The 72,089-nt window shown below is 33.8% G+C and overlaps 3 protein-coding genes across 7 annotated transcripts; 2 read left to right on the forward strand and 1 right to left on the reverse strand.

Moving 5' to 3' along the window:
• Positions 1 to 7,789: 7,789 nt before the first annotated feature.
• On the forward strand, positions 7,790 to 14,922 carry LOC120067200 (vacuole membrane protein KMS1). The gene is made up of 8 exons (XM_039018687.2): positions 7,790 to 8,170; positions 8,682 to 8,893; positions 9,992 to 10,070; positions 10,229 to 10,516; positions 12,938 to 13,095; positions 13,882 to 13,998; positions 14,152 to 14,334; positions 14,407 to 14,922. The coding sequence occupies exons 1-8, from the start codon at positions 8,110 to 8,112 to the stop codon at positions 14,581 to 14,583; spliced, it is 1,275 nt and encodes a 424-aa protein (XP_038874615.1). The 5' UTR covers positions 7,790 to 8,109; the 3' UTR covers positions 14,584 to 14,922.
• Positions 14,923 to 36,169: 21,247 nt separating this feature from the next.
• LOC150032115 (uncharacterized) lies at positions 36,170 to 37,123 on the forward strand. The gene has a single exon (XM_090308399.1). It carries the CDS (start codon positions 36,170 to 36,172, stop codon positions 37,121 to 37,123), a length of 954 nt encoding a protein of 317 aa, XP_090164525.1.
• A 15,826-nt stretch (positions 37,124 to 52,949) lies between these two features.
• On the reverse strand, positions 52,950 to 60,076 carry TIC (time for coffee). Of its 5 annotated transcripts, none has more exons than XM_090307994.1 (13): positions 59,574 to 60,076; positions 59,044 to 59,460; positions 58,779 to 58,939; positions 58,371 to 58,665; positions 57,808 to 58,213; positions 57,646 to 57,706; positions 57,439 to 57,531; positions 57,067 to 57,337; positions 56,891 to 56,957; positions 56,703 to 56,769; positions 56,226 to 56,594; positions 53,845 to 56,116; positions 52,950 to 53,754 (listed from the first exon to the last, which is right to left on the reverse strand). In XM_090307994.1, the coding sequence occupies exons 1-13, from the start codon at positions 59,674 to 59,676 to the stop codon at positions 53,684 to 53,686; spliced, it is 4,653 nt and encodes a 1,550-aa protein (XP_090164120.1). In that variant the 5' UTR covers positions 59,677 to 60,076; the 3' UTR covers positions 52,950 to 53,683. The 5 variants fall into 5 exon arrangements, with proteins under 5 accessions (XP_090164120.1, XP_038874320.1, XP_038874319.1 ...); XM_039018392.2 differs by having other exon boundaries at positions 58,764 to 58,939; XM_039018391.2 differs by having other exon boundaries at positions 52,950 to 56,116.
• Positions 60,077 to 72,089: the final 12,013 nt, after the last annotated feature.

A 72,089-nucleotide genomic window follows, 5' to 3' on the forward strand; every position in this document is an offset into this window, starting at 1 on the left:
TTACGATTATATTAATTATTGTAAATTTATTAACATGCATTAGCACTCTAGATGAAAATGAGTATTTAGTGAAAATCAAGGTTAAAAGTATAAATTTTGAAATCTAGGGACTAAATTGAACAAAACTCAAATGCCAAAAGTAAAATTGTAACAATTTAAAACCTAGAGACTAAATTAAAATCAAACTCAAAACTTAAAAACTAAATGTACAACATTTAGGAACATAGGGATCAAATAGAAACTAAACCCAAAAACTAGAGACTGCAAATGTTTTTTTTTCCTTAATTAAATTACATTATTTAAAAATATATATTTTTTAACAGCTCTATTTCAATTCTTAATCCAAGATTATCATCATTTAGTTTGAGATTGTTGTAGCTTTTACAATCATTGATGACAGGTGTACTCTTAGAAAAATCAGTTGAGAGAAGAAGTAAAAAATTAATGTTTGATACATTTTTAATTTTAAATTGTAAAGAATAATAATTGTGTATGATAAATTAATATTAAATTCGTATAATTTAGTTGTATGAATCAAAGCCGTTGATCATTTTAATTATTTTTTTTACATTCATATTTAATTTATAATTTATCTAATATAATTATTTGAAAATATATATGCTTTTGATTTGCAACTAATTTTGTTTAATCTAAGACTATTTGATAATTTTTTTTAATTATTATAAGAAATTGAACCAATTAAAATCTAGAATATATGTAAAAAAAATAAATTAATATAGAACGATAAACATTTGAGATTGATAAGAAAATATCCATGATTTTTAGAACTGCTAAAATCTCAACAAATTTAAAGCGATTATAAATTTCCTTGCTAATTAATTTTTTTTTTTATTGGCAATTCCATTAGGAATATCGTGGTTTGGTTTTTTCTAACATATTATAAATAAGAAAAAAATTTGGGTGTTCTCTTGGATGCACCTATCTTGGTGCATTCAAGTATAATCCAATAAAATAGTGGCATTTTTCTGTCCTTTTTTTTAAAAAAAATATGTTTTTATTAATTTTTTTTTTTTTTTTGGTAAAAAAGTGGGGAACATGTAAATATCTACATTGTTCTATAAATAATTGTTGGAGGAAAAGGTCACGAACCACATGACATTATTGTCCCTATGTATCTATTAAAAATGAATACATCCGAGAGGATTGGATGGTCACCTATGTCCATGACCCTTCAATGTTTGGTTTAGAAAGATGAAAACCATAGTAAAAAAGTGATAAGAAAAATAAATAGGATTTATTTCTTGTTTCTTTTTTTGTTTTGTTTTATTTTTTTTCTTTTTCTTTTTTTTTTTTTTTTGAAAAATTGAACTTGTAGAAACTACTTTCACAAATTGATTTTTATGTTTTGTTTTTATGTTTTTTTTTGGAGGGAGTGTTTTCATAATTGTGTTATATATCTGGGAAAAGGGATATGGAATTGAGTAATTCAATTAACATATAAGTGTGTTAGTGACTACAAAGTCTATTGTTCAATTTCCCCTACCTCTATGGTATAAAAAAAATCTTGAATGGCACAATGCTTATCTTCTATGATTATTATAGTGCAATTTTTTATATTACCATTCTATTGAGTGTCATATCTTGAGTTATATTGGGAAATTATCATAAAAAACATCTTTAATTTTTCATCTTACAAAACTAGTACTATTTTTGAAAATTCATTCAAATAGTTATAGTAATTTTTCCAAAATATTATGTATATTCCTAAATCTTATACCAAATCTTATATATTTTCAAATTTTCTCTAAATTCGATTATATTTACCAAATATTGTATCAAAATCTTACGTAATTTTTTGAAAATCTTTAGCCAAATTTCTAATTTTCAAATCAATTTATCGATTATCAAAATGAATTTTTAGATGAATCTCAAGTGATTGATTTTGATTGTTTAAATTTTTGGAAAGAATACATTTTTCAAAAAAATGTAAAATATCGGTATGAATCTTGGGCAGATCAATACCGGGATTTTATATATTTTTCATATATTACCTTTTTCTTTCTTTTTGTAAAATTTAATCTTTTCCAAAATTTAAAAATCAAAATACAATCATCTATCTGAAAAGGTCCAAAATGGCCAAAACAATCCATAAGTTATAGAAAGTAAATTTCTAAGTTAGAAAAAAGTAAAATTTTCAACTAAATCTCGGTGTGAATCTTGTCCAAGATCCACCGAAAAAACTAGTTTAACGACTTTTCAAAAAACGTGCTAGTTTTGAAAGATGAAAAGTTAAGGATGTCATTTCTGACAATTTCCCAATTATATTACATTACATCTAGTTACCATGCTCTCTATTAATACTTGTCGTTTAACTAATATAGTGACTATAAACCTCGAAATCAGAGATTTAATCTTCCACCCTACAATATTGTAAAAAAACAAAAATACTTACTAAAAATATCCAAATTTTAACATTGAAATCAAATCAAATATGCTTTCATTGTCTTAATGCAAAAGAACTCAATGCTAACCTAAAACAAAATTCAAGGTCCATAATATTGCCTTTTCCCCCAATATTTGTAGTGATGATTCATTCATATAATAATGTTCGCGTGTGTGTGGGGCACAAAAAATAGGGCCAGTGTACAGAGTAATGGCTCTATTCATCAATTCAGAGCAATAATCGTTCTTTACTGACAAATGATAAACCAATGGACAAGGGACGTCCAAGTCTTTGTTCTTTCAAAAAAAATGTCAGTACAATCCTTTTCTTTCCATTTTACGAAAACAACCCCTAGAATTCATATTATTCCCAAAAAAAACCAAACAACTACTTTTTTTTTTTTTTAAGTGAACCTGAAGCTCGAGTATTGAGTAGGTCATTATAATAATTTGTATTTAAGATGTAGACTATTTTAATCTAGTCATTTGTAAAAAAAAAAATATATTTTAGTCTATATTATAATAATTTATATTTCAAATGCAGACTATTTAGTATGAGTAGAAAAAGTAAACACTATCAAAAAGAAAGATTTCAAAGAGTATTATTGTAGATAGTTCAGTTATAAATAGTCACAAACACCGCCATCATATTTCGAACCTCAATTATAGAGTGGACTATAACTTCGAAGTTAGAGAGGAAATAGCTCTTTATGTGTACCTGGATTACCTTCTTGAATAAATTTACAGGAAAAAGGATGAATTTTCTTTTAAAATTATAGTCTTTGATAACGAATAAAAACCACATTTGAAATAATCAAATTGGATTAAAAGAATTTTTTGAAAAATCATTTCAAAGTTGATTATCTCCTTAAAGCGAAGTCATTGCAACTAAGTGTTCTCGCGGTTAAAACAGTTTTTAAGAAAATTTAATAAACCCATTTTTTATTTTATAAAAAGGTGTTTTTAACAATAAATAAATTCTCTTCTACAAGTTGTGTAAGTTAGAACGGAGATTCACCAAACATTAGTTTTACTTTAAAAAATTAATAACAACAAAAAAAGAAGAGTAAATCTATTCTTTTGAAAAATGTAAAATTGAAAATATTTGTTTCTTAATCTGAATGGGCCTAGGCCCAATTGGCAATCCAGTATGGGGCATATGCATCCATTTGGGCTTGGTTTTGGTCGGCCCAAAAGTTCGATATTGGGCCCTTTCTTTTCCCCTTTCTTTATTTCGCTCCTATGATCAGGTACTAACCCTAAATAATAATAGTCACTTATAATGAAATATTTTGTTATTAAGTTTATTAGAGAGTAATTCTTTATACGAACTGATTGGTATAATCGCGATGGAGATGAAAATCTTTCTATGAAGAGCTCAAGGTTGGTTATAACCTGGAATTTATGGAAGAATATTTATTGAGGTTTTTGGTCTAAGCTAGGTTGACTTAAACATATTCAACATAATTTACTACAATAATGTTGGTCTTTGTTGATGGTCAAAAAACATCTATAAAGATCTTTTTCGACAACAAAAAAATGTCAATAAAGCCTCTGTCAATAAAACCTAAACGTCCACAAAAAAGACTTTGTTGATAGCCAAAAAAGGTCAAAGAACACTCTTAATTGACATTTTTGGTCGTAAACAAAGGGTTTATTTGCATTTTTGGCCATCAATGATATGAAAAAAACCGTCAATGAAAACCACTTTGTTAACACTTTTCAAATGTTAATATAAGGTAATGTTGGTATTTTTTTCAAATCACGCATAACTAAGTTAAAAACATCAAACCATCTCATTGAAACAAGTATATAAATTTATGATCAAATAAGAATCGTATAACAACAATTTATCCATAAATATAACAACATAAACAAATAAAACCTAGTAATTTCCATTAATCAACCAATAATAGGACTTTCTACAAACAGTTAGTATCTTGAAAAGCGTATAGTGTACGTTTTAACCCTACTAAACTTGACATCATATTACATATCCCTAAATCTAACAAAATTGACAATTTATGCATTGTTATAACAAACATACATCATATATAGCATCCAACAAAGTCACAATACTCAATTCCGATCTCGTCTAATTCCAATTGATTGTATTACGTTTGTCTCATCTACTACAAATGACTGAATAAACGTGTTTGAACTAAAAAAATTATACTAATGTAAAAAGTAAAGTTAAAGAAGATGGTGATCACTTTATTTCTACGAATTATTATGTAGTGTATAAACTTTATTGTATATAAATTTCAATCTCACTCTTGATTATACTCAAAATATAAATTTTCAGTACATATGAATCATTTATATTGAGAAGAGGTGGATGTCAAATATTATCATTCTAAAATAATTTGTCAAGCATATGATTGTGTGTCCAAAATCCTTTAAAAAGATCTTAATAAATGTGCTCCAGCCTTTTGTTCTGAACCCTCACAAGGCTGAAGGTTTCTAATCTCTTAAATTTAGCAGCCTTTTCTGCCCATTATTGCTAACTGCCCTACCACGCATTGTGATCAATGTTGGCTTTCAATCTTATTTTTTAAGGAAAAAAAAGTCGAATTACTTTAATGGAAAAAAAATTGGATCACTTAGTCTCTTTTAATTCCTTTTTGATTCATGAAATGCAATATAACCTATAGTATCTTACGAATGAGAGAAATGAGTTATAAAATAGTTCAAGATTTATAGAGAATTTTGAAAATTTTGTTATTCATTCATTTGGTTTACTGTAATTTTGGGTTATGATTTATTTATGATTTAGTGATATTTTTCAAATGATTTATAATTGCTGAAAAAAAAATTCTAAAGGTTTTAAAATATTTGAAAACTGTATTATAACCCTTCAAATATAATGAAAGCATTTGAAAATTACTATTTGACAATAATTAATAATTATCGATAAATAATTTAACAAATATTAAAAATATGTTATCTTTAATAAATAAAAATTTTCGAAGGTTAGTAAACCTTTGAAAAAGTCTTTTTTCCTTTTTTTCGAGACTTTTTTATACCATTTATCTTGATACTTTCCAAAAGTTTAGTTAACCTTTAAAAAAAAAAAGATGAACAAATGTTTATAACTTACGAAAATGGTCAACCTTCTTATACTGTAAATTTGAAAAGAACAATTTAATAATAATACATAGATGACCTAGTGACTAAAATATTTAGCATCAACATACCACATTCATAATTGAATCCAACACATATCACCTTGCCATTTTTCTCAACAATAAAGAGATCTCAAATTTGATACGATTCAAATTAAGCCATGTGATTTTTAAAAAACAATTCAATGCCAATAGGATAATTATTGAGTCAATTTATGATAGAGTAGAGTGTTGTTATATATAAAAATACAAATAATGTCACTCTCATGTGTGAACAAAAGCATGGTGTTTAAAAATTCCACAACTTATCTAGCTTTGACATTTTTTTTTTTTTTTTTTTTTTAAATGATAATCTATACTTTTTTAAGTACAATAATCATAAAAATGGTGGATCGAACATCTCATCTCTACGATGAAAAATCATATTAATTATCATTAAATTAAACTTATTTTGGTAATGTTAATTTATGTCTAAAAGTTTTAATGAGGATTTATTTATTTAGTATCTTACAAAATCATTAGGATTCGTTTTTAGAATAAAATTTTGATTTTGATTTTTAATACTTTGGGTCTCGTTTTGAAATTGGGTATTGCAATCGCAAACTACAATACTCACATTGTATAATAGGGACCCTTCCCTTCTCTTACATTCTAACATTTTTCTCCTAAAATTAGTCGAATATTTTTAAAAATTTACAAATCTACTATATACATAATTTATTATTTAAATTTTAATGTTGTATTAAATATAATGTGATTGATATTATATCTATAAAACATAAAACTAGTTGTAGGTACCAACTAAATATTAGTTGACCATAGACGATTGTTAATTTATTTATGGACATGTTTTATGTTAATTTTTTTTTATAATTATTATCTTATAATATTATATAATTTATAATACATATTTGAATTAAAAAAGGAACAAAGTTTATTGCCATATTATATTTCTAATTTTTTTAATCTTTATTTAATATAATTATGTGTTTTAAAATTTAAGATTAAAAATTTGGAGACGATGAAAAATAAAAATGTTGTTTTGAGAATTTACTTGATTTAGATTACATAATTTGAAAACGGTTTGTAGAAACAAAATAGGGAAATTCTTATAAATAGAAAAGTCCCAAAAATATTTAAACTTTATACTAAAAAGTTTCAAAAGTACTTATATTTTAGAACTTTTTGCTATAATGTGTAAATATTTTAAAATATTTTTATATTTAAAAAGCCCCCAACAAAATATGAGTTATTACATATTTTTTTACCTAACGGATCTAAAAACATAAAATAGAATCTAGATTGTCAACCAAACGACTGATGGTATAATATTTGGTAAATATGCTAAATCATTGTGATCAACAAACTTGCTATTGAAATTTGCATACTTTTTTTTATTGACAATTTATAATTTTAAAAAGTTATTTAAAATACTATATTAATGTGCTTTCAATTTAAATTTGTATTTAGTATGCCAAATTATTTGTTAAATATAGGAGCAATAGGTGCAATCTTTACCTTAAAAAAATGATATCATTGAAAGAAAAAAATCGTGATATTCAACCATAATCAATTTGAAAATTTAGGATATAGGAAATCAGTAGTGTGAATAATATGCCAAACTTACGAAATATATTTTTATTTATAAAGAATAAAATTGAAAATTAGCTTCTTTTCATATATATATATATATATATATTGAAAATCAGCTAGAATGTAATTTTTTTAACTAGTAGTGAACATATTTTAAAAATTGACAAACTCATTCACAATGTATCAAAAACCATTCTCCCACAAAAAAAAAAAAAACTTATCAACCACTCAAAATTAGATTTGTAATTCCTTTTAGATGTAAAAAGCAATCTCTAATACAACATTAGATACTAGTTTAAGAGAGAATTTCTTAAAAGTTTAGGTTTCTAACATTTTGTATTTATATATATTATAATGGATAGATAAATAGTAAAATGTCACCGTTTATCAATATACACTCCCATAGAATTTTTATCATTAAATGATAATTTAATCTACATTTTTTTTAATTTAAAAACGGTCTCTTGTTAATAAGTTGTTAGATATTTAATTAAAGTTAAAAAATTGTATCAGACACTTAAAAATTTACATACTAAAAAATTTAGGGATTAAACGTATATGTCCTGCCAACAATTTATTTATATTTATAAATTAATAAATTAGAATTACAAGAAACAAATGTGAATGAAATATATATATATACATATATATTTTTTTTAAAAAAATTAAATATTTGAGTTAGGCAAAACCAAGGGTTGGGATCTTGAAATGGGGAAAGAAAAAAGAGGAGAGCGATAATCTCTGCAGAGCCAGAGCCGATCTTCGTTCCAAAAACGCCTTCAAAGAGCAGATCTTTGTTTCTCGATCTCAATAACAGATGCTAACTTTCGATTTTTCTCTATCCCTTTTCCCCTTTTCATTCTCCTCATGATTCTCGTCGATCTCTGATCTGGGTGTTACCAATCTGTTCTTATACAAGAGAATAATAAGATTTGAAATAGTAGAACGATTTTTTTGTTGCTCTCCGATTTGTAGTTGCAGTTTTGGAATGGGGACTGTTGAAGAAGCAGCTTCCATTGCTTCTCATGATTCTGAAGTTTCAATTTCAGGCAAGTCTTCCTCTTTCTCGTAATTTCTCGTTTGTTCGGTCCCGAACATTGATATATAAGGAAAGTTGAAGGAAATTAGGGCCTTCTAATTTGGAAGCTTGTTTTAATAATTTACTATTTACTATTTCATTGATGAATTTTGATGGTAACCCTCGTATTCGCAAGAGGGAAACTTTTATGAGAGACTCGAGGCTGGTGATTGGCTGAAGTGTGTTGATGAATTGATTCATCATGGGAAATAAGGGGCTTTGAGTGATTGGCTGTATTGATTAATTGCAAACGAACGTGGAAACATGAATATTAGTTCTGGATCTATTAGAGTTCCAAAAGTGAATTGAATTTCGGTCTTGCTTATTCAGTTTGATTTATGTCTGAGGATTTATTGTTTTAGTTGTTGCTTTCACTTGACTTTTTATGGAATAATGAGAACACGTTTTTCTTGGATTCAACCTAACTTGGGGTTGTTCACATTTTATTTTATATTACCTGATGAAGTTGCTATAATTTGCAGAATTACGTAGAAAGCAGAAAGAAGAACTTGAAAATTTGACGTTAGTGAATCAACCATTCAAAACATTGAAGTTCTTCATTTTGGGTGTTCTTCAATATAGTAAACGCTCGATAGCATACATTTTAGCAAAAGGTGGTTGGCTTTTGCTTTTAAACTTGATTATTGGGGCAGCTGGAATTCTGATTTTGACTATTGAAGGGCCACATGAGAAGGTATTTCTGCCTTCCGAATTCATGTTAGCTTCACATATTCACCCATTTGAACAAACTGTGTGTATATGTATGAATCTTATATTCACTCATTTCAACAATGCATGTATATTTTATGCATCTGCAAGTACTATTTCATTTAGGATAAACCATTATAGTCTTTTCTTGATGACATTTTGAAGCGTCATTGTTATTTTCTATTTGTATATTTGGTGATTTGATATGCTCTATTGGTATGGTAGCCTTCTGGATGTATATTCTGTATTTTATCAACATTTATCTAGGTATGTTATTCTCAAGCCAATGCATTTTACATGGGCACTATCTGTAATTTGTAGCTGTACCATGCCGTCCCAAATCTGTTAAGTTCTAAGCAAATTATTGCCCTCCTTATGACATTTTTTTTTATTGTGGGTTTCCATGATTGATGATCTGTGAAAAAAAAAAGGTTGTGTATTTGAATTCCTGCCTATTTGTGTAGGCTCTTGAGAGTTGCTATATTTATACCCTTGAAAATTCTGCAAGTGAAGATTATACAGCATATATATAATGAATCAATCCATTGTGATGAGACGGGGGTGTGTGCTATTTTGTGGGATTTTGGAGAGAGAGAAACAACATAATATTTAGAAGGGGCGAGATTTATTACGACAATGTTTGGTTTCTTGTTAGATTCTCTATTTCACTTTGGGCCTCTGTTTCTAGGCTCTTTTGTAACTATTCGTATCGGCTTATTTTTCTTGACCAGTGCCCCTTCTTGTAGTCTAGCTTCTTTTTGTGGTCTTTTTCCTTTTTGTATGTCTGTGTATTCTTTTATTCTTTTTCTTAATGAAAGTTAAGTTTCTTCATTAGAAAAGAAAGGTCAATCCAGTAGAAATGCCAAATTACAGAAGAGGTTGGAGAAGAGATGTAGCTATCCTAATAAAACTGTTTGATTGAAGTGTGGATATGTCTCCTCATCAATTACCTTGTTACGCTTTTAAATTCAGGAAGTGAATTTATTTCTGTTCTTGAAATTACTGGCCTTTTCTTATTAATTTGTCCACTGCCTTCCAGTTTTCAGGCAATCATTTTATCTAATAAATCCTGTGTGTTTTGCAGCATGTTGAGGAGATTGTGAAATACTTTGACTACGGCTTGTGGTGGGTGATCCTTGGAGTTGCATCATCAATTGGCCTTGGTAATTAATGACGTTTGATTTAACTGATGGTTGGCAGTGCTAATTATTGTCACTTGTTTGGAAGAGGCAATGTTCTTCTGTGATATTTAGACTGCAATTTTCTGTTATTATCAAGATTGTATTAAAGTGTTAGTTCACTCCCTATCATTTACTTTCAGGGTCTGGTCTGCATACTTTTGTCCTTTATCTGGGGCCTCATATTGGGTTTTTCACAATAAAGGCAGTGCAATGTGGTCGGGTGGACTTGAAGAGTGCCACGTATGACACAATACAATTGAAAAGAGGCCCATCGTGGCTTGAGAAGAGTTGTTCAGAATTTGGACCTCCAGTTTTCACATCACGAGTACCACTCAGCAGCATATTGCCAATGGTTCAGGTGGAGGCAATTCTGTGGGGTATTGGGACTGCCCTAGGAGAGCTTCCTCCTTATTTTATCTCAAGGGCAGGTATGAGAAAATGAGCACTTAATAGTATTCGTTAAAAGTTATAATGTCGATACTTTTGGTGAGATGACTACCAATGGAGCATTTTGATATTTCATCTTCTCTTATCCAATTTTTAGGTGGGTGGAACTTATCTATGTAAAAACTGTTTGTAATACTGAAAGAGAGAACATTGTTTGGTGACCCTAAATAGTTAACTCTTTTGTTTTATAGTTATTATTTGTCGAGTGATGTTTACATAATTCTTGATAATGGGGGTGATATGATTGATTCCTCTTGAATAATATTAGATGGTATAGAAGCACGATTATGAGTAAATGCATTCATAATTTATGAACATATTGATTGCTTATGATCATGTCAATTGAGACTTTTTGGATAAAGTGTTGGAGAAGAAAGGTTTTGGGTTTAAATGGAGAATGTGGATGTGGGGGTGTGTTAGGAATGTGCACTATTCTATCCTTGTGGATGAAGATAAAAGGATCTCATCTGGTTAGTTAGGAGGTTGTGGGGTGCCCTGTGCACCAAGGTGGGTTGGAGATTGAGAATATAAGACTTCAGAACAAAGCTCTGTTTGCTAAATGGCTTTAGCATTTCGCCTTTGAGTTCGAATCTTTGTGGCATAGAGTCATTCGTAGTAAATACAGTACTCATCCCTTGGATGGCGAAGGGGGGTTAAAGGCACACAACGGAACCTTGGAAAGATATCGTGTTAGAGCTCCCCTCATTCTTCATTTTGGTTTGATGCATTTTGGGGGATGGTCAGGATAGTTGTGGGAAGATCAGTGGATTGGGGATAGTCCTCTTTGTTTCGCGTTCCCTCATCTTTATCACTTGTCTTCCTTAAAAAATCGCCTAGTCTCTGGCTTTTTAGTGTGGTCGGGGAGCTATGTGTCTTTTTCTTTCAGTTTCCATCATCACCTATCCAATACGGAAATAACGGAGGTTGTCTCTCTTCTTTCGTTGTTAGGTGAGTGAAACTTCAGGGAGGGCAAAAAGGATATTCGAGTTTGGAAGCCTAATCCTCTTGAGGGCTTTTCCTACAAATCTTTCTTTAGGTCAATGTTGGATCCCTCTCCTACTCGAGAGTCGGTCTTTGATGTTGTATGGTAGGATACCAAAGAAAATTAAGTTTTTTACCTGGCAGGTTTTGCTTGGGCGTATGAACACCTTGGATAGGCTTGCTAAGAAGGGGTCCTTGTTAATAGGTCTTTTCTATTGTATTCTTCGTCGGAAGGTGGAGGAAAACTTGGATCACATTCTCTAGGGCTATCAATTCACAAGGTCTGTGTAGATTTGCTTTCTGCTGGAGTTTAATGTTCAGATTGCCAGCCAGAGTGATATTTGTGCGAAGATTGAGGAGTTCCTTCTCCATCCACCTTTCAGAGAGATGGGCTTTGTTGTGGTTTGTGGAGGTGTGCGTTGTGTTGTGGGATGTTTGAGGGAAGAGGAACAATAGGGTGTATGGAGGTCTAGAAAAGGACCCTAATAAGATTTGGTCCTTAGTGAGGTTTCATGTGTCGCTTTGGGCTTTGGTTTCGAAGTCTTTTTTTTTTTTTTTTTTTTTGTAATTATTCTATAGGCAACATTATGTTTAGTTGGAAACCCTTTCTTTAGGAGTTTCTTTTGGGGGCTTGTTTTTTGTATGCCCTTGTGTTCTTTCATTTTTTTTTTCAATGAAAGTTGATTTTCCTATTAAAAAAAATGAACATATTGATTGCTTTAGTTGAATGTCTATCGTGGTCTTAAATGATTAAAACCTTTTGTGGTTTTTTTCCCCAATGGGAGAGAAAAATCTTAATATATCATCTAACATACAATGCATTCAAATTTTATAAACATATTGCTTACTTTAGTTGAATGTTTAGTGTGATCTTAAATGGTTAAAACCATTTTGTGATCTTTTCCCAAGGGAGGTATAGAACTTTTTCTCACCACAGCCTTTTCATGATATTAACAATTGGAAAGCTCTCCCCTAGTTTACATTGAGTGGGTGGTCCCTCTTCTCCTAGCCCCTAGGATGTGTTCTGTTCCTTTTTATGGCAGTAAAACAATATTGTTGCTTATAGAAAAACAATCTTGATAATTAGTGATATGCTATAATAGATAGAAACTATTGGGCAAGAAATTTGTCTATGGATAATGTTGCACTTCTTTCTGATACCTTTTGTCAAGTTGATGATACAGAATTTTGAAAGAGCAGTATTGGCAAACAGGAGCTTGCTCTAGTTTTTACTTTTGAACTTGCCGAATAGTGTATTTTTTAGGCCAACAGCAATACAAGTCTGAAATTGTCCAACTGCAAAATAACATGTTCCAGTACGTTTATTGCTTTTCTGCTGTACATTTCTCAGAATTGCTGCTATGCTTTTCATATCCAAGTTTTCACCTTTCGTGTTCAAATATATTTCTTCCTTTATGCAGCACGCCTCTCTGGTGGCAGATCAGAAGCAATGGAAGAACTAGATGCCTCTTCAAGGGAAAGTAATGGGTTCATTCCAACATATTTAAATAAAGTGAAGCGATGGTTCCTTTCACATGCTCAGCATTTGAATTTCTTTACAATTCTACTGCTTGCTTCGGTTAGTTATGACTTTATTCTCTTCTATTTCTGATTTGATTTTTCTTTGCCAGTCTTTCAATTAGGAGATGAGAGTATAACATTATTGCCTTGCTAGGTTCATGTAATTTTCCCCCCTTCATCTTAAGTTATATTTATTACGGACCTAGTGGTTAAAAGAACACATTGAAAAGCAAATACATTTTGTTGGCAACCCCCTCCCTAGGGCATTAAATATCTTATTTGCATTTTGAGAGTTGTCTCGTGGGATAAAATTTCATGTAAGTTAGTCTTAATGCCCGGAGTTATGGGGAAAAAACCTAATTTGATTAGGTAATTTTCCGATTGAATTTGTATCTTTTGGTTTTGGCTTTGTCGCAGTATACACTGCTATTCAGAGGCAGAAGGAAAATGAAACTATGTAAAATGAATCAAACAGATAACATTATATGGATCTTGAGACAAAATAAGTTCAGGTTTTACGTGTGCATTTTTATATAAATGTTTTTAGAGCCCAACTACTCCAATGATTTTCTTGAAGATACCTGTCGGCAAGTTTAGTAAAAATAATGAGTACTTTTTATAAATATGTTATGTTCACTTCTTTTACATTTATTGTGATTTTGCTGCTTTTATTTAAATGTTATTGACTTTAGCTTCTCAAATTTAGGAGAGAAGAAATTATGCTAATTTCTGATTTTATATTTGTTACTTCCATAATGCGTTTTTTTTTTACGTATTTGATATGTAGCAGCATGATTAATGTCATCATTTCAATAGCTTCTGACATTCACTGATTATCTTCCAGATTCCAAATCCACTGTTTGACTTAGCTGGCATTATGTGTGGACAATTTGGAATTCCTTTCTGGGAATTCTTCTTCGCTACGCTGGTTGGAAAAGCGATCATCAAAACTCACATTCAGGTTTGTGAAAGTTCTATATTTTGTTGTTAAAAATTGGTTGATTTGGTTTGCAAGGAGCTAATTATCAGACTATGTGAAAGTGAAACAGACACCAACACTTGATTCTGTGCATCTTTTGATATAACTTGGTGTTTATTATGTCCTTCTCTGCAGACCGTTTTCATCATTGCCGTTTGTAACAATCAACTTCTTGATTGGATAGAAAACGAATTAATATGGATACTTAGCTTTGTTCCCGGATTTTCATCTATCTTGCCCGGGCTGATCGCCAAGCTTAATGCAGTCAAAGCTAAGTATCTGAAAGCACCGTCTCATGTGACAATTGCCAATCCCAAGGTAACTCTCGGAAAAATCTATAAATTTGTTTGCCTGAGCTTGTCTGCTTAAATGAGCCCTTGTCACATTCAGGCCAAGAAGTGGGATTTCTCAGTTTCTTCCATCTGGAACACTATAGTATGGCTCATGATCATGAACTTCTCAATCAAGATTATGACATCAACTGCCCAAAGGTACTTGAAGAAACAACAAGACAAGGAGCTGGCTGCATTGACGGACAAAGTTCCTGCATCGGCATTCTCAAATTAACCCGATCCTAATGTCATCTATTTCGTCACTCATAATTTACTAAGATTTAGCATCAGTCCTATCAATTTGAGTAATCGAGATATATGTCTGGAGAGACATTGGTTTAGAAAGCTGTATAGAATAGAAAAGGCACTTTGGAGAAACAGCAAAGGTACAAGCTTATGATGATAATGTAGGCTATCATAAACCCAGTTCTGATTGAGGGGAGGGAACCATTATTTTGGGTAATTATATTGATCTTACCCACTGTTAGTTAACCATTGGAAAGATACATCATTATTCTTTCTTTATCCCAGACATTTTGACTCATTACTTGAATTACGATAGTTAATCACTCAATCTAATCTCTCTCATCCTCTGTGCGCGAGCGCGCAAATTATTTGGTTGCTGTTGTGTTCTCATACAGTAAAAAATTCTCCAATCATGAAATTTAGTAGTGGCTATGAAGTGGGCACATAATATTGATGTTTGATAGACAAACCACTAGGCTGACATCTTCTCTAATTTAATAATGTTTTGATGAATCATCATTATCTGTGAAAATCCATAAACATAAAATTATTTGTATTCTTTTAATAATTGCATTATTATTCCCTTATTTATAACATATCAGAACTATTTCTGGAGTACATTGAAAATTGAAATGGAATGGTGACGTAAATCCAAATAAGTGTTTCAGTTACTGTCATGTTTCAAGTCAATGATTGAGTAGATTTTTCATCCAACATAATAAATTTTTATTTTGATATTGGTATCATTGTATGAGATTACAAGAATTATCCCTTACGACATTGGTCTTGCTCTGCTACAATGAATCTCGCTCTCACTATCTCTTGTCTAAAGCCTCAAATCTTTAACACGCCAAACATGTAATGGTGAATTCTTTAAAATCTAAACTTCATTTAGACTGTGATTTTGTTGAACGTAGATTTATTGAACGAGGTTTTCCAGAACGGAGTTTTTAGAATGGGTTTTTCAAAACGGAACAAACTTTTCTAGAACATAGTTTCATTAGTGTTTGTTGGAATGTGGTTTCAAAAAAGTATATAAATAGTATAACGAAAGGGGTGTGAATGAGAGTGATCATTACCAAGGGTTTAGGGTTTTGAGAGAAAGAGCGAGAGAGTGGGAGGGTGAGAGAGCAAGAGAACGAGAGGGAGCGATAGCGAGAGTCACGAGAGCGACAACGAGAGAGATCCATGTGTATTAGACGATATTCATCTGCTTGTACAACTTGATGAAAAATGTTCTCTTGCTTTGTAAGATGATAGAAAAGTGATTGGGATGAGAACAAAAATTTGTATATTGGAAGCGAGCTAACAGAAATTTTGTGCCTATTACATTGAAGTATGAAGAACTTAAAGCTCACATTTATAGGGTTACAAATGTAAGTTCTTTAAAATTTGATATTATCATGAGAGTTAAATATAAGTTTGACTATGAAGTCCCTCCACAGTACATACAGAACGACGATGATGTTCGCTTCCTTCTTTTCTGGGAAGATCTTTGTAGAGTTCAACTATTTGTAATGCTAAAATCGAAGCATGACGGAAATGTGAATATGAGTTATGATGATACGGGGGTAAACAGACAATACGAGGAATCATATGAGTTTAATTGAGAAGAGGGTGATATTCCTTTGTCTATGAACACTCAGCCATCAATATTATCAATAGACAATGACGACACTAATCCATGGGACTTAGAAAGATATACTCAATGTAACAAACCTATGCTTGGTAACGAGAGATCAGCAGGATTTACTTTAATGGATTGTGGCTCTTCAAAAGAGCGTGATCCTTTTGTGGCTGGTAATAAGAGATCAACATGATTGAATTCTATGAATTGTGGTCCTTCAGAAGATGTGATCCTTTCGTGGCTGATAATGAGAGATCAGCAGGATTGAATTCTATCGATTGTAGTTCTATAGAGGTGCATGGACCTGCAGTGGCTGTTAATGAGAGATCAACATGATTGAATTCCATGTCTTCATGTCGTAAAGAAGAATTGGTTATGCCTGGTACCTCTTCATCTGACACGGATGTTGAAGTTGGTCAACTTTTTTTGAGTAAGAGTGACATGAAAATGAGATGGTCTATTTTGTCCATAAACAATAATTTTGAATATAAGGTAAGGAAGTCAAGTCTTTGTTCATTGTCAAATATATTTGGGAGAGTTGTAAGTGGAGCCATCGTGCAGTGAAAATCTCAGAGTGTGATATATTTAAGATCACAAAGTATATGCGATCGCACATATGTTCTATTGGAATTTTGAATCATGACCAAACACAAACAACAACTGTGGTAGTTGGCTAGCTAATCAAAGACAAGTTTACAGGCATATAACGTCTTTCTAAAGCTCGTTACATCGTTGAGGATATGAAGAAAGCATACGATGTAAACATAAGTTACGATAAGACGTGACGTGCAAGTAAAACCGCTTATGCTCTCGCTAGGGTTGCTCCAGAAGAGTTGTACACTATTTTACATGCTTACAGTGAAGCATTAAAAATGGAGAATCCAGGTACAATGTTTTAAATCGAACTTGAAAATGATGTACATTTTAAGTAAATGTTTATGGCATTAGGGCCTTGTATTAGAGGTTTTGCAAGTTGTCGGCCTGTGATAATTATTGATGGATCATATTTGAAAGGAAAATACAAAGGGACCATGTTGGTCGGCGTTTCCATGGACGGTAACAATAAAGTATACCCATTAGCATATGCCATAGTGGACAATGAAACTGATCGAACATGGAAATAGTTTATGTCGAATTTGAAGTGTGACATTGGAGAACCCTCTAACTCGGTGTTCGTGTACGATCAGGCGGTATCTATGGGCAATACCATTCATGCAGTTTTTTCGGCATTTCATGGATTGTGCATGTACTACATAGAAAATAATATTGTTTCGAACTTTAAGGACAGTATGGTTGTTAGGATGTTCGAGGATGCATCCAGGGCATACCATATGTCAGAGTTCCAAGCATGCTGGGACCAACTTCGTAATGTTTGAGATGGGGCTGTAGCAAGATATTTGGAGGATATCGGTCTTAAAAGGTGGGCGCGTGTTTAGCAAACAGAACGAAGATATGACAACATGACGTCCAACAGTGCAGAGTGTTTCAATTCTTTGATAAAAGAATATCGACAGCTGCCCATAATGTGCTTATTGGAACATGTTCAAGGCCTCATCCAGTCAGGGTTTTATAAACAGAGAAATTATTTGGCATCTCGAATGATGTTAAACTCAGACTACTATGAAAACCGATTAGCAAATGAGTGTGATAAGGGCAGATGATATCAAGTTGAGTCAACTGATTGTTAAGGTGAAGAAACTCTTATCAAAGAGTACCTATGAGCGAAAGCAAGATCGTTCCAAATTCATGGTGACAGAAATACCGTATTCACAAACAAATAACAAGTTATGCATCTACTAACAAATTACGACATACTTTTAATAATAAATAACAAAGGAACAAGTGACTCACCTTTGAAGAACTTTTCTTCTCTGTATCTCTCGCTCTCATCAAAACCAGCAACTCTTGTTGTCACATTGATTGCGAGGCCAACCGTCCACCAAATCTCGTTGTCGCTCACCACCGAACAGTCTTCTACACGAACACATAGCAACCAGGACACCACTACTCAGTAACCTCGCTATTCTCGGAGTGAAAATCCAGGAGGTGTGAGCTCTATTGGATTTGGTAGAGGAGAGGAGAAAACTACGATTGTATTCAACAACCAAGCAAGTGAGAGAGATTTTATGTCTATCGTATAGACGAATGCTTGATCGTTTAGAAAAGGTGCACAATCGTTCAGGTAATGGGGCTGATTATTTAGGTAAAATCACTCATACGCCTGATCGCTTAGTAAAAGCTACACGATCGTTTAGGTCGACTGCACGTGTACACGATCGTTTAGGAAAACTTGAGCTATCATCTATGCTCTCGTTAGCTAAACGATGGACAGTGTACAAACCACAAGCGATTATCTGATCTCTTAGAAAAATGAAAACTATTTTCATTTTATCCTTTAGTTATAAAAACTGAATGCAATCTCCCACTTTCACGTACGGTTATGGAGAAAAATCACCAACAATTATCTCATAATTGTTTCATTATAAATAAATATAATTATATTATATTTATAATCTATAGCTTTAATATCACATCATATGCAATATATAAACCATAGTCCTTTTCTCCTCCACTAGATATAAATCATATTTATATCCTTTTTCCTCCAATTAATGTATCTCATATATCATGTCAATTATATCATATATAATTGACCACTTTAATCATATCATATATAATCAAACTCCCTTTTGTCAATTTGAACCCTTCAAACTGACCCAAAAAATGATTTTCAACTTGAATCCATTGAGCTACCAAGGAGTCCTTATGAACCTGTGGTTTAAAGCTCTAGCGGTACGTGAATAGCTAACTAAACTCTTTAGCCATGAGATCCACCATCCGTTAATTGCTAGGCACTCTATTAAAGACAAACAGCTGCACTCTTCTCACCGTAGATATATTTTTGTGTCCATCGGATATAACCAATCAACAGTACGATAGTCCTTCACAGATGCCCGTAAGTACACCTAGGCCAATTTACCGTTTTGCCCTTATAGTTACATCTAACTCTTTAAGTACCACTGATCCCTCTAATGAACAATACAACAAAGTCCTACTATGTGTGGACACCTCTCGGGTCATGGGAAGGTGTATGGCGCCACATCATTTAAGCCACGGAATCAACCTTTAAGGAAGCAATCTATCTACTTACCCCTGCTTTGGGGAATGAGTAAATTCCATCTTGTGTAGCTGAGTTCCTAGCTCCCAAATCAGACGAATCCCCAAGTCGGCAATCTGGCCACTTGCACTCATGCAAATCAAAGGACTGCCCTCAAAGGCAGGAGTTCGCAACTTACTCAGGATTGAGGTCATGTTACCTATGGTCATCCTAGTGAAGTTAATCTTTGTCATGAACAGTGTTATATAACGATATTATAACACCTTCGTTGTCCGGTCTTATACAAACTCCTTTGTATAGGACGTCCCCGTTCGCATGTCTCGATATGAATGATCAGGATCAGACCATCTGTAGTAAGTCACAACACTTGTAACTCTTCTACAAAGCAGACCACAATCGTAGTGTCACCAGAATAAGGTTTCCCTCCTAATCTATATACTACAGACCATTTTGATTATCACTTAAGGTATAATCCACCTGTATGTCTCCACATACATGCTTAAGTTACAACGACAACCAGGGGTCTTAATTTATTAGTTTGTGGTAAAGCAATTAAAACATCTCATGTTTCATAAACAACAGTGAAGAAAATATCTCATATTATTACATCACAAGCGTTTGTTCATACATGTATTTACAAACTACAGAACCCAACGAGAGTTTAGGGCATCATCCTAAACAAATAGGATCCATGTGTAGGACAATCGATTGGACGGTATTGTGAACCTCCATACAAAGGAATGTACATGTAAGGAATTTGACCCACTCGATATCCCATGATCGCATGCAATTATGGCTGCCCGGGAACAAAACACCCCATCCGAAGTCTTTGCAGTCGATTTTACAGTATTGACTCCCTCATGACTACTTATGCAAAGCCTGTAAATCCACTCGGTCACATATTTGAATGGAAGAGACCTCTAAGATATGTGGAAAGGAATATTACACCTCCTAGAAGAGTGGTATGGGTCGGGCGATGAAGAGTATGAAGAATACCATTGAGAAGAGAACATCGGAAACAAATAAAATATGGTAGGTGTGGAAATTATGGGTATAATCGGACGACCTACTGAAAATATAGAAATGATTCAAATGTCGGTCGAGTATGATTTTTTGTGTACCACTTTTAATCCTCATTGTATGCTCTATGTGTTGAACATAGTCAAAATGACTCAAATGTTTATAACTCTTTATGACTTTTACTGTAAATGTCTCGCTCTCTCTTAGTATCGCTCTCGCTAATCTCGCTCTCTCTAGTAATGTTACTCAACATTTTTATAACTCTTTATGACTTTTACTGTAGATGTCTTGCTATATCCTAGTATCGCTCTCGCTAATCTCGCTCCCTCTAGTAACGTTACTTAACATGTTTATATCATTTTATGACTCTTTCCTAAATGTCTCGCTCTCTCTTAGTATCGCTCTCGCTAATCTCGCTCCCTCTAGCAATGTTAAATAACATGTTTGTAACTCTTTATGACTCGTTCTGTAAAAGTCTCGCTCTCTCTTACTGTTGTTTTCGCTAATCTCGCTCTCTCTAGTAACGTTACTTAACATGTTCATAGTTTATGATTTGTTCTATAAATGTCTCTCTCTCTCTCGTAGTGTCACTTTCGCTAATCTCGCTCTATCTAGTAACATTACTTTACGTCCCCTTATCATCATTTCTGTAAATATCTCGCTCTCTCTTAGTGTCGCTCTTACTGATCTCACTTTCTCTTACTTAACATCTTAGTGAAACTATATATCACATGTAAAATTACTTTGATTTATATAAATCACATGTAAAATTACATCAATAATATGAAGTGTTCGCCTACAGTTGACATGGCAACTGCATCCTAGTCATCTTCTCCCGAGTGATTATAGAAGGATCACTACCGATCACCAAATGCTCTAAGAATTTGATTGCAAATATTCCACAATTTAGCAACTCGTGGTGTGTGTTTGTAATAGTAGGTCATGATATTTTCCAATGGAATGTTTCTATGTCTGGCTTCCAACGTTCAAAGTTACAATAGTGAAGGAGCGATGGTAGGGTGTAAGTCAATGGTTCAAGAGAAGACTCCAACTTCTTCTTTGATGTCATGATCAGTATTGAATCAAATACAAACAACTGACCTCTATTTAGGTCGAGTGCAGCCAACATCCAATGTTCACCGATATTTGTTGTCGTATACACAAAATCCACATCTAATTACTTGACGTCGAATTTACCCATGGCATAATCCTTATACGTTTCTTCTTCCCCCATACTACCGCAATATGCAATGTTGACTTGTTCTTAATCTATTTGTAGACCTCATCTCGAGCATTAAGGTGACTCTACATAGCAAATTGAACATTAAAAACAAATAATAATCAACCAACGTAGTCCTATTCACAAGTGCAGTAAATGGTTACCGTTATTCCAATTGAGAGGATGGTGAACTTGTTCATGCACATGTTTGGTCGCTTGTAAAATTTATCTTTTACAAACCGAAATAGGATATTTAAGGCCTGCATCCAGAATAAGGTATATGTTAGGAGAGAGGAGTTCACTATATCTAATTGTAAAAAAGGACAAGGATCGTAAACTTACGTCACATTCGACCCTAAACTTGTCAATTTTTGAAAAATTGACTTGGATAATGACCGAAATGCATTTTCTCAAACCTCGTGATCCGTATTCTTATCGACAATCCAATTCATCATTTCTGTAAATACAACATATGGAACCTCATGCATCAAGGAGTATTGAACCGTCACTTTAAACAGTGTCATAGGTATTCCAGGGAGAGGGTACTTAATTGATGGACATTCCAAAAGAAGTTGCACCTTCTGTTTTGTTATTTTCTTCTTTGGTTCGGCCGAAGGTGTGCACTTGTCAATAGTCTTACGAGTGGTTTTTCAACTCTCGATCATAACCTAAAAAAATATAACAAAATGGTGAACATGTCAAATCACAAATATGAAGAAAGAGATTTTATAATCACATAAGGATCATATTAGTGAATCGAAATGTATGGTGTTAGACTATGTGATAGGCAGTGGCTCTAGCAACCATTGTTTCTCAGAAGGTAGAGGTTCAATGTCCTCTCTACTCGTATCTGGAGGTGGAAGGATAGTGGAAAAGGCAGCGGTTGAGGTATCAGGATGAGAAATAGACAAGGATATGATGATAGGCTCTATGGGTGGAAAAGTGATAGGTGAGGCTGTGATATCAGGCTCTTTGGGTGGAAGAGGAATGGATAAGGTGGATGTATCAGGTTGAACAGGTGAGGTAAGTGACCAAGGTAGAGGTTGGGTGGGTGACCTAGGTAGGGGCTGGATAGGTGACCGAGGTAGGGGTGAGACAGGTGATCTGGGTCGAGGCTGGGTGGATGACCTGTGTAGAGGCTAGATGGGTGACTGAGATGGAGGAGGGTGGTTGACATGGTGGCGTCGTGGTCTGTCTGTGGAGTGGGTGATCTCGTTACCTCAAACATCGTGGAACCCTTCATAGATTATAACAGAGATTTAATGGCTGACAATTGTGCTTTCATGTCTCTTGTGTCTCCCTCGAGGTTCGATACACGACTATCTAAACTTGATATTGAGATGTCAATACTTCGCAAGTACGAATATGCAAAAGGATCAACATTGACTCCCTCCCTGCAGCCTGAAATCTCAGGCCCAGGATGCTTCTCCTCGGGCTTAGAACACTCTAACTCGGGCTCATGACATACGTGGCCCACTAGCACATCATGAAACATATCCTCGTTGAGAGTGTAAATGGACTGGTAGATGTTTATGTCATCATTAGATTCATCGTCCCTCACTCCACCTTTTGCATTATCCTACTCATCACCTTCCCCACCTTCTGAACTATCCTCCCCATTCGAACTACCGCCGTTTTCTGAACTACTAGAGCTTCCCGAATTCTCGACATTAGAATGTACTTGTCTTATGGCTCGTCTATCAACTGAGGTGTCCTGAAAATCCTTCTCAAAATTGAACATGACAAGACCCTCTTTGACTTTTGTCTGCATTAAAAGTCCAACCCTTAAAGATAGTTAGCACCTATTTAACAACCAAATCAACATATTGCAGTTAAATTACGCTTACATATTGAGACTAAAAAATGTCTCTCTCGAGTACATCGAGTGGAAGCATAACCACCATAATATACGAGGCACAACTATCTTGCTCTTTCGAGTGGCAACATTCCCCCTACCAATGATAGGATCTCGTACGTCCAAACCTAAATATGAAACAACACATATTTATAGCTTTGTTATTGTTAAACCAAAGATAAACTTATGTTAAGGAACGCCTACTTAGAATGCTTGGGGAAATCCACACAGCTAGTACTTCACAACATAATTTTTATTTCCTCTCACCTTCTCCTTCTATAAACCAACCTTATCATTCAATGCAGTCTTGAGGGTGTCGAGTGTCCTCTCCAAAATAGTTGTACCCTAATCTAGACTGTTGTAATGATCTATGTCCTCAACATCTTCAAATAGAGTACGATCGACTACACTCTTTTGCTTGTTCTTTCCCATCATTGTAACCTCTATTTAATAAACTAAGGTGATTTTAACAGCATCATCATCGTTTTCAAACCCCAAATTCTTGTATTCTTCTTCTAGTAAATTCAGGTGGAATGTGTTCAAAGTCGACTGATTACTAATATCTTCTTCGTCCTCAATCCACGCAGAACACATCGAAACCCAAAATAAAAATAGATGCGACCGATTACGAAACGTCGAAACCCACAGAATGTGTTGGTCGATTCCAATCCAACGACACCTAAATAGACACAATAGAACATGCACGACAAAGTTTAAATTCACTTACCTAAGAACTTTGATTGCGGCAGTAGATAGACAATGATTTTGCAAAGCGAGATTGAGCGATCCTTCCACACAATAATTTCGAGCGACACCTTCTGGGACGACTGTTACGTTTGAAGAGAGGGAAGGATATTGTATAGGAGACAAAAGGAGGGGCAATTTTGTAACCTCATATCGTGATGATGTCAGCATAGGATCAGTTGACATTTAAAAAAAAATAGGTTCACAAGTACTAAGTAAGCAAACTACCTTTCTTTTCTACATGGGTCCAAATTTTAGGTCTATCGGCCCAAATTTTCCAAAAAATAGATACTTATTTAAGTTGTATGGAGAAAATTTTATTTTGACCATAAACTTATTAATTATCCATTAGTAGTATTAAAAACAGGAACAATAATGAGATGCAGCCACAACTACAGAAAATTTTTAATTGGTGGATCGACAGGCTACACAAAAATAAAAGCAAGCAGCAATCACATATAATATATATATATATATATAAAAGAAAAATAGTTTATGAAGATTTGCATTTGGTTGGGAACTGTGGAGTTGCAAGAGGAGCGTGATTACAGGTTATTTCACGTGGGAAAGATTAAGAGGCGGTTTTGATTTTTGTCTTATTGTGAAATTCCATTTTACTTTTTTAACATTTAATTATTAATCAACTTCCTGACATAAGATTTTGTTTGATTTGATTATTTGGGTTACGTGACACTAACATTATTGTTTTTTTATTATTTTAAAACAAAACAAAGTTTAAATATTGAATTATTGGAGCCATAGAAGCAAGATGTAGCATTTGGATTTTTAATTTCAGTTGAACCCACCAATGATGGCCCTCTGAGATTACCTAAAGATGCTATTACTGCACGTCAAACAATATTATTTATTATTTTAAAAATGTCCTTAAGGAAGGCTATCACTTGCACACCTAATCTTTAAATATCATACTTTATAAAACAATTTGGTGACAAACAAAGCTTTTTGTTGCTGAACTTAGTTTTGATTTATTACGTTGTTGTTTGGGAATAATTTTGTTTTTAAATTAAAATCACGTTCGATGATTTTGGAATTGCTTCTAAAAATTACTTTTTTAAACTATGTCCTTTCAGAAAAATTATTCCATCCATCTTTTATATATGTTTCAAAAATATTTTGAAGGTAATTTTTTTTTTTTTAGAATTTCGTATGATTGAAAAAAATTATTTTGTTTATAGAATTTGACTAAAGATTCAAATATCTATTTAAGAAAGATGAGAAAAAATCAACATTAAGAAACTAGGGGAAAAAAAATATAATTTTCAAAAATTAAGTAGTATCAAATGGGTCTTAACCTTTTTTTTTTTTTTTTGTGCTTTTAAAAAATTTTTGAGGCAAAAATGAAAAGAAAAATTATTTGTCACCAAATTCAAGTCTTTGGTCTTTGATTATTTATTTTTGACTTTTAATAATTAAGCTTATAAATACTATTTTGGTCCATAGATTTTTTTTATTTTGTTTTCTACGCTTTTACAGATGTTTTCAAAATCTAAACTCAATTTTGAAAACCAAAAAGAGCTGCTTTTTTCATCTAAAGTTGTTTATTTTCAAATTTTGAATAGGAATTAAAAATTTTCCTTAAGAAAATGAAAATCAATGTAGAAGTTTTCTAGAAAATAATCAATTTTAAAAAGGTAAATACATACCTAGTGCCCCTAAACAAATAAAAATTTTAAAAATAAAATTGGTAAATTATGTGGTCTTTTTTTATTTTTTATTTTTTATATAATGACATATATTAACCGAGACCAAACTAGATACAGAGAAGGTCTTCTAAGAGAAAATTCAATCGGAGAACCAATTATCCAAAAAAAGAAAAAAAAAAATCTTAAGATCCCTCACTTGGGGAAGAGGAGTTACAAAATAAATCTGGGAACTTTGATTTAAGGGGTGAGAAAAAGATTATACTCAATAATCTTGAGTCCAAACAATTCTTATTAAGGATTTTGATGATCTCTACAGAATCTGACTCAACCTCGAATGGGGATAAAGAATATGCAAATGTATCTCTTATGCATCTCATGCCTTGGAGAGCTTTGATTAGTCATTTCCTATAAATAAGCTTAAAACCTAGCGAAACAAAAGATCTCTAAGAGTCTTAAATGATTCAGCCAACAACTAGGAGTTTTCCAAACACTTGCAAGTCTCATGCCTCATTAATGACCTCACCTAACACTTTTTGTTGTCCCAGATGACTATGATCTTCACGTTCACAATCAAAAATCACTTAGATATAATAGTCAATAACAATTCAAGAGTTAGGGAAGGAAGTATGCTGAGGCTTGGAATTCATCAATCGTTTACCAAATGGCAGCTCAATTGTATAGACGAAGCACCAAGAACTAAATGATAGTTCAATTATATAAACGATTGGATAAAGCACTAGATGATCGTATAGACAACAGTTGACTAAAGCTAGACGATCGAGTAGACAACAGCTGAAGAGCTAAATGATCGTATAGACGATTAGACGCAGAGCTAAACGATGCGATAGGAATTACACGGTCGTGTAAACGATACTCTAGTAAATGTTAAACGATCGTAGAGTTAGAAAGAAAAGACACAAAAGTTTAAATGGTTCGGCCAAAGGCCTACGTCCACTGTGCAAATCGGGAGGTTCTCTTTGATTACTTCTTCAAAGTATTATCGAATGAATGTCTTGCTCTCTTGTTTTCTTATTCTTTCTTACATTCATCTCACGTTTGTTTTCCTTTATATATGCAGGCACTATAGTCAATGATAAAGCTCTAGTGGTTACAACATATAACATAAAGATGTCGACAATGGTTCAACTTCCTGCTACGATGTTCTTCTTGATTTCGAGTCTTTCTATAACAATCTCTACCTTTGTAAGCATCCAAAGTACCTTTCTCTCATTGCTATACTGAGCTGACTTGAGCTAATCTTTTTCAGGTAACTCAAACTCAAGAAGGTCCAAGCATCTGCCAAGCTTGTTTATGAAGGAAATCAAACTCGAGATTTCCATGAACAGCAGAAATAAGATCATTCCAAATTATAATCATGAATGAACATTACAAATTACAATCGTACAGAAACATGTGGTTATACAATTAATACATAAATTAAAACATGAACAACTACAAATGAACAAGGAGAAAACTCTACGAACATTTGTAGACTCGTCTCCACGCTCCTAGCTCACGAACGGTCGAACACAGCAACCTCGAATGCTTGAACAACACGACCGCAACTCTGATCGAACACTTCGCACTTGTCCTCAGCAACCGCCTCGGTCACGAACTCGTCAGCAACACAAACGGCCTCCACAGAACTTCGACGATATCGAGTTGAGTAAGACACCACCAAGAAGGTTACCTTGGTATTCTCGTTGTGAGAATCCAAAGGGTGGGCTCTGGTCGGACTTAGAATGAGGCAGACAAAGAAAGAAACACCGATCGTGTACACGATTGGGCAAGTGGGAGATGGTAGAGACCTATCGTATCGGTTGATGCCCAATCGTTTAGCTAAAGCTAAGCGATCGTCTAGCAAAAGCTAAGCGATCATTTAGCTCATCGTTTAGCTCAGTGTCTGTTGCCTACAAAACATTACACGATATTTTACTAAAACATGTTGTCGCTTAGTAAATCCGTATTTACTTAACAAGCGCCGTGAGTTTCTTATTGCCGAGAGAAAAAACTCAAAATCAATTTTTCCTTTTAGAAAAACCTTACTAAAATTAGGAAAAAAATTTTCCTTTTAACTCATAGCTACCGAGAAAATCCAATAACCACCCACTCCATTAGTTATTAAAGAAAAAGAATTAATTATTCAATAATTAATATTATTATAAATATAAATGATAACCAACTTATCATACTATATTTATAACCTATAGTTGTAATATTTCATTTTATCAAACATATAAACCTTAGTTCTTTTTCTATTCCATGGTACTTAATAGATGTATCTCATAAATCAAACCGATTATATCATATATAATCAAAATACCTCTTGTCAATTTGAACATTTCAAATCAACACCAAGAGCTGATCTCAATTGAATCCATTGAGCTACCAATGGAACCTCATGAGCCTGTAGCTTGAAGCTCATGGCACTTCATTAAAGACCGACAACTGAACCCTCCTTACCACAGATATATTATGTGTCCATCTTAACCAATCAGAAGTGCGACAACCCTTCACAGATCTCTCGTAAGTACAGCTTGGTCAAAAACCGTTATGCCTCTGTAGTTACATCTGTCTTTTTAAGTACCACTGATCCCTCTAATGAACATAAATCATAGTTATACTATGACTGAGTGGAAGAGAAGTTGTGGCCACTATGTTCAAGCCCCGGAATCAGCCCTTAAGGGAGCAATCTCTCTACTTATCACTGCTTCAGGAAAGAAGTGAATTCCATCTTGTGGATTGAGTTCCCAGCTCCCAGATCAGACAAGTCCCCAAAAAGATAGGCATGTTGAGATGGAAATCTAGTCACTCTCACCCATACTAATCAAAGGACCGCCCTCAAAGGTAGAAGTTCCCAAAACACTCAGGATTGAGGTCGTGTCACCTATGATTGTTTAGGTGAGATGCAAGTCTCTAGTATCAATTACGTTATATACAGAGTCTAGTCATCTCGTGATTCAGGTCTTATACAAATTCTTTGTATAGGACACCCTCGCTCGCACATCTCCAAATGAATGGTTAGTATCTACCATCTGTAGTAGTTTACAACACTTGCAAACATCTACAAAGCGGGTTGTATCCGTAGTGTCACCAAGATCAGGTATCCCACCTTAATCCTTATACTACATACCTGTTTAAGTTATCACTTAAGGCATGATCCACTTGTATATTACATATACATGCTTAAGTTCACATAAAACAATCAAGGAGCTTTGTTTATTGGATGTGAGTAAATGGCAGAATATAATAACACTTATTTTATTCATTAAACAATGTGTATCTTTACAAAACAACGAGACTCTGGGAGAATTAGGACACCAATCTCAATCAGTTTTGGTTAGCATATCAGCTGCATTGTCTGAGGTATGAAACTTTACTACCTCGACTTCCCCTTTCTCAATCTCTTGTGTGATGAAATGATATTTAATATCAATGTGCTTTGTTCTGTTGTGAAACTGTTGGTTTTTAGATAGGTAGATTTTTCTCTGGTTATCACAATAAATTCTGACCTTTGTTTGTGTTATGCCGAAATCGTTTAGTAAACCTTTCAACCACAAACCTTCCTTCCCAGTCTCAGACAATGCAATAAACTCGGTCTCTGTTGTGGAAAGGGCCACAACAGGCTGCAAACTTGCTTTCCAGCTTATCAAATTGTTCCCCCATAGGAAAACATAGCCTGATAGAGAACGTCTTCTGTCCAAATCCCCTGCATAATCTGCATCTAATAACCATATACTTCATCATTGGATGGCTCATTATGTCTATATAAGACTCTTGCATCCTTAGATGAACATAGATACCTCAATATCCACTTAACTACCTCTCAATGTCTTTTACCAGGGTTTGCCATATACCTACTGACCATACTTGTTGCATAGAACAGGTCTAGTCTTATAGAAGTCATAAGGTACATCAGTGATCCCACTACTTGGGAATAGGGAACAATCTTCATATGGTTTAAATGCTCTTTATCTGTGCTTTTTGGACTATTTGCTGTTGAAAGCTTGAAATGAGGTGCAAGAGGACTGCTAACTGCTTTTGCACTCTCCATTGTGAACCTTTGTAGTATCTTGGAAAAATATTCAGACTGACTAACTAGCAATCTGCCTTGTTTTCTGTCCCTTTCAATCTTAATGCCTAGGATCCTCCTTGACTTCCCTAAGTCTTTCATATCAAACTCTCTCTTAAGAAGCATTTTAACTTGTTCAATTCTTCTTTGGAACTCTTGGCCAGCAGCATGTCATCTACATAAAGAAGTAGATAGATCGATTCCTTGAAGCTACTAGACTTTGTGTAAACATACCAATCATATGAGCTTCTCTTGTACCCCATCTTGGAGATCACTTCATCAAACCTCTCATACCAATATCTTGGTGACTGTTTGAGGCCATATATAGACTTATTCAACAAACACAGTAGGTCTTCTTTTCTACTTTTCACATAACCTTGAGGTTACCTCATATAAATTGTCTCACTCAACAACTCATGTAGAAAGGTTGCCTTTACATCTAATTGATCTAGCTCCAACTCCTTTTGCACAACTAAGGAAAGGAGCAGCCTAATGGAAGTATGCTTCACTATTGGAGAAAATACGTCAGTGTAGTCAATACCTTCCTTTTGAGTAACGCTTAGCAACCAACGTAGCCTTGAACCTAGACTTTTGCACACCTGGAATCTCTTCTTTAAATTTATAAATCCATTTGCATGAGATAGGTTTGTACCCTTTTGGCAAAGGTACTAGTCTCCACGTGTCATTTTGGTAGAGCGAGTTCATTTCATCATTCATTGCCTCAATCCACTGTCTAGTATTCGGGCTGTTTGTTGCTTTTTCAAAGTTGGTAGGTTCATTATTACTCAAAGAAATGGCAGCACCTAATGCTACATTAGCAAAGTCAGACTCTTGGTACCTAGTCGGTGGCACAATAGTTCTTCTCGGTCTATCCCTTGCTAATGAGTAATTATGTAAGTCTCCATGTGTCTCAACTTGTTCACTTGACACATGCTCACTGGTTTCAATAGCCTCATCACCTTCTAACTATAGATTTTGAGAGGAAGTAGAAGCTCCATGATCATTTTAAGGCTCCACCTCAAACCTTGTGCTACTAATCTTTGTCACTGTAGAATATGGTTATTCTGACATCATGAACATCTCATTTTCTTTAAAAAACCATATCTCTACTATTCACACATCTCTTTTCAACTGGATGCCACAACCTATAACCCTTTACTCCCTGTGTAAAGCCTAAGAACATACACTTTACAGCTCTTGGTTTCAACTTCCCTTGGCTTTGATGCACATAGCCTACACATCTAAACACTTTCAAGTGTTCCAACTTAGGTGGCTACCCTGTCCACCTCTCTTCAGAAGTCTTCAGCTCTATGGATTGATGTGGGCATCTATTAAGAGTGTATATTGTGTAGGAGACAGCTTTTGCCCAATATTTTTCAAGCAATAAGGCATTGGACAGTTGACATCTTACTTTTTCCAACACTGTTCTATTCAATCTTTCAACTACTCCATTTTGTTGAGGTGTGTACCTCATGGTTCTATGTCTTTCTATGTCATGCTCCCTGAAAAACAAGTTGAACTCCTCTCCATAAAACTCTAAACCATTATCAGTTCTCAAATGTTTAATTTGTTTAGAGGTATGCTTCTCAATCAAGGTCTTCCATTCTTTAAATCTACTAAACACTTCATCTTTGGATTTAAAAAGTAAACCCAAATCTTCCTTGAGTAATCATCTACAAATGAAAGAAAGTACCTTGCTCCACTTAGAGATGGAAAATGAGCTGGCCCCTACAAGTCTGAATGCACATATTCTAGGATTTTCTTTGAAGTGTGTTGTCCTTTGAGGAACTGTTATCTTATTGTTTTGCCTAATATGCAATGTTCATAGAATTTAAGGCTGTCTCCAACACCCCTTGGAAGAATCCCATATTTAGAGAGCACTTGCAGCTCCCTCACACTAATATGAGAAAGCCTTTTGTGCCACAACTCATCTTCTATGGGTTCTTCATCGGTTGTCAACAAGGCCGAGTGTGCCATTTGCACATCTTTAATGACATATAAACCATTCACCTTGGTTGCAACCAAAACTACTTTAGAATCCTTAATTATTTTAAAGGTGCCTCTCATACCCCTATACTCACAGCCTATGGCATCAAACATCCCCAAAGATAGGAGATTTCTCTTCAAAGTAGGAACATGCCTCACATTCCTAATCAATTTCACTGAACCATCCTGCATTTTCAATGACACAGACCCTATTCCAACAGCTCTGCAAATGTTATTGTTTTTCATATAGATCGGTCCACCATCCCACTTCTTGTAAGTGCAAAACTATCCCTTGGATGGTGTCATGTGGACTGAGCAGCCAGAATCTAACACCCAATCCTGAGTCTCCATAGTATTTTGGTCTCCACCTTCTTCAATAATAGCCAATGCATCTGAATAGACAAGGGAATTCTCCCCTACAGCAGCCTCGGTCTGTTTACCCCCCTTATTCTGTTGGTTCAATTTTTTTTTCAAGGCATAGCAGTTTTGTTTCATGTACCCCATTTTGTGATAAAAATGGCACTTTATCTTGGATTTATCACCATTGTTTTGTTTCCCCTTCCCGTTGTTCTTGTTCTTCTCCTTTGAGAACAAGTCTTCACCTCCTTGTTGATCCTTCTTACTCATTTGTAACTCAAGTTCTTTGACCCTCACAGTTGATATGATTGCTTCTGTGGTTATTCTTTCTGTACAGTACTTCATGGCTGTCTTGACATCTTTGAAAGATTCTGGTAGAGAATTTAGTAATATGAACATCTCATTCTCTTCTCAAATATTATTTTTTATTGATCTGAATTCAGAAGACAGTCTCTTGAACTCATTCAGATTATCCGTGAGGGACTTTGTTGCATCTATCTTGTAGGTAAAGTATCTTTCCCTCAAGAAAACTTTGTTGGGCAAGTCTTTGTTGAGATATATCTCCTTCAGTTTGTTCCACAAGGCATAGGTAGTAGGCTGGTCTACAATCTACCTCAAAACACTGTCTGTGACATTTAAGACAATGGTTCCATATACGTTTATCTCAATTGTCTCTTTGTCAGCCTTGAGAGAGTTTTAGGGTACTTTGCAGGGTCCATAATGGCCAAGAGAGCCTTCTGTTGTCCTAAGATTGCTTTAATCTTCTCTTTCCATAGTTCAAAGTCCGTCTAACCATCGAACTTCTTAATTTCATATATGGTAGTTGCCATTCTTGATCTTTAAGATTGATTATTCTGAATTGAAGTATACAAGAATTCAAATCTTGGAACTGTCTTGAACTATCCAAGATGACTATGATCTTCATGTCACAATCACAAATCACTCGGATATAACGGTCAATAACAATTCAAAAGTCAGGGGAGGTAGTATGTTGAGGCTCTGAATTCATCAGTTGTTTACCAAATGGCAGCTCAATCAAGTAGACGAACCACCAAGAACTAAACGATAGTTTGTAAGCGATTGGATGAAGTGCTAGACCATCGTGTAGACGACAGTTGTCTAGAGCTAGACAATCGTGTAGATGACAACTGAATAGCTAAACGATTGTATAGTCGATTGAACGCGGAGCTAAACAATCGAGTACACGATGCAATAAAAACTACACGATCGTGTAAATAATACTTTAGTAAATGCTAAACAATCGTAGAGCTAGAAAGAAAAGATACAAAAGTTTAAGTGGTTCAGCCAAAGGCATGCGTCCACTTTGCAAGTCGGGAGGTTCTCTTTTATTACTTCTTCAAAGTATTACAAAACGAATGTCTTGCACTCTCATTTTCTTATTCTCTCTTACATTAATCTCACATTCGTTTTCCTTTATATATGCAGGCGCTATAGTCAACAATGAAGCTCTAGTGATTACAACATACAACAGAAAGATGTCGACAACGGTTCAACTGCCTGTTGCGATGTTCTTTTTGATTTCAAGTCTTTCTGTGACACTTTCTCAACTTCAAAAGATGAAACTTGAAAATTTCTCTATATCTATATTTATAAAGGCAATTACGATAAGTCCAAAGTTGCCACCTGATAACAACTCTTATGCCCCCTTTTTCCAAATTCAACTTCTCGACCATAAACTTCAATAAGGAAGGGAAGAAAAAAATTCCACACAGAGGAAGAAAACTTGCAATACCATATGACGTTCTAGTATAAATACTTTTAGGATCTGTTCTTCTGGGTTGGTATCACGTTCTAATGATTTTTCAAGTGAAAATCTGCGCTCTATGAACTACCTTACTATCCCATAAGTACCTCAACAGGGGAATTTTCTAATTGGTTAGAGGGATGCCAACCCCTGATGGGCAAGATTCATAACAAGTGTTGGGATGGGATGGGATTGGTGTCCTAAATTCGTAGTTTGTAAACTTTGTATAAACAAATTGTTATTAATAAAATTATTATTATTTTATGAGCATATACTCAATTCAATAAACAAAAATTCTATGTTATTTTATGCAATTTAAACATGTATGTAGAGACATACAAGTGGATCATGTTTAAATAATAACCTAAACGGTCTGTAATAGATGGATAAGCGTAGGTACCTTATCTTAGTGACACTATGGATACGACCCACTTTGTAGATGTTACAGCTGTTGTAAAGTGCTACAAATGATCTGATCCTGATCATTCATGTAGAGACATGTGAGCGGGGTATCCTATACAAATAGTTTGTATAAGACCAAAACACGAAATGATTAATTTTATTATATAACGCCGTTAATAGTAGAGACTTACATTTCATTATAATGACCATAGGTAACATGACCTGAATCTTGATTGAGTTGTAAACTTCTGCCTATGAAAAAAGTCTTTTGATTTACATGAGAGAGAGTGGACAGATCGCCGACTCAATATGCCTATCATGTTGGGCATTTGTCTGATTGGGGAACGGGGATTTGTCTGATTGGGGAACTGGGAATACAGCTACACGAGATGGAACTCACTCCTTCCCTAATGTCGAGGAAGTAGATAAATTGCTCTCTTAAGGGCTAATTTTGGGGGCTTGAACAATGTTGTCACACCCTCTTTTGGCCGAAGAGAGATTTGGTCATAATTGAACTATGACTTACTGTTCATTTGAGGGATCAATGATACTTAAGGAGTTAGATGTAACTACAGGGGCAAAATGGTAATTTTGGCTCAACTGTACTTACGAGTAATTTGTGAAAGGTCATCATATTATTGTCTGGTTATATCCAATGGACACCGAAGTATATCTGTAGTGCGAAGAGTGCAGCTTCTGATCTTTAGTGGAGTGACCAACAATTAATGAATGTTGGATAATTTAATTAAAGAGTCATTGGAGCTTCAATCTACAGGTCCATAAGGTCCTCTTTATACCTCAACAGGGATAATTGAGAATTAATTTGGATTAATTTGAATTATTCAAATTAATTTAGGGAATTAATTATATATGATATAATTAATTAAATTAATTCTGTGTGATTTAATTAATATAATGTATTTGATATATTATTTTGAGAGGAAATAAATATTTGAATGTGATTCAAATATTAATTTTGTGGATGAGATTTATACAAATAAATTTAGTATAAATATGATTTATACTAAATACCATGTATTATTGAAAGAAATAAAACTATAGGTTATGTGTTATATTTGATATAACATATAGTATAATGTGTGTGTGTGAGAGGAATATGTGTGTGTGAGATAAAACAGTTATTATATAATTATATATTTTTTAAATAATTAAATTAATTTTTTTAAATTAATAAAGGAGGGAGTACCTTCCCCATATTTTTGTCTCTTGATAGAATGTGAAAATGGCAGGAAGTTTCGATGAAAGTGATCATCTTCTTCACAGAAGCCTACAGAGAAGGTCTCTGTGATTTTCACTCCCAACGTTTTTCTCTAGAAAAAAGACCCTCTCAAGAGTATACAGAGATTGACCTCTTGGTGGTGGCTATTTGGTTTTTTTGTGTTTTTGGAGATCGAAGTGTTTCTAACCGGAGAGAAGGAATTACATGAAGACCTTCTGGCTTCAAGGGTAAGTTTCAATTTTTCCCTACTTTTTTCCTTCCTTTTATATTAGATATATGGGTTAGTTAGTATTTTGTTTTAAATATTGTTAATTGGTTATTATTGTTGCTTGTTGTACTTGCCTATATAACGGCCTTTTGTGATTAATAAAGATAAGGAAGTTTATTTACTGCTGCTTAATATGGTATCAGAGCATTAATAAAATTCCCTCCAATTTTTTTTCGACCATTCATTTTCCCTCCAATTTTTTTTCGACCATTCATTTTCCCTCCAACTTTCTTTCTCCATGACCAGGAATGACGACCCGACATCCTTCGAAAACTCCAATTCCATGGAGAATGCTCGAGCTTCCCCTCCCTCTATTCTTGAACAATATCAGAACCCTTATTTTCTTCATCCCCTAGATAGTACCAGTCTTGTGTTCATTTCCAATCTTCTCACGGAATCAAACTACAACTCATGGAGTCAGGCGATGAAGATCGAGCTCACTGTCAAGAATAAACTCGGCTTCATCAATGTTGAAATCCCTCATCCTTCTGGTGAGTTACTTAGCTCTTGGATCATATGCAATGGTGTCGTAACTGCGTGGATTCTTAATTCTCTTTCCAAAGAGATCTCTACGAGCATCAATTTCTCTAACTCCGTGCAAGAAATTTGGGTTGATCCTCAAGAACGGTACCAGTGTAAGAATCGGCCAAGAGTTTTTCAACTTCGTCACGAAATTTCCAACCTCATTCAGAATCAAGATTCCGTCACCGCATACTATACAAAGTTAAAGATGTTGTGGAATGAACTGATATCCTACCGCCCTTCCTGCTCCTGTGGAAAATATACTTGCGGTAGCGTCAAGAACCTACAGACATACTTTCAGACGGAGTATGTTATGGCGTTTCTCATGGGATTAAATGACTCCTCTGCTTCTATTAGATCTCAGTTGTTGTTGATGGAACCAGAACCCTCTATCAATCGTGCCTTTTCCTTGGTACTACAAGAAATTGATCAGAAAGCCTTTTCTTCATCCCCTGGCATTGCCATGTCTTTATCCAAATCACCCACCACTGCAGTAGAATCAATCAATTCTAATGGCCATGTCGTAGGTATTTGCTCCCTCCCTGGTATATCTTCTAATCAGTGGATACTTGATTCTGGTGCATCAACTCACATTTGTTATAATAAAGCCTTATTCACTTCTTTAAGACCAATTAAACCAACAACTGTTTCCTTACCAAATCAGTCTTAGCTTTTTATTGAGTTTGTTGGGGATATCCAAGTCACTACAGATATCATGCTACAGAATGTATTATATATACCAGCTTTCTATTTCAACTTGATTTCCATAAGCTCTTTAACTTCTCATCTGCTAGTAATGGTCACTTTTTCCAGTGATTCTTGTCTAATTCAGGACAAGTACTCTTTGAAGTTGATTGGCAAGGTTAACAAATGGCATGGACTATATCTATTACAAGCTTCAGTTGATAGGTCTTTACATTCTTTCTCGCATTCTCCTCTACTTACAGAGCTTGTTTGTTCTTTCACTACTACATTTTCTGCATTTACTTGGCATAATCGTCTTGGACACCCATCCCACAAGCATCTTAGTTTCCTAAAAGATATTTTACATGTTGACTTGGATAGTACTTGTAATAAATGCTTAATCTTTCCTTTAAAGCCATAATAGACTTGTTGCTCATGCGTTTGATGTTATACATTGTGATGTTTGGGGCCCTTATAATGAACCTACTCATGATGGATATCATTATTTCTTAACAATAATTGATGATTAGTCTCGATATACTTGGGTTTTTCTGATGAGAAACAAGTCTGAAGCTATTAATATAGTAGCTCATTTCTTTCAACTGGTTGAGACTCAATATGGTCGTTTTATCAAAGTTTATCGGTCTGATAATGCACCAGAACTGGCTTTTACTGATTTTTTTTGCTTCTAAAGAAGTACTCCACCAATTTTCTTCTATTGAACATGTTGGGATTAGTGTCCTAATTCTCCTGGAGTCTCATTGTTTTATAAAGATACACATTGTTTAATGAATAAAATAAGTGTTATTTAATTCTGGCATTTACTCATATCCAATAAACAAAACTCCGTAGTTATCTTATGTGAACTTAAGCATGTATATGTGATATACAAGTGGATCATGCCTTAAGTGATAACCTAAATAGGTCTATAGCATAAGGATTAAGGTGGGATATCTGATCTTGGTGACCCTACGGATATGGCCCGCTTTGTAGAGGTTTGTAAGTGTTGTAAACTACTACAGATGGTTGATCCTGACCATTCATGTGGAGACGTACGAGCGAGGGTGTCCTATACAAAGAGTTTGTATAAGACCTGGACCACGAGATGATTAGACTTTGTATATAATGTCGTTGATACTAGAGATTTACATCTCACCTAAATGACCATAGGTGACACGACATCAATCCTGAGTGTTTTGGGAACTTCTGTCTTTGAGGGCGGTCCTTTGATTAGTATGGGTGAGAGTGGCCAGATTGCCAACTCAAAATGCCTACCTTTTTGGGGACTTGTCTGATCTGGGAGCTGGGAACTCAATCCAGTAGATGGAATTCACTCATTTCCCGAAGCAAGGATAAGTAAAGAGATTGCTCTCTTAAGGGCTGATTCCGAGGCTTAAACATAGTGGCCACAACTTCTCTTTGGAAGAGAAGACTCAGTCATAGTAGGACTATGATGTATGTTCATTAGAGGGATCATGATCCTTAAGGAGACAGATGTAACTACAGGGGCATAACGATTATTGGCCCAATTGTACTTACGAGCGATCTGTGAAGGGTTGTCGCACTGTTGATTGGTTAAGATGGACACATAATATATTTATGGTAAGAAGAGTTCAGTTGTCGGTCTTTAGTGGAGTGTCTGGCAGTTAACGGATGGTGGATCCCATGACTAAAGAGTTTAGTCAGTTATTCACGTACCGTTAGAGCTTCGAACTACAGGTTCATAAGGTCCCCTTGGTAGCTCAATGGATTCAGTTAAGGACCAGTTCTTGGTGTTGATTTGAAATGTTCAAATTGACAAGAGGTATTTTGATTATATATGATATAATTGGTTTGATATATGAGATAAATCTAGTGGAGGATTGATGTAAATGAGATTTACATTAAGTACCATGGAATAGAAAAAGAACTATGGTTTATATGTTTCATGAGATGAAATATTAAAACTATAGGTTATAAATATAGTACGATAAGTTGGTTATCATTTATATTTATAATAATATTAATTATTGGATAATTAGTTCTTTTTCTTTAAATAACCAATTGAGTGGGTAGTTATTGGATTCATGGTAACCGTGAGTTTACAAGGAAAGTGGTTTTCCTATTTTGAAAAGAGATGATTTACAAACGCTGAAAAGTTTTCTTAAAAAGTTTTTTTAGATTTCTCTCTCACGCAAAAGAAACTCACGTAGTCGTCACGTAAATACGGATGTACTAAATGACAGCTAGGGCGAGCTAAACGATCGTGCAGTGGCAAGCTAAACGATCGTACAGTATCTACCAAACGATCGCATAGTTTTGCTAGACGATCGTGTAGTGTCTGTAAGCGACAAACCAAGCTAAGCGGTGAGCTAAACGATCACATAGTTTTTGCTAGATGATCGTATAGCTTTATCTAAACGATTGAGCATCGACATATACGATAGGTCTCCGCCATCTCCCACTTGCCCAGTCGTGTACACGATCGGTGTTTCCTCCTTCGTCTGCCTCATACCAAGTCCAAACAGAGCCCACCCTTTGGATTCTCACACCGAGAATACCAAGGTAGCCTTGTTGGTGGTGTCGGACTCAATTCGACACCGTCGAGGTTTTTTGGAGGCCGTTCGTGCTATTGCTGAGGAGTTCGTGACCGAGGCGATCGCTGAGGACGAGCACGGTGTTCGTGCTGCAGTGTTGCGGTTGTGTAGATCGAGCGTTCTAGGTTGCTGTTGTTCGAGCGGTCGTGCACAAAGAAGCATAGAGACGCATCTGCAATTGTTCGTACAGTTTTTCCCTTTGTGCATTTGAGTTTTTCATGATGTAATTTCTGTATGAATGGTATAACTGCTTGTTTGAAGTCGACTGTAAATGTATTATTCATTCATGATTGTGATTTGGAATAATCGTTCTTTCGTTGCTCATAGAAATCTCGAATCAAATTTCCTTCAGAACGACCTCAACAGAATTCAGTAGTGGAAAGAAAACACCAACATTTGTTAAATGTAGCACGGTCTCTCTTGTTTCAATCTAGGTTGCCTATCATGTTTTGGGGAGAATGCATATTAACTGCCTCTTATTTTATCAAATGAACTCCATCTCATATTCTATCTTGGAAAACTCCTTTTTATCGATTGAACGATGAACATGTTGATTACCATTCACTACGTACTTTTGGTTGTCTTTGCTTTGCATCAACCTCGGGCCATTGTCTCTGATTTTTTGGGATATCTCACTGGTGTCAAAGGCTATTGTCTATATGACATTGAGAAGAAGCAGATCTTTATTTCAAGAGATGTTGTATTTCATGAAGACATATTCCCTTTTCATCAAATCAGCTCTCAAGATGAGGTACTTGACCCTTTTCCTGATTTAGTACTACCACTGCCGCTTGCTTTTTCAGGAGATCTATCTAGTTGTGCAACGCCTTCACCATCTGCTAGTCTTAACCCTCCAGAGGATATTTTGCCACCTGCTCCCAATGAGCTGCACACTGTCACTTCACATGAAGCACCTGCTTCTGTTGAACTTCCTTATGAACCTACTGATGTCGCGGCTACCATTCTGCCTAGTCCTCCCCATATTGGTAGTGCCCATCAGTCTCATCATCCTCGTCGCTCTACAAGGACTATTAAACCGCCTTCATATCTCCGGGACTACCATTGCAACCTTCCTATTGCAAAAACAACCTCAGCAGACACATACTAAATTTCCCTTACAAGTTGCTTTGTCCTATGACAGATTGCACCCTACTTGCAAACTATTTGCACTCAATGTCTCAGCCACATATGAACAACTATTTTATCATCAGGTTGTCCCTCATGAGCATTGGCGCCAAGCTATGCAAGATGAACTCTTAGCGATGGAGACCAACAAGACTTGGTATGTTGTACCCTTACCTCGAGGACAACATTCTATTGGCTGCAAATGGATATACAAAATCAAGTATCGTGCATATGGAAACATTGACCACTATAAGGCATGCTTGGTAGCCAAGGGATACACACAGCAAGAGGGCCTTTATTACATTGAGACGTTTTCCCCTGTTGCTAAGCTATTTACTGTCAAAGTCCTCCTTACTTTTGCAGTCTCAAAAGGTTGGTCCCTACTTCAACTAGATGTTAATAATGCTTTCTTACATGGTGATCTAATTGAGGAAGTATACATGGATTTACCCTTGGGTTACAAGCACAATGTTGTCCACAAACAAGGGGAGGACTCAAACAAGCATCAATACAATGGTTTGACAAATTCTCAAAAGCCCTCATTTGTTTGGGTTTTTCTCAGCCAAAATCAGATTACTCTCTGTTTACTCGAGGTTCTAAGGAGTCTTTCATTGCCTTGCTCGTTTATGTCGATGACATAGTCATCACTGGTGCTTCCTTACCTATGCTACATGAGTTAAAAGATCACCTTCACAAGGCCTTCAAGCTAAAATACCTGGGTTCCCTTCGGTAATTTTTGGGACTTAAAATTGCAAGGTCATTGCAAGGCATTCTTCTGTCCCAACGAAATTATACTTTACAGCTTTTGGAAGATCATGGTTTATTGGCTTGTAAGTCGGCTCCTATGCCTCTTGATCTTCACTTGAGGTTGACTGCTGAAGTTGGTACTCTTCTCACTGATGCAACAATGTATCAAAGGCTCATTGGGCGACTATTATATTTGATCATATCTCGTCCCGACATAGCATTTGTTGTTCACAAGCTCAGTCAATTCATTGCTCAACCACGGCAACCTCATCTTGATGCTATCATAACTTTGTTGAGATGTTTGAAGGCTTCTCCCGGACAAGGAATTTTGTTGTGGTCTGTCCATTTATTTCAGTTGAAGCCATATTCTGATGTTGATTGGGGCTATTGTCCTGATTTAAGGAATTCCATATCTGGTTTTTGCATATTCTTAGGAGAATCCATCATCAGTTGGAAGGCCAAAAAGTAGTCTACTGTCTCCCGGTCCTCTACCGAGCATTAGCAGCTACTACAAGTGAGTTATTATGGATTACTCAACTTCTCCACGAACTTTTTGTACCTATTGTTCACCCTTCCTTAATATACTGTGATAATGTAACTGCTGTCTATATTGTCGAAAATCCAGTTTTTCATGAAAGGACAAAGCACATTGAAATTGATTGTCATTTTATCCAAGATCACATCATTCGTGGAACTGTCAAACTTCTTCCAATCCGAACTCACTTGCAGCTTGCTGATATGTTTACTAAATTCTTACCAACATCTTCGTTTTCTCCATTAATGTCCAAGATGGGCGTTCTTGACATCACTCTACCATCTTGAGGGGGAATATTAGATATATGGGTTAGTTAGCATTTTGTTACAAATATTGTTAATTGGTTATTATTGTTGCTTGTTGTACTTGCGTATATAAAGGTCTTTTTGTGATTAATAAAGATAAACAAGTTTATTTACTGTTGCTTAATATTTTAGCATGTCATAAAAATAATTTATGCATAATTGTTCTATAAATTTATGATTTCGTGAAAATTGTAAAATTGGGATGATCCGAGTTCCATTATGAAACTTCATCATTCCTTCAACAAAATGATAAGCACTTTTGGAAGAAAAAAGACGTTTTCAGTCCAAGCTTGAGAAGATCGTCTGCATCTGAGGGTAGAGAAAATGTGTATGATGATATCTTCCATTCGTTCGCCATTAGCACCCATGAGATCCATCACCTTCATGTCTTTCCAATCAGCTTTAAAGACAAATGGAACATGGGACCTTCCTTCATAATCCAGGGATATTTGTCCATAATAATTCTCATATCGTTGCCAACTTTTCTCCTGAAGACTGTGAGGAAAATGTCCCTACCCCACATGTTACTCTTACTAAGTAATCCAGTGAAGCTTTACTCTTACTAAGCTTTTTGCCATCTAATCCACAACATATATTGGGGGTTAGTTTAAAGTAGCTCAAGAAGACAGACCCAAATAGTTTACAAAATTAGATGTCTTTGGAGACCTCCCACATCGATTCAATTGAAGAATGATGATAGACTCCAAGATTATAAAAGAAGTTCATGCCCTTGGTTTCAACTCGTTTCAATTAGAAATACTTTAAGCTTAACGTGCCAACTCTAATTAATATCTAATTAAATCTCACAACTTCTCGACAGTACTTGCAAAAGGGTTTTTTTAATATAAAAACGTGACGTATGGTCGTGCAAATTTAAATTGCAATAATAATAATAATTTAGTAAAATCAAAGAGGATTGAATTTGTCCAAATACCCAAAGTGGAGAGCTCTGGTGATTTCATTGTCAAGAAGCACTAAATAATTTTAGCAACAAAATTATACAAATCCAAATGACATAATAATATCTTCCAAAAAAAAAAAAAAAAAAAAAAAAGAAACACTTTCCCTCCAACTATATAGTTTAGAAATGTCTCTCATGCTGCCACATAATGCTAACTATTATTAGCACATCAACATTCTAAAATAGTGCCCATCACACATCAAAATTATTTCAAATCATTCCTTTTTTTTTTTTTTCTTTTCTAAATATTATCTCGCCATTCTTTGTTGCTATTTCTAAAAGCAATGTTGCTTTCTCTCTCTCTCATTACACTTGTTTCTTCAATTGTTTTATAGAATATTTAAAAAAAAAAAAACAAATGAATTTACTTTTGGGTGACTTGTAATCATTATTGTGCTACAACTATTTGTACATTATGAGACAAAGTGTTGAATAAACTAATTACAGTGTCATTCCTATGCTTGTAAACACATATGCTTTTTATCTAATTAATGGTTGGTTGATTTTTTTTTTAAACAAATGTCATTCAACTTTTAATTAATGGTGGCAATGATAAATATTTGGTGATCTTTTTAAATTTCACAAGACTACATAAAACCTAAATATTTAAATCTAGTCTTTGAACTTTTGAAATCTTTTTCCTAATAACTAAACTTTTTAAAAAATAATAATAATAATTCTAATGCCTATTATGCTATCATTCTATTTTCCAATGTAATATCCTATGTGACATTACTATATATCCACATAGCATACTTATAAGGTGCATATCTATGTACCTTACATAATTGACAACATATTAATAGGAAAGAATCAAAGTTAACTTTTTTAATATGAACCTAAATATAAAATACTTTTGAAAACAAAATAGAATAAACTTAATTTAGGTTTAGAAATACCTTTAGAATTTAATTGTGGCATTTGAATAGAGGAGGATACATGAAAAAAAAAAAAAAGAAACTACATCTAAATGAAAGGAACTCTATTGATATACAAGTGTTGTAAGGAAGACTTTATAAAATTGATAGTTTCGACTTATATTAACAAGTGGACATTTCTGCTTTTGGTCAATCATTGAGTCCTCTCTAAAAACCTTCTCATGCCGAATTAGCAGCTCTTGCCCACAGCCTTCCAATGGCACTCAAGTTTAGATTTAAAGATCTCATCATTGAATCAAATTATTCAGTGGCAATTAGGTTCGTCAATCACAAACACAGTTTAAAAAATGATGTTAGTGTGTGGATTGATAATACTCACTCATCGCTTGTAAATTTCTCTTCATATATCTTCAATCATGCGCCTAAGTGTTGTAACTCTATATCATATTCTCTTCATCAATAAAAAATTTTTAGCGCCTATTATTTCAAAAAAAGAATGGACATTTCTTATCGATAGCTCAATTATATAGGAATTCCAAAGCTAAACATATTTGACTTTAGCAATCATATAATCTTGGTAGGAAAAGGTGAGTAAGAACAAGTATATTAAAAGGACTTGTGTTGATATATTTGGTCAATCTTTACTCTACAAGTTGTTTCAGACAAGTAAGGTGACATGTTCAAGTCAAATAGGATGCAAGGAAATGGTGAGATTGCGTGTCAAATCAAATTTTGAATCTCGGTCTAAATTTATTTACAAATTTAATTTTAGATTTAACATATCATTTTTATCTGTGTAGTTAGAGATTTGTTGTACGCTTGCATGTAATAATGTTCAAATTTAGTCTACTACTAGTTTCAAACTGTTAGTAATTTTTATTAGTTGTTTGTGAATTTTGAAAAGATATTGACATTGTGTCTTTTCTTAAATGAAAACTATAACTATTATTTTACTAAGCTCGATAAAATTTAACTTTTTTAGGAATAAAAGTTTAAGTTTAAAATTACAAGAAAAAAAACTAGGAAGTAAAAAGGCAGGAAAAAAGAAAAAGTAGAAGAACACCCTGGAAAGTTGGTACGGCAAATGGGAGCGACAATTTTGGCTGTCTTAATGTCTTATGTCTATGTAACTGAGTGTGACACATATCAACCCTTCAAAAGCTCCATAATTACAAAAATACCCTTGCATATAAACCACAACCAAACATCTAAATTTATTCATTTAAGATTGTTTAACACGAGTCAAAGTGAACTAAGACCTATTGTATGTGTTTAATATTAAGGTGTCTACTTTTATAGAGTTCTAAATTTTTTTAAAATATATATAAAATTATATAAAATACTCCTAAACTTTCAGATAAATTTCAATTATGGCTATAGGTTTTATAGAAGTTACAACTTAGTTCTCCAAAATACAATTGGAGAATTTTCTTGTTAAAATAAAATAAATAATGAATAAATAGCTAATATGTGAAAATCAGAAAGTATACATAACATCAGTTTAATGTGTATAAATTTATAATGTAAATAATTGCTTAACAATATTTTTTGGCAAGAAATTAAATCTCAACAACAAATTTCATCTTTTTATACAATAGGTGGTAAATAATATCATGTATACATGTCATGCTAAATTTCATTTAAAAGAAAAATCTAAACAAATATTTAAAAAAAACTAAAATTAATGATAATTATTTTAAATTGTAAAATTATTAAAGATATTTTTAATTATAATAAAATTTTACTTACTATCAATAATAGTGACAATAAATCTAAATAAATATCCATGATAGATACCGATAGATTTATATTATTATAGATTATAAAATTTTATTATATTTATAAATAAATTTCCTATTTTACTATATTTCATAAATAATATTGTTTATTTTTTTGAATAAAGGAAAGTAAAAGAAAGGCAAGGTTGAAAAATGAAAAGTTTAGAATATGTGGGCGTGGGGCCCACCGAAAGGAATGGTGGGTCAGTTTCCATTGATTTTGGGGCGTTGTATTGATTTTTATATTTTGTATGGGTGTTAAAAAATATATATATATAATTTGGTGGGTGGATATTTAACTTTCTGTATGATAATATAAATATTTATGAAATGTAAATATAAAGTAATGCTTGAAATTATCTAAGAAAAGAAAAAAAGTATGTTGAAATTGATGTGTATAGTATAGGGATTAGGAATAGGAATAATGAGAATGGATTTTTGGTTTGACAAAAGATTCGGCGGTTTTTTTAATTATTTTTTTTATAAGAAAAAACAAACGCTGTCCTTGTCTTTCATTTTGATTTTGCCACATCCTTTGTTTTTTCCTTTTTGTGGGTCCCACTACTTAAAAAAAACATTTTTAAGAGTGGGATCCAATTTTACAATTTTTTATTTTTTAATTTAAATTTATTTATTTAAATATTATTAATGAAGTTGGTTTAGTTGGTGCGCTTTTGTTGTGGTATCCCAACATTTTGGATGCTCATTCCCTAAGTAATTTCATCTCAACCGTCCGATCTCCTCCTTTTTCTCTCTCGTGATTGTCATGATAAATGTACTACTAATTAAACATTTAAATTAAACCTAATTCTTTAAACCTTAAAACAAAGTTAATTCAATCCATTTAAATTAAACATTCATAATTCTTTAGTCCTAAAAGTTATTTAGATAGATTTTATCAAATTATAAAAATTATTTATTGATTTTTTTAAATTATAGACATTAATTTTTATTTTTAAATTTATGAACTAAATTTTAATATTCTCCAAATTACTCGGACAAAATTTATAATTGAATCCATCTTTTTTATTATTATAATAATGTGTTATGTTTTTTTTTTTTTTTTTTTGGTATATAAAGAATTTGAAAGTCATTTTTAAATAAACCTTTTTTTCAGATCTTTATTATATGAAAATAGAAATTGATTCTATTTATAAATTAAGTAATTTTAAATGAAGGTAGAATCTTTTGACAACTTGTTTAATGATAAAATAATGGATTGTTATTTGTAATATAGTGATGTAAGTTGATGTTAATAAAGTTGTATAAGGGTTAAAAAATTGAACTTCCAACTTAGGATCACTTTAAAGAAAAAAAAATATGAATTTAAAAATAAAAGACATCATTTTCCCTAATATATATTTATTCAAAGAAATAATTTATTTTTTCTTTGAAAATGTATATATATTTCAAATAAATTAGTAATGTTATATATAAAGATATGGTGTTTTGGTTGTTTGGTGATGTGTACTAATTTATGATAATTGGCCCACCTAGCAAATGGCAAGTCAATCAAAAAATGGGGACCTCTCCTAATATTTGAATGGTAATGTTACATTCCAATGCCCACAATTAGGGTCACACATTAATATTTGTCACAAAAAGTGTACATAACTAACTAATGATTATTTTTAGCTAAGCCTTTGAAAATATACAACAAATCTTTGATTTTCACATGGGTGTGGAAGCCTATTAACAAGCTATTCTTCCAAATATGCTATCGTTGTCTACTATTTTTTTCTCTTCGTTTATTTTTAGTTTTTTTAGTGCAAGAGGATTCGAACGTTCCTAACACACATTGTATATCGATTAAGCTATATTCGTTTTGGTTATTTCTTCTACCTAAATCAACCCTTCATTAACATTACCTCAATATATGAAAAAATCTCATCCATGTTTGTTTTCATTATAAAGTCAAGTAAACCTTAGAGGCCATAAAGTATATAATAATCAAGGAATGAGCTAACTAGCTTGATTGCATAGATATGAAATTTAGGGTTGCTTTTATGTAGCTTTTTTTTTTCATATAGATGAAAAATTATCATGTTACGTATGTATTCAAATAAATAGTTTTTTTTTTAAATAATAATAGTAAATAGAATAATTGACATTACAAAGGTAGTAATGTGACAAGCTTAATGCTTATGATAAGAACTACTAATTTATCATATTGACTTCCATTTTGAATGTTTTTTTTTTCTAAGGAAGAAAATATGGAATTCTTTAAAGCTTTGAATTGTTGAGATATAGCTAGCTTGTTAGTCAAGTAATAGATGATTGGTAAAAGAATTATAAAACTTAATTTAAAATTATTTTTTGTTAGTTTGTTATAGAGTAAAGTTTCTACAATTGACCTTTGTAAGATTCTTTATATATATAATATTAAATAGAGATTTATTAAATTTCAAATTCATAGGCGAAAACATTGACTTAAAGTTGGGCAAACCCTCCAACCTAGTTTTTTAAAATTATTGCAATAAAGTTGCTTTAAATAATAATTTGCAAACATAATAAAGAAGCTTTTATATTCAATATTGTATGAAACTTTTAAATTGGTTTGTTTTTCTTTTATTTTGAATACTAAAGAGTTATTAGAAATCAGTTTTGGTATTTAATTCAATTTTTTCTTATTGAATAATTTATTCTTCCCTCCACGCCTATTTACTTTTCAATTTTTAATAACAATTTTTTTTTAACTTTTATCAAATAATTTAAATGGAAATAAATTTTATTTTAATTTAAAACATATAAAATTTTAAAATAATTATCTTAAAGTAATATTGATATAAAATATCAATATATAATTAAAATAACATGTCTAGTTAAGTCATCATAGCTAAATCATAACAATTTGATATTAATTTTTATCAAACACCTCAATATATGCTTTTTTTAGTTTAAAATGGAAATTTTTCACACATTACTTTTCCTTCATGTCACACTTGATTTTTCTCAAATCACTGCTACCCGCAATTATTTTGAAAGTTACTGCAATCTCAAACTAAAATTTAGTATATTTTATTTAATTATGACATATACATCTCCATTAAAGTAATCATAATTAAACAGTAATTGACCTATATTCATTACCTTGGGGTCAAAATTAAAATCTTTATGTCCCACTTATTGTACTAAAAGACACACATCTTTGATAAAGACGAGGTTTTGAATTTCCCTCCCTACACTTTATTAAACTCAAAAACTAGAAAATAAAAATAGACCATTTTATTGGATCTCTCTATTTCATTCCAAAATTGGCACTCAAATTTTCTTATCTAAAAATTGATATTATTTATATAAATACCAAGAGAAAGTCGTGAGAAGAAATCGTAGTCGTGAGAAGAAATCGTTTCTCCAAAGCATAATGGGCATCATCGGGAGTCAATAAAAACTCCCGAATATTGTATAAAACCAATGATTAGTTGGTCATGGTTCATATTTTGTCAGGTTCAAATTTATCTGAAAAAATTTTAAAAAGGTTCATTACGATTGTAGCATTGTTATTTTTAAGAATTAAAACATTAGAACCTTTCCAAGGAGAAAAAGATACAAAACAGTTAAAATGCATATGGTAAATGGACAAAACTCTCACAAATATTCTCAATTCTTATTCCCTAGTACCAACATCCATAAGGACATTGGTGGGCTTTTACAACATTATCAAATTTTATGTTAAAAAAAGTGTTGAGTTTCATGCAGAAAAAGAAAACAATGTCAAATATAACAATCAAACTCCAAATATTAATAGATATAGTACAAATGAAGAATTTAGGGATATCGCAAAAGTTAGATTGAACTCTCAAAATAATTCAAAATCTATAAAGATGGTATTTTATGTTATCATTATATAACTATTATTTTACAATATCACATAATTAATTATATTTATATTGTACGTATTTATCTTTTTTTCATGTAGTTTTGTAATTTTAAATTTTAAATTCAAAATTTGAGTACATTAAATATATGAAAATATTATTTTTAAAATTTTTACTATTTAAATCATATCATTCGAAAACAGTTTTTATAAATATATACAAATATTCGTTAAATCCATTTGATTCAATTAATCTAAAAACACGAAAGATCATTTCCAATTTGCATACCAAGTAAGTACTATCATATCAAAGTTTTTCATTTCTTTTTCTTTTTTGAGAGCTATGATATCAAAGTTAGATAGGAAAGAAAAGATGGAATCAAAACTTATATATTGCTTTTCATTTTGAGACATAGATGTCCCATCATTGATTATTTGAGTAGTTTATGACATTAGTCACACCAAGCATGTAGCAAGTTCCCTTGTATGTAGGTTTCTTTTAATGTGCAATAGTTTATTCAATGCCCTTTCTTTAGGATACATTTCTCATCCAAAATGGAAATTTTAATTTTTTTTTAAAAAAAAGATAAAGGTAACTTTGATTTTTATAATATATGTATTTATAAACACTATGAAGTTTAATTATATTGGTTCATTTGAAGGATATTTGTTTATTGACAAATGTCTATCTTCACAATATCTAAATTCAGTACGTTTATCATCATTTTGTTTATTAATACTCTATTAATGTGTAAATTTCAATAGTGAATGCTGTTAGAGTTTGTAGAGTTAGTGAACGAAACATTGAATTGAATTAATAACATAACTCAAGTCAAGTCAATGTCCCAAGCACCCTTAATCTACATTTATTAATCATCGATGATTATCAATTGAAAGACATCCATAAGTGAAGATGTTTATTAGTGATTTATAAGGGTAAAAAATAAATTACGAAAACATGTCTAAATACGCACAGAAAGAATTGCTTCTATATTTACAAATATGAGAATGTGAATGACCACCTATTAAAGTTCCTCTTTTTTTTTCTGACTCATACCAAAAAAAAAAAAAAAAAAACATATTAGTGATTGTTTCTTATCTAAGATTTATAGATTATTTATTTAGCATATGGTTTCAAATATCAAACTTTAACTTTCAAGATGTGGATACACACAATAGTTACATAAGAAAATGAAGAAATTACATCATATTAAATTAGTTTTACATTATTGTAAATTATGTAGTAATAATATATTTAAAATGAAAAGTTGTGGGTAAAAGGGGTATCTTTGGATGTCAGAAAAGATATAAACTTCAGCAATAGTCTAGAGGACAAAATGGTCATATTTCTGGGGATTCTTTTAATTGATTCTGTAATGAAAATGGGTCCCCCTCCCTACCAAAATGAAAAACAATGTGTCTTTCTTTTCCCCAATCCCTTTCAAGATCACCTAAGGTTAGAGAAAGGAGCATTCATGTAACACAGAGATCTTCAACTTTGTTGCATTGTTGAGTACTACAATCTCTGCCTTTCCTTTTCTTTCTTGTTTTCTTTTCCTTCTTTATTTACCTTGTTGCTACCATAATAATTCCTTTTCCTTTTGGGGTATTTGGCTCATTAACTTCATAAGTTAATGTTAAATAACTCCATTAAACACTATTAAATCTTGCATATTTATCGAAAGACTTCTTCTCTCCTTTTTCTATTTTGCACATTTGTCAAAAAACTTTTTATAATGCTACACTTCAAACACAGCCTTTCTAAGTTCAACATATTAACTTCAGACTTCACAACTCAATTCAATACCCCAAATACCCCCTTTACTATTATTATTATTATTATTGTTACAATTTAAATATGATGAAATACTCTCTGTTTTCCAACTCTTACTTATTTATTGTTATAATTCTTAGGACTTGCAAAAGTGAACTTAACTCAATAGTAATTGGTATGGTCTCTTTCGTTTGAGATTTGGTCTCCCGTCCTCTTGTTCTCTCAGTTGTGGTACCCAAAAAAATCCTAAATCTTAGAATATAATTATTATCGATATGTGACTTAAGATTAGCTACCAAAGAATCTCATACTTGTGTGATGTCTCATCAAGCTTTAGTAAATCCTTATTTCAAACCAATATCAAGGCAAGCTTTATAAAGGTGGCGTCTTTTCCTCTTATAGGAAGATAGTTGTCGAGTGGTTTAAAATATCAATGTCAGTTGATGAAAATAACGATTCGATTAAATGTCAATATCAATAGACCGATACTTTCGGCAAAAACAATAAAAAAAATATTTAAATTACTAAATAAATAGTTCACATTTTATTAATGAATTACAATGTTTATTATTTAGAGTTTTCATTGTCGATTCACCTTCATTAGAAAATTTGGTCTTCCATGATTACTAGTTTATAACCAACTTAAATAATGTATGATAAAAAGTTTAAAGCTTAACTACAACATTTCCGTAGTTTATGGATTATGAATTCCAAAGTAGTTGCTCAAATTAAAAGTAGAAAGATAAGATAAGATTACAATGATAGTGATAGGTCGAGTGATTTTAGCATTTTTAATAAGAAATAAAATATACTAGAAAGACACGTGCAAGAGTATCTTATAAGGTTATAATAGAGAGAAACATGTCAGAAATTGTATGTGTCCCATCTTGACCTTGATTGTTGTGAGAAAGGGCCCCACTTTCACTTCTGTCCAACACATCCACACCCACAATCATCACCTTAATAAGCAAATTTTTCTGGTTATAAATACAAATATGTTCTCCAAATCAAACATTTAATTTCTTTCTCCACACAAAAACAGATAAAAACAAAGATAAAAGTGGGTTGTGTATGTTGTATCAGTAGTATATATCCAAACTCTGTAACACAACCACAAAGTAAGATATTGACAACGAAAGAGGGCATCCTTTTTCCACAACCTTCTTCTCTGGACTACCATTTTTTTTTTAGGTATCTTTTGCAAGTAATACATAAAAAGACTATATATACAGAGCTTTCTGCTTTCCACCTATTATCTCACAGATTTCACATTAACAACTTCATAGAAAAAATGGGCCAGTGAAAATAAGGAGGAATTTAAAGGAGGCAACAGCTTTTTCTTTCTTTTTCTTTTTTTTTTTTTCTTTTTTGTTTTGTTTTAAATCAAAAAAATTTGAGGGTTACCCATTCATATGTGCCAAACATATACAACTACACACCCTCTTTCTTCACTGCACATATTATATGTTAAAGAGATACTGTTTCTAAGGGATCTTAAAAGAGAGAAATAAACCTCAAAAAGGGAATGAAATCAAATATTTTAAGGAAGAAAAAGAACCTCCACCATTACAATCCAGCCAAAGGGGAAGGAAAGGAAAGGATATCTTTCTTGCTTTTCCTCTCCCTCCATTCCATTTATCATCATCATATGGTAACCACTGCCAAGTGCTGTGCTGTGTTTTGCTTCAAAAATTCTTCTTTGGATCGTCCTTCCTTTCCCCATCCAGAACCAACCATATTTTATCAGAGACCATTAATAACATCCAACCCAGACAGATAACTGAACAACCCAACATTTGAGGCCATCTCAAATGGAGGACAATATTTTCCCACTTCCTCTCTATCACAGCTTTCCCAAAATTGTGGGTTCAAGAGTCCGACAAGCAATTCAGACTGTCGCTGATTAGCGTTCTATTTGAACTTTCATTTCTTCTCAGGCTGCCAGAAGATGTGCCTTCCACAGGCAAGAAACGCCATTCGTAATTTGTCTACAGTCCTGATCCGAAATTAATAGCTGGATGGGTTGGTTAAGAACAAGAGCCATAATCCTCTACCCACCCGCAGGTTGTTTTTGCTCTGTTGATTTCACTTGCACTGCAGCAGTATGCACGTAAGGAAAACCTGCAGGTACAACAAGTTGATGAGGATTACCGGAGGACTGTGCTGCAGCAAACTGAGCAGGATGGAGAATGGTTTGTGTGGGTAAGTTACCCCCTTTCATATTGTTAGCCGCGGCAGCGGCAGCGGCAACAGCCTTTGCAGGATCAGTAGTGCTGCTGCCTCCAAGTGTAACAGGGTGGCATAGGGATAGCATCCCATTGGAGGATGTTCCTCCTGAGCCCTGCGATTGTGATTGCTGCTCAGGACGACGCCTTGGAAGATAATAACCACTTGAAGGTGAAACAGTTGCACTGCTACTTGAATGGGAAACATGCTGCATGTAAGGGAAGAGTAACTGTGCTTGCTGCAATGTTTGCTTCGCCAAATGTTGTTGCTGCTGCTGCTGCTGCTGCTGCTGTGACTGTTGGGATAATTTATTTCCAGAACTTGAAGAGGTCATTTGATTATTGCCAAGAATTGATGTAACGTTCCTCCCACCAACAGGAGATGACTTCTGGGGGGGCATAGATGTAGGATTCTTTGTCTGCTGCGATGATAAAGAAGATGATTGACCAACTTTGTGACCCATAGAACCGGAAGTAGCAGTCCGTGGGCTTCCACCAGCACCCTTTGAGATTGAAGAATTAGTCGGTGAACCAATCATTCCAGGTGATGGGGATTGATTACTGCTTGCAGGTTGCTGCCCTTGTGATTGTGTTGTAGATTTTGGGTTAGCTGCAAAAGAAATCTGAGAGTGGTTTGGCTGTGGACGGCCCCCCTGCTGCTGTTGGGGAAGATTTTTTATAGATGATGTATTTGATGAAGACAGAGGGGGGGTTTGAACCTGAGAAGAGGTAGTTCTTACAGAATTTTTCCACTGAGGGGATTGAGCAGGACTATTGCTGTTACTTTGGACAAGATTTTGAGAAAAAGAAGACAATGCATTAGGAAACTTGGCTGCCATCGAAGAAGATGCAGGAGAGTGCTCAGCATAAACATTTCCATTACTACTTGTTGATGTTTTGGTCCTTGCTACTGCTGCAGCTACATATTGCTGTTGCTTTTGAAGCTGGATTATCTGTTGTTGTTGCTGCTGCTGATTTCGCTGCAGTGGATGCTGAGAACCACACATGTTTACAGTGCCCATTGCAGAGGGCATAACTGAACCTGAAGCTCTAGCAGTAGGACCAAGGTTAAGAGTTCTAGCAGAGCTGTCAACAACGGCGGCCCCAGCTGGTATTGTAGTAAGTGATGTTTCGGCTAAATCAGATCTAGAGAAGGGAATGGACTGACCAACAGTTGGAGGAGCCTTCACAGACATGTTTTTTCTCTCATCCTCTACAACAGATGAATGTGTGGTTTTTCCTTCTTCAGCACGATAATTCTTTTTCTGCTGAGCAACCTGTGCAGCAGCAGCAGCAGCCATAATCTGATGATACCCTTGCCTGGTGATCTCAGGGAGACTTTGAAAAATAGGATGATTTGATGATATGGATGAAAGGTCAAGTCCAGGAGCAGAGGGTGCCCCGTTGGGAGGAGCAAAAGACAAAGGAATAGTTTGAGATTGCTCCAGACCCTTCGAACCCTGTGATTGTTGTTGGGGCTGCTGTTTCTTGTCATTAGGTGCCCCACCTGTGGCCGCCATTGAAGCAGAAGTCATCAAAGCAAAATTAGGAGTATGCATTGGCATCGGAAAATTCGGACCATAGACACTCAGATTAGCAAGATTCACTCGACTATCGGCAGTCGACGGGCTATCTTCGCCACCAATCTCAGACTCGAGTTGCCTCGTTTGATGAGAACCATGGTTCTGCTGCTGCTGTGGCTGCTGTGACTGAGATGGCTGATTTCTGGATGCAGGAAAGCCTTGAAAGTTCCCACTAACACTGCTCCCATGAGGCCTCTGCTGCTGATTAGATAGGTTCTTCTGAGATGATGAACCACCATTGGCAGTATTAGCATTCTGAAGTCCCTGTTGACTAGGATGAGACTGAGGCGGCGGTTGCTGCTGAAGCTGCGAAGGATGAAGCATTTGTGAAGAATAAAACGACCCATTAAAAAATGGCATCGAATGAGCATGGGTTCCCCTGTATGCCGGCGGTGCCCCAACGTGTGCTGGAATTGGGTATGTATATCCATTGTTCTGCAAAATGGCTAAATACTGTGGTTCATTGCCAGGCACACCCGAATAGTTGAAACTCATTGCTGGTGCAGCAATTGCTGTGGCAGCTGAGGTACTGACAGAGGCAGGATTTGAAGCATTTGAAGCCACATTGCCATTGGCATTCGCACAAGGAGGTGGGGACTTCACAGAAACAGGCCGAACAGAAGTCGCTACAGCTGCCTGTTGCTGACTCAGAGGCAGAAGGAAAGCAGGGCCATGCTGAAATTTAACACAAGCCGCGAAATTCAGCATAAAACAGAAGTGGGGGAGAAGAAAGAAGCAAAGAGATGAATACTGCCAATAAACGTAATTGGACAGAGAGTTATACCAGGATATTACTAGGAGCACCCGGAGGAAGAGCTTGCTGAAGCAAAATTTGCTTTCTCTGGGAGGCATCCACAGCGTTAACAGCTTGAGAGCCCCTATCCTTCCCAGAATGACCCGAGAATATTGCAAGGCCCTGACCCTTATCCTGCATTGCATTCATCCCACTTTTCGGTAGATTTCCTTGCAAGTCTGCAGAGGGCACAATGCTGTGGGTACCATGCTTGGGCCCAAACAAGGAACCAGAACCTGCTGGTGCTGGCCAAAACGGATTCATCCGCGCAATGTGCTGGTGATATAATATATTCCGAGCAACGTAGAAGTGCGTAGCACACCTCTTTGGCCGAGGTTGAGGAAAAAGCAAATTTGGCGGCTGTTAAAGACAAACGAGGAGAGATTAGGATGTGTAGAAAAAGGGAGAACAAATTAACAGTAGAAAAAGTGAAAAGAATAAAGTTCAAAATAATGCAGAAATAACTACCTGCATAGCAGCAGTAGGCAAAGCGCTTCCATCAACAGACACAACTCCTGGCAGTGGTGCCACATATCTGCTCAAAAACGACAGCGTCATTCCAATGGGAGGAGAACAAAAAAAGCAACAATATATTCTACTAGCCAATAAGCATTGTAAAAATCCCAGTAACAAAAAACAGATTGTGGCGACCGTACCCCATAGGAGGCAGCCCACTTGGCCAGCCAGGTAGAGACATGGGCAAGGGAAGAGAGCTCGCTTGTGCTGAACAAGATAAGTGAAAAACAATATTGAATCAGCAAACCATTTGGAGCAAAACCAGGAAGGAAAAGGGAGGAAGGGCGCGATCGGGATTTGAAAAATGGGAACGTACCGGCAGATCCAGGCTTTTCCGAGCCGGGTTGCGGCAGCTGTTTTGTAACATGCTGGTGGAGTTTGTTGGTGCCTACATTTGTAGCGGCAGCATCTCTATCAGTCGTCTTCTCTATATCAAGCTGAAGGTCAATATTTCTATCTTTGCAAACAATGGGTTTCTTTGAATCAACTTCTTCAGCTGGTATAACTTTGGACTCCACGTTCACCACCTCTTTAACCCCAAGTCTGATTGTTCCTTTGTCTTCTTCCTTTATCAGAGGCTTCATTTCCTACATAAATGTAAGCCAGACTCGATTATACACAATTAATTCCAACATGGGCCATCGCTTTTAAGCAAGTGGGGAGGAGAAGGTAGGGTGGCCCCGCTTACCGTGTCTGCATCTATGACCATAGATTTAGCATCTACGGCCACAAAATCAACCTCACCATCTCTTTCTGGAGAAGCTCGTAATGGTGGAGGAGCCTGTACAACACAAGGACGAAAAGTCCAATTTTCATATTAAAAATTTAAAAATAAAAATTGACTGAGAATATTCTTTTTTTTATTTTAGAGGAAGAAGAGAAAGATTATCTTCACCATCAGATCTATCTTGTACTTATCATCCCGCTGGTTCTCAACATCGAAGGTTGATGAATTTCTGTACACATACCAAAAAAGGGGGAATGGAAGATTAATTAATTTAGCAAGTCTGGAAAGAAAATGACTTTTTTATATAGTAATTTGGCTGATGAGGCTTACGATTTAGTCGCTGTCATATCCTCTCGCTTATCTTCCAATCTAGGGCCATTTGATTCCTTCAGGGGAGATTGGGGTTCTTCCTTACTTGTACCCAAATCTTTACCTTCTGATTCTTCAGTCAATGGCTTAGAATTGGACATGGCACTGGCTGTTTCCACCTTCATAGATTCTGGATGAGACTCCGATGTTGGTGGTAAGGCCTGAGAATTACCAGATTCGTTTGAAACACCTCCATTTTCAACGGCAGATCCTGCAACTTTTTCCACATTTGATGCAGGGATCTCGGCGTAAGTTGGTTGATCGGCCTCCGCTTTGGCTGTTGATGAAATGGGGCTATTCCGAAGGCTGAAAGTCGCGGCGTTCTCATCGTCGTACTTCACAGGACGCGGTCTTTTCCTCTTGGGTGCTGTAAATTTCACATCGGATACATAAAAAGAAAATTTGCGTCAGTTTCTAAAAAAAAAATTGAAAAACTGTTCTTACTGAAAAAGGAAAAAGAGAATAATCTGACGAGTGATTTCAGAGCTCTCACCCCAAAAATAAACATTAAAAAAAATACTCACCGGTGGCTGATATCGGAGTGACAGAAGAACTGGAATTTTGAGGCAAAGTTGAAGTGGTAGGCAAAGCAGAAGAAGAGTTAGAAATCGGCGATGAAACTCTGGATTTGGCATCGGTGGTTGATTTTGGATCGAACTTCATCGATTCAGTAGTAGAAGGTTCTTGTTTGGGAGGAGCTTGAGGTTGTCTCATCATACCGTACAAAACTTCAGCAATCTCGATCTCGATCTCGTCTTGAGCCATAGATGATAGTTTTGTGGAGGATTTGAGCGGCCGGAGCTTAGGTCCGGTTTGCTTCTACAACAGCAGACGGCTCGTCAGATACCCCCTTTTTCCCCCAAAAAAAGAATCAGAAAAGATAAAACGGAGTAGTAGAAGTAAGACCAAAGACCGACCAGCTTCTTCCTCACCGAAGCATTGGAAGAAGAAGGCGAGGCTGGAGGCTGAAGCGTCACCATTGGTGTAAGACTTGGCCTCACTGGCGATGTCGAAGCCTGCCGGTGAATGGCTTCATTCACCGTTCCGCTGCCCGCCGCTGCTGGCCAACATTCATGAGACCGCTTCGTCGAGGCTGAAAACAAACACAAAACCAGATAAAAGAAAATCGTCAGAACCGTTAAGAATCCCTCTTTATACCCTAAGGCAGCGAAATCCATGCCCGTCAGTTTTCTGTACCTGACCGGGCTTTTCTCGGCACCGACACACCAATCATTTCATCGGCGGCTTTCCACGACGGTGCTGCTCTAAAACTCTTCGCCGGTGGATAACTCTTCCGATGGTTCAAAATCGCCGCTGGATTTGGTGGAAGCATTCTGACGGACGCTCCACTACCAGCACCACCACCACCACCATCATCGTCTTCATCATCCTCTTCGTCGTTTACACTCTCCTCAGAACTATCTTCCCCTCCATCTTCCCTATTGCTACCGCCATGAATCAATCTATCAGCTCTTCTTCTCTTGCTCCTGCTAAGCCGATCTCTATCACGGTCTCGATCTCTGTCTCTATCCCTATCTCGATCTCGATCTTTCTTCCCGCTGCCTCGATCTCTCAATCTCACGGTATCCTGTAACTCCAGTGGTCCATCATCCTCTACAGAGAAACACGAAAAATTAGTACAAATCAAAATCGAAGAAAACGAAAAAAAATGATCATTATAACTAATAATCATCATCGGAGAGAGTTAGATCTGAGAATTTTGAGACCTGGAGAGTCACGAAGACTACCACTTCTGTATCTCCGTCTAGAGAGCCCGTTGGAGGCCGCCATGTTCGTCGTCGTCCTTCTAGCTTCTCTGTTCCTATCCATATCAGATATGATTTGATTCTTTTCCCCTTCGACGGAATCAACTATACCCGAAGACTAATCTCATCCCTCAACTCCTCCAAAAAAAAAAAAAAAAACCCTAACTGAAAAATTCGCCGGAAAAAAACCACCAAAAAATTCCAGATTCCCGGCTGAAAACCGGTAGAGAAATCAAAGAAGAAGCAAAGAAGAAAACAAGATTTCTCCACTAAAGAAGCCTATCTATATGCAGAGGAAGAAAAATCGTAGCTTTTCGTTTATCTAATCTCTTCAATCTATATTATCTGGAGCTTGTTAGTTCTTCCTTTTCTCTCTCTATCTCTTCCCCCCTTCCTCTCCCCCACCCTTTCAAACTCTGTCCTCTTTCTTGCTCTTGCTCTATTTCACTTAAAGCGAAACCCACACCAAGGCTCTCTGGACGGCTACGATTTAGCTTCCCCAAACGCCAAGATATCCACACCGTTTATTCCCGACAGATCTTACGGTCAACATTCCAGTATAAGCCAACATGGCAAAATCCTAGACGTTAAATTCAGTAGGGGCAGCGATGGGACCCTCACTTTATCATGAAACAGCCACGTGTCACAGTCTTTTCTTCTCTTCCAAGCTTTCATATTTACTCGCTAGCGAGTACCGCTTTCCTATTTTATTCCCCTTTTTTTCAGTATCCTAATTAATTAATTTTACAAAAAGGAAAAACAATTTTGAATTTGCTTTTTAGAAGAAAAAAAATAATATTTAAAATTGTTTCCCCTCAGAACTCAGATACAGTGACGAGAGATAGAGAGAGAAATGTAGGCCACGATCGTAGTTTTAGGGGTTCCTTGAATTTTTCCAAAAGATGTGATGAATGATGACTGGCTATAGCCGGTAGCGAAGACGTTGGTAAAAGCAACACGACGATCGCAAGGAATCTAGGTGGCCGCAGAAAATATCGTTCCAACCGGTCAAGTTCATTATTCGGTTTCCACGTTTTCTTTTTTTTTTATTTATTTAAATTAAATTAAATTGTCGATATTTCGAGAAAATTGATTAGTGGGGGCCACGTGAAAAGCACTTCCCTGTTGGTGAAAATCAACCGTCCCGATCTCTTTTATCACCGTAATCACCACTGTTTCCATCGTTGGATCATTGTCTGACGTAGCCACCTTGTCCCTTTTTCCAAACAATTAAATCAAAATTAAAACCCTAAACCAGTTTGATTCGACGCCGAGCTGGCACCGAACCAAACAGGCCCCTCCGTGTCGATCAGCGCGCCGTGTTTTCACCGTCCGATCTTCCCCATCCCACGGCCCTCCTTCCACTACAGGCCGGAAAGGAAACTCTGAGTCACGGTCGCGGAATTTCCGAGAACCCATGGGCCCCACTTGTATACTTCCTTATTATATTAATATTTAATAATTTCCTTCCCTTCCCCCTTGGCCTATTGTCACGTTCGCCTTATGTGGCAGCATATGATGACGTGTCCTCGGTCCCACCTTTTTTATTTCTTTTTTCCATCTCATGGTCAAATTTCTGTATTTTATTTATTTACTTCCTTTCTTCCTTTCTTTCACAGTAATAATTTAAATTTTTTAAAAAAATTTAAAAAAAAAAAAAAAAAAAAAGTAAAAGACCAACCAACCAAGTCTACAAAGGGAGAGTCTGAGCAATTACTCTAGCTACGTGTCACTCTATGATTGGTTACATTCTATCCGCTTACTGCATAAGCACCCACCTCGGATCTTCATCCATTTCCCGTGCTCACATGCGGGTAAATAACGAAATATCTAATACAATATCACGGCCACGATAACCACACACGCCTGTCACGCAAACTCACTCAACAGCCCCGTACGTTTCCGCAACGTGGAAGGATACTCGTCGTCCATTGCCCTGTGTTAGATTTTTATAGAAGAAGGGGGCGGTGGAGTTAGCATTACTCGATTAAAAAATTAATATTTTTGTGTAAGAAGAGAATAGCCACGTAGGAAATAATATACCCCACAGGAAAAGGGTAAGATGGGCCTACCATTATTTTTTTTTTTTTTTTTTTTTTTTGCTTCCCCAATTTGTCGGTTTGCAAAGGTATTTTTAAAAAACAAAATTACAATTTTATGATCTCGTATTTGTGATTTCAATTAATTAAAAAGAAATGCCACGTGTAAACAGAATGTGAGAAATGATAGCAGCTCCGTGGCAATCTTTATAACCGTATGCGTAACCCTAGCCGTCACCACCAAGCCCCTAGCCCTGCAGCAATTGGTATCCATAATTTTAGCTTTTCAAGTTAGAAATTAATAATAATAAATCACCAAGTATGGTCCTTCAAGTTTTTTTATGTTTTGTTTTGTGTTTAATAAATGTTTCTATACGCAAGTTTATTTTAAAAAATTAAATAAATAAAATAATTATTGTATCATTACGATGGTTGTTTAGAGTTGTCAAAGCAAGGTTCAAAGTCCATAAACAAGTCCGAGTCTATAGATATTAAGAGGAATAATGGATGATGCACGTCTATAAAGAAAAACACCAATGCTTTGGAGTTCGAGCCAATTTGATGAATATATATCAATTGAAAAACAATCGGGTTGTATCCGATTTCGCACCCTTCAACCTCGAGCAAATTGGAAACAACTATAATCGTACTTTCTTGTATGTATAGCTAAACCAAACTTAGGTATTAGAGTGTGGTAGAATCGGTACCACATCAATGCGATGATTTTTTACACAAGTCAACTTAGAACAATTCGAAACTAGACCAATGAGAAGTGAGTTGAAGGTCAATCCCATAAAAGGTCCGCAACAGCATCCTACATGGACGAGATCCGATTGTTAACAAAAGCAAATGTAGACATGTCAATATCACCATCGATATATTTACATTTTGATGGTTTGGCATCAACATGGGGTGATTCAATATTTTTATTCTAAGGTAAAATTAAAATATAATAAAATAAAATAATAAACCATTTAGCTTATTTAAAAATATAGGCTATTTATTTACTAATTTAAACATTATTTTAATATTTAAATGGTTTTGTCCTATAATTTTTTTAATAAATATCCTCCCATTTCCAAAAAACTTAAGACCACCACATTCTAAAAATTGTCTATGATTTATAAAATTCAAATTCCTATTTTCTGTCAAAAATAACTTTATGATCTTTTACAAATGTCAAATAAATAATGATACAATTTAACACAAAATGAGCGTACAAATATTTGTTAGATATAAAATCAAAATTAGAAATTTATTACACAATTTTGAAATTTCACAAATCAATAAAGAACATAAAATTAAAGATTCGGATACTTGTTATATTTTCAAAAAAATTTAGAGACTTAATGAACCCAAATTAAAAAAATTGGAGTTTAAACGTATAGTTTAATCCAAAGATAAGTAAATAAAATTTTCAAACAATATATTTAAGAAAAAAATATATGGAGAAAGATAGAAAGAGTCTGACAATTTATTATTTTATTTCTTCATGTTCTTTTTCCCTTTTTCTAATATAGTATTGTCCAATGCATTATTATAATAATGACACGCTCCATTCAATTTTTAATTACCCTCCTAATACAAAATTAGGGAATATGCTTCGTTTTGCCCTTCTCATCTTATTCTTTTTTATTATCATTGTATTGTATTTGTATACAATATTCATCTACAATAAAACAAATGCACAAATTATTTCAGTATCATAATTTAAATGTAGAAGAAAAGTTTTTCAAGTTCTTTTTTTTTTTTTTTTTTAATATGTGGGTAAGAAAATCACATCTTTATTGATCGAGCATGTTTAATATCAGTTAAGATATACACATTTTAATGATAAATCTTTAAAGTTAATATATAAAATTTTGATTAGTTGAATTAACTACTGATTAACAATGATATTATGTTTTATATGTATGTCATTTTATATGAACTTCAAATAAATAAAATATAATGAATCATTAAATAAATAAACTTATTTGAAGATTTATGCAATGAAATTCAAGTGAAAATTCAAAGGTATCTTAAGAATGAAAAACAAACAAAGGTGGGTGGTTGCTAAAAATATTTAATTGTTATTCTCTATATGGTACGTACATCTGGTCGATAAACTTTTTGTACCAAATTCCATAATAACTATTAACTTTGTCTTTAATGTTATTGATAATAAGTATACGTATGATCATCAAGTATAATCAATACACAATATTGTTTAGAATAGTTAATTAACAACTAAATGTTTTTCTTTATTTTGATTAAAGGGAAAAAAAACATTGTTTATTTTTTTTTAGAGAGAAAATGTAATGCCTTATGTCTAAGATTTAAATTCGGATTCCAAATCCTGAGCCTGGGATGTTACATATGGTATCAGAGCATAACCTCTTCCATTAGGATGTGGTTCGAAGACGAACCAAGTGGAAGTTGGTAGGTGTTGGGAATGTTCTAGAACTCACAATTCGTAAATTTTGTGTTAAATATTCTATTTATCAATAAAATATTATTGAGTATTTTATTCAATAAAGTTGTCAATTTTGCATTCTATTATGAAAATCCAATAAACATATTCATGGCTATAGTATGAATACTTTAACTTTATGTGGTGACATAAACAGAATCAAATTAATAGTATATAGCCTAAATGGTCTATAAGTATGTAGATGAAATTGGGTATCTCATTCTAGTAACACAATTGGATGCGACTCATTTTCTATAGGTAATACAAATGATGTGATCCACATATCATTCATGTAGAGAGGCATCCTATGTAATGAGCTTGCATATAGACTGGACCACGTAATAGTCACTTTTCTTTATAACGACAGTTTACTATTAAAACTGACTATTTCATATTTAAGTAACCTAGGATAACTCGATTTTAATCTTGAGCTAGCTATGAACTTCTGTTTATTTGGGATTATCTTTTTATTTGCATGGGTGAGAGTAGTCTGACAATACTGCTCAATAAGTGTTCCATTTTGGGATAAGACCGAATGAATAGTTGGGGACATAGCCTTGCAAGATGGAATTCACTCTTAACCATTTTAGGTTTAGCAAATAGGTTGTTCTCTTAAGTACTGATTCTAGGTATTGAACAATCGGGGCCCTGCTTTCCCACGATAGATAAAGGACATGATTCATAAGTAGTATTATGAATCGAATTGTTCATTAGATGGTTAGTGGGAACTTAACAAATGAGATGTATTTACAAAGGTAAAATGGTAATTTTGACCCAACTGTAATTACAAACGACCTGTGAATGATCGATTTACTGATTATGGTTTATATGGACAGAAATATATCTACAGTGAGGATAGTACAACTATTGAGCTATAGTGGTATGTCTTGATAGTTAACGAATAATAACTAATTCAATTAAAGAGTTTAACGAATTAATTACAGATCGTTGGAACTCATGATCTGTAGGTCCATTAGATCATTCTACTAGCTCATTAAATTGGAATAACAAATTGAGTATTGATGTATGAAATTAGGGTTATGAATTTGAAATGTTCAGATTCAATTTTTTAGGTTTTTTCGATTGATTATAATGATACAATTATAAACGTTTAATTTAATTGAAATTAAACGGAATTGGAAAATCAATTAATATTTAAATTATGGTTCAAATATAAAATTTGATTCATTGGTGAATTTGATATTTAGATATTAAATTAATATTATTAAAAAAAATCAATTAAAATTAGTTTTATTTAAATTAATTATTTTGAATTAATTTTATAAAATTAAATCAAATAAAATGATTTTTTGAAATCATTTTAGGTTAATGGGTTTTTCCAATTTTAGGAAAAATCCATTAACACGTTTGATGGAATATCATCAAATTCCAATTGTTCTTGGTGTCATCTTCAAGCCAGAGCTGCCCAACATGCAACCCTATACATTTGTATGTTTTTTTCTCTATATATTGAAGCTTCATGCATGAAGATCAGAGAGGATACTGAGATATACTTTCTGATTTGATAACCTAAATTCCCTACTCTTGTTCTTCATCAATTTAACTTGTTCAAGTGTTTCCACCACACATTCCAGCTTGAGCATAGTAGAGAAGATCTCGATGGTAGTCCTCTCACTGTTTCAAGCTATTTCTTGTGGATCTCAATTGAATTTTTGAACGATATCTTTAAAGGTAATATGTGTTTCAAACTCTCTTTTGAATATCATATGTACAACATGCTTAAAACTCAAATTAAATGTAGTTTAAATGCTTATTGATTATGTAGTCGTCTGTTGCTTGAAATATCATTCCTTTAGTGGACATGTAACACTCCGAGTGCAGTGGGGGTACATGAATGAGCCGATATCACATTCGAATGAGGGGAATCTTGAGGACATGGAAGTATGGTTAAGAAAAGCTTGAAATAACATAAAGTTACTACCCACACCGTGCACCTTCCTTTTCGATCATAGGAACTCCAACGTTAAGCTTGCTTAACTTGAAGCAATTCTATGTTGGGTGATCTCCTGGAGATTTTCCTATAATGCATGTGAGCGAGGACGCAAAAGATGTAGGAGAGTATCAGGGTCATCAAGTGTCGAATCTGAATTATGGACTTGAAGCATTATAGAAAAAAAATACCATACTATACAAGATGACTAGATGATAAATAAATAAATAAATATATATATATATAGTGCAACAAACCCCAACTTCTGGAAGGGATACATTTATTAGATAAAAGGTCGACACGGGCTCTGCCCGTTGCTCTGATGATTCGTGATAACTCGATGGATCGCACGACCATCGTGTCGGCGACGCATCATTCAAATTTCTGCCCTATCAACTTTCGATGGTAGGATAGTGGCCTACTATGGTGGTGACGAGTGACGGAGAATTAGGATTCGATTCCAGAGAGGGAGCCTGAGAAACAGCTACCACATCCAAGGAAGGCAGCAGGCGCGCAAATTACCCAATCCTGACACGGGGAGGTAGTGACAATAAATAACAATACCGGGCTCTTCGAGTCTTGTAATTGGAATGAGTACAATCTAAATCCCTTAACGAGGATCAATTGGAAGGCAAGTCTGGTGCCAGCAGCTGTGGTAATTCCAGCTCCAATAACGTATATTTAAGTTGTTGCAGTTAAAAAGCTCATAGTTGGACCTTGGGTTGGGTCGTGAGCACCGGTCGGCTCGTTCCTTCTGCCGATGATGCGTTCCTGGCCTTAACTGGTCAGATCGTGCCTCCGACACTGTTACTTTGAAGAAATTAGAGTGCTCAATGCATGCCTACGCTCTGTATACATTAGCATGGGATAACATCATAGGGTTTCAATCATATTTTGTTGGCCTTCGGGATCAGGGTCATCAAGTGTCGAATCTGAATCTGAATTATGGACTTGAAGCGTTACAAAAAAAAATACCATACTATACAAGATGACTAGATGAGAAATAAATAAATTAATATATATATATATATATATATATATATATAATTAGCAAATAAAATAAAGATGTTCAGCTCATTATTTGAAATAAACCATCCTCTTTTTTTCTTCTTCTTAATACTTCTATCATTTAATATTAATATTATAAAATTGAAAAATTGGATCTTATACATCTATCATGTCACGTCATTAGGAAAAAAATAATAATGATGCGACCATTCAAACCATTTTTAATATTTACAATCTATTTATATACCCAAAAAATAATAATAACCACCAAGAATATACCCTCTAAAATCTAAATAAAACAAAACTTGTGAAAAAAATTTAAATACGAAGATAAGATTGTCGGTTAAAATTTATTTGACATTTTCCACTTTTTTTCTAAAAGAAGACAAAAGCAAAATTAATTGTTTATTCATTATATTTACAAATTTGTAAAGTATTATTTATTCACTCTATTTATTTTCCACGATAATTTATTATCTCAGTCTAAGTAAATTTAATTCAACAATAATTGATATGATAATTTTTATGAGATCGAAAATTTGAATTTCCATCATCGTTATTATATTAAAGAACAATTATTTTTCTATCATACAGTATGGTCGTTTTAGTTACATTAATCTATTTCATATATAAAATAAAGTTAATTGAAAATTATAAATACCATAATCTTCACTAACCAATGCGTGTTAACATATACTATAAATATTTGTTACCTTATATATGTTAAATGAAATTAAATAATTACAAGAATTAGATTATATTTTCAAACATTTTAAAAGTTGTAGTTAGTGATTATAGTAAATTTACTAAAAAATGTGAGACACGCATTTTAAAGATAAATAATAATTTTTTAGTATAGATAAATAATAATTGCAGGTAAACAAATCAATATAACTTTTTTTCTTTTTTAAAGATAAATGAATTAAACTTTATATATAGTTTTAATATTAAAAGGAAAAAATCATTTCAAGAAATAATTTCAAATAGTCTGCAAACATTTTCAATAGCGGAAAAGGTTAGACTCATAACCTTTGTTGATAACCTAACCTTTTTTTCCCTTTTTTTAGGAAGGAAAAAGAAAATAGTTTAATAGTAATAGATTGGATTACAGCTCAGAATCAATAAATAATAATATAATTGTTGTTATATTATATTAGACTCCACGTAGTTTCCGAAAATCACCAAGATAAAAAAGAAAACTACAAATAAAAAAAATTAGATGTTATATCCATTATATATTTAAAAAAAAAAATGTCAAATACTTAATGTCCTATAAGTCATTTGTCACTCTTTTATCTTTCCATGTATCATTTTTCATGCTGTCTATGTATCTTTTAATTATACATTCGTACCGTCCATGTAATTTCACTACCTACTTATCATTTTACCTATACATAATGGTATTATGTGGATATTGAAAGTATGCATATCGGTGAGAAAATGCATTTCATAAATACATTTTGAATTTCCATATTATCCTATTTATTTATTTTCTAAATTTTAGCTACTTATTTTATATATTATATTATATCGATTTTTGTGATTCCATTGTGTCTCGTTTCACTTCTCAATTTCACAACACGTTATCAGCATGAGTCTTTCTCGTTTCCCCTGCTAAATGTAGGTTTTAAAGGTAGGTCATATTTTCATCTTGTTATAATTGGTGAAATTAAATGTTGTTTTGCATATTTGATATTTACTAAATTTCTAATGTGAATACAATTCTTTATGATAGTGTAACCACGACAGATCACGCAAAATTCGAATTTGCAGCATTTGACATTAATGATAATAATTATTTGTCATGGGTCTTGATGCTGAGATACATTTGGATGCTATGAACCTGTGAGAAATGATTAAAGAAGGGAATACAATGACCAATCAAGAAAAGGAAAAAGTCACTATTTCCTTCATCATCATCTCCACAAGAGATCGAAAATAAAATATCTAACAGTAAAAGATCTCTGCATCTTATGAAAAAATTGAAGGAAATACATGATCATCATAAAACTGTTATTCTTTCTAAAGCTTGTTATGAATGGATGCATTTGAGGATTCATGATTTCAAATCAGTAAGTGATTATAATTTTATATTATTTAAAATCAGTTTAAAATTTTTGTTATGCGGAGAGAAATCTTCTGATATAAATATGTTAGAGAAGACATTTTTTACATTTCATGTCTCGAATACTACAACAGCGATATCGAGAGAAGGGCTTTAAAAAGTATTTTAAATTAATTTCATGTCTTCTTGTGACTGAACAAAATAAGGAGTCGTTAATGAAAAATCATGAATCTTCGTCAACTGGAACAACACCATTCTCTGAAGTGAGTGATGTAAATTTTAACAATCATGGTTGAGGTCGAGGTCGTGACCAAAGTAGAGGAAGAAATAATTATTCTTGTGGATATCATTATAATCACCCAAATTTCAAAAGAACCACATGAAATGATGATTATAAAGGAAAAGCACAGGATAAGAGTTCAAAAAGTATTGAAAATAAATGCTTCCGATGCGGAATGACTGACCATTGGTCACATACATGTCGTACGTCAAAACACTTAGTTGAACTCTATCAAGCTTCCCTTAAGGAAAAAGGAAAAGGATATGGAAACAATTTTTTCCCATAAGGATAATGATATATTTGACCATCCAATATGACAAATTTGGATATGGCAGACTTTTTTTAATCTTCTTAAGAGAAAAAAATATACTGGAAAAGTTGCATGCTTTATCTTCTAGATTATATTATACTCATATAGGAGTAATTGAAACATATGTAACAACAAACCTTTCATGGATTCAGATATATTTACTATTTGACATGATAAATTGGGTCATCCATGGTCTATAATGACAATGAGAAAAATTATTGAGAATTCACATGGACATCCATTGAAGAGCCAGAAGGTTCTTCGATCTAATGAATTATTATGTGATGCTTGCTCTCAAAGAAAATTAATCATTAGATCATCACCGGCTAAAGCCTATATTTTTAGAACGAATTCATGGTAATATATGTGGACATATTCACCCATGTATATATATTTTATAGTATTAATAGACGCATCCAGTAGTCGCACGTGTGCTTATTATCAAGTCGAAATTTTGCATTTGCAATATTACTTGCTAAAACAATTAAGTTAAGAGCACAATTTTCTTATTATACAATTAAAACTATTCATCTTGATAATGTAGGTGAATTTACATCACAAAATTTTGATAATTATCGTATGTCAATTAGGATAAACGTTGAACATCCTGTAGCTTATGTTCATACACAAAATGGTTTAGCGGAATAATTTATAAAATGTTTGCAATTAATTGTTAAACTATTGCTTATGAGAGCTAAGCATCTTACGTCTATATAGGGTCATGCGATTTTGCATGTTGCGTCACTTGTACGTATTAGACCATATTCCCACGTCATAAGTACTCGCCAATACAATTAGCTTATGACCATGAGCCAAAAGTGTTCTATCTGCAAATTTTTTGATGTGCAGTATATGTCCCAACTGCTCTACCACAACGTACTAAGATGGGTTTTCAAAAGAGGTTGGGAATATATGTTGGATATGATTCCCCATCAATTATTAAATATCTTGAACCCTTAAAGGGTGATGTATTTGCTGCACGATTTGCTGATTGTCATTTTAATGCGACAAACTTTCGACCATTAGGTGGAGGAATTGAGAAATTAGAAAAAGAAATTACATAGAATACATTGTTATTGTCTCATTTAGATCATCGTACAAATCAATATGAACTTGAAGTTGAAAAAATAATTCATTTGCAAAATATAACAAATCATTTACAAATGCAAAGAAAGTAATTAAGTCACATATACCAACTGCAAATGTCCTTCGACATGATTGATAGTCAAATCAGTGAAGAATGTAAAATACCTAAAAATTATAATGAGATTCCAATAAACTATTTTCATGATAGGAAAAAGATGGAATCGAACTAATGTATGAAAAAATCTGTTGAAGAATGTCGACATAGTAAAGATTGACTTCAGTGGAAATAAGCAATTGGGGTAAAATTAAACTCACTTTCAAAACGTCAGGTTTTTGGACCATTAGTCTGAACACCAGAAGGTGTTATACCCATGAGATACAAATGGGTATTTTTGAGAAAAAAAATGAAAATAATGAGATCACAAGATATAAATCAATATTAATTGCATAAGGTGTTTCATAAAGACTTAGTATTGATTATGAGGAGACATATTCCTCAGTGGTGGATGCAATTGCACTAAGATATTTAACTGGTTAGACTGTGTATGAAAGTTTGGACATGCATCTTATGGATGTTGTCACAATATATTTATATGGATCTCTTGATAATGAATTTTTGAAAATCCCATAAGGATTTAAGATATCTAACATATAAATCAAGTTATCGAGAATTGTATTCAATAAAGTTATAAAGATCACTATATGGATTGAAACAATAAGAATGAATGTGATACAATTATCTGAGTGGATATTTGGTGAAAAAATGATACTAAAATAATTTAATATATCTCTGTGTTTTTATAAAGAAATCATAATCAGGATTGCAATTATAACAGTATATGTTGATGATTTAAATATAATTGGAACTCCTGAATAGCTTTCAAAGACAATAGAGTATCTTAAGAAAGAATTTGAGACGAAAGATATTGAAAGAACAAAATTTTGTCTTGGCTTGCAAATTGAACATTTAGCATATGAGATATTTATTCATCAGTCAACTTATACAAGAAATATATATATATATGGACAAAGCACATTCATTAGACATTTTCAATAGAAGTTCGTTCACTGGATGTGAAGAAAGATATATTTCAACCTCGAGATGATAATGAATAATTTCTTAGTCCTCAAGTTCCATATCTTACTGCAATTGGTGCACTTATGTATCTTGCTAATAATACAATACCAGATATTGTATTTTCAGTAAATTTATTAGCTATATATAGTTATTATCCAACAAAAAGACATTGAAATGGAATTAAGCATATACTTTGTTATCTCCGATG

This window comes from Benincasa hispida, chromosome 12 (genome assembly GCF_027475165.1).
Source record: "Benincasa hispida cultivar pf3 chromosome 12, pf3_genome.v1.1, whole genome shotgun sequence".
Lineage (NCBI taxonomy): Eukaryota > Viridiplantae > Streptophyta > Magnoliopsida > Cucurbitales > Cucurbitaceae > Benincasa > Benincasa hispida.

What these genes read in the sequence shown, in the direction of transcription:
- LOC120067200 (XM_039018687.2), top strand. Translation starts at nt 8,110, where the DNA reads ATGGGGACTGTTGAAGAAGCAGCTTCCATTGCTTCTCATGATTCTGAA. An exon ending in TTCTGAAGTTTCAATTTCAG is followed by an intron (nt 8,171 to 8,681) that starts GCAAGTCTTCCT and finishes TATAATTTGCAG; the next exon opens with AATTACGTAGAAAGCAGAAA. An exon ending in TTGAAGGGCCACATGAGAAG is followed by an intron (nt 8,894 to 9,991) that starts GTATTTCTGCCT and finishes TGTGTTTTGCAG; the next exon opens with CATGTTGAGGAGATTGTGAA.
- LOC150032115 (XM_090308399.1), top strand. Translation starts at nt 36,170, where the DNA reads ATGACCAGGAATGACGACCCGACATCCTTCGAAAACTCCAATTCCATG.
- TIC (XM_039018388.2), bottom strand. Translation starts at nt 59,676, where the DNA reads ATGGATAGGAACAGAGAAGCTAGAAGGACGACGACGAACATGGCGGCC. An exon ending in TGGTCATAGATGCAGACACG is followed by an intron (nt 57,338 to 57,438) that starts GTAAGCGGGGCC and finishes ACATTTATGTAG; the next exon opens with GAAATGAAGCCTCTGATAAA. An exon ending in GTGCTCCTAGTAATATCCTG is followed by an intron (nt 56,117 to 56,225) that starts GTATAACTCTCT and finishes GTTAAATTTCAG; the next exon opens with CATGGCCCTGCTTTCCTTCT.